The sequence below is a fragment of the Humulus lupulus genome, chromosome 2 (genome assembly GCF_963169125.1).
Source record: "Humulus lupulus chromosome 2, drHumLupu1.1, whole genome shotgun sequence".
NCBI lineage: Eukaryota > Viridiplantae > Streptophyta > Magnoliopsida > Rosales > Cannabaceae > Humulus > Humulus lupulus.
In genome coordinates, this window is record NC_084794.1 from 200,377,050 (window position 1) to 200,449,138 (window position 72,089).

The following is a 72,089-nucleotide window of genomic DNA, read 5'->3' on the forward strand; positions in this document are numbered from 1 at the left end:
GCTACTACTAACTACTACTACTACTACTATTACTATCTAGCTAAGTAAAATTCCAAGACACTACACATAAATAGGGTGTTGCAACAGTATACTATCATCATAGGTTTTTCATTCACCTAATCGTTTAGAATTCTAGGTTTTGAGTGATACATTGTGTTTACCGAGTTTTTCAAAAACTATAAATATATTGAAAAATAAGAGCTAGAAAGAAAGGCTAGGAAATGAATAAGATCACAGTTTTTATGAGGTTGGGGCGTTAATGAGCCTTAGTCCACGAGTCACTAGTATTAGGCTTTAGAGAGTTTAACAATGGAGGTTTTCTGCAAGTTCAACAACATTTTGCTTACAAGAGAGAATTGGGATCCTTGCAATAGTGCACGAATGACCCTATTTATAGGCAGTCATGTGACTTAGGCCGGACTAATCCAGTCCAATAAGGATATAATTATAAATTCTCGCTAACGAAGCAATAATACAAGAATGTAACATGATTAAAGGTTGTTAATCTAGGCCCGTTGGACTGGTCTAGGTGTGGTAGAGCCATACAGCTGCCCTTTGTACATTAGCACAAACTGATCTGCGTGATCTGTCATTTTCTAGGAACATTTACGTTCTGTGCGTACCCCATTCTGCAGGTTAGTTAGGGAGATCAGCTGCCGGATTTCTCGGGGACACGTCAGTTGTAGGAAAGACTGGTATTGTTCTACCTGGATCTGTTGTCCAGGTTCATTTACCAGGACCTGGGTTCATTTTCCAGGGCATACATCTTGATGGAAAATTTTAGCATTGGAAATGGACCTGGAGACTTCACCTGGACCCCACTCAATGGGATTCGTCTCCAGGAATGGATCATTCGTTACCATAATTTACATCCCAAAGGATAGAGGTTACGTGTGGCTGGGATAGTGGTCCGGGCTTGCATCTCCATTCCGACCACTTTACTATGCTCGTGCTACTCATCAAATATTGGGTTGGGCATGGTTTGGGCCGACAAGGTTTGGTTGCTCATTGTTCACTGGGCCCTGGTTGGGCCCGGACCTCTCCTTGGAGCCCACAGAAACCATTTTGTCATACCATGTGTATAAGGTAGAAATATGGATAACATTTACCCCCTAAGTCTTCATTCGCATTTACATGGTGGAGACTTTCCTTTTTCATCCCGGATCAATCACCTATATCCGGGTTCATTTACCTACGTCTTGGTTGATTTACCAAGACTCGGGTTCTTTTACTTACGGGCCAACTGGTTAATCCTCATCCTTTCAACTTCCCACTGTCCTGGACACGTTTCTCTAGGTAGATGGTACGTCTGTACCACTCATGCCCAAAAAATCTGGAGGAAATCTTTTGATGACCTAAGTGACTGATGGATGTCAGCATATTTCCCGAAGCGTCCCGTCTATATGAAAAGGTCCTTTGAGCACTTGAGTGGGTTATTTAATGCTTCTGCATTATCAGGAGCCGTTAGATAGGGTTTTTCTTGGGAGTTTCAATGTGGATTGTTGGATGAGGGAGGCGCAGATCGTGGATTGACGAATCCACAATTTAGCACTTGATTGGGCCATTTAATGCCTCTGCGCCGTCCAGGACCGTTGGATGAGAATTGCCTTGGGATTCTCACTATGGACCATTGGATTTAACAAGAACTTTTCTTCCTATAAATACCTTAGTAGGCTTCCTTCCACACTTTTACTGATCCCAAATTTTCAAACTAGAGAGCAGAGAGCTAGAAACCCTAAATGTTTGAAGTTGCTGACGAAATTCTCCGACAATTAGTGCATATTATTTCCCATTTGTTTCCGACTAAGCCCTTTTTCATTCATCAAGAAGACAACTCTATCCCAGCAGATCTGTCTGAGAGCGTTGACGAACTGTTCAAGGCTGAATTCCTGCCAGCATTGTTGCATGTGCCTCAACGAATTCCAAATCCACGCTCACTCAGTAAGTTTTCTAGGCACTACGTTATATCCTTTCGTCATTTTAGTTATCATGGTATTTCTGCAATCATGTAGCCATTAGGGCCGTGACCACCGTGTAGGGTGGCTTTAGGTAGTGGTAGTGGTAGAGATGAACAATAGGGAACTTTCTAGTTGATACTCCATTCTGTAGGAAAATTGATTGATGGAGTGGGCTTAATTGCTCTGAATCATTGAACCCAGACGTCTCAAAATTGTTCGGGTGAATTATTTTATTTGCAAATACCCTTGGCCTTTAGTTATTGACTTATGCTCCTGGACATTAACTGTTCCCAGATTTGGGTCCAGAGGGGACCTCTCCAAGTAGTTTCAGGAGAATCCTTGTACCTTAATATGTTTTCTTCAATTTTGGTGCAAATTTCTAGGTTCTTGCTTTTATTGTCATCTCCAGGTCTTCGATCATTGGTCATTGCATCACCCTCTACGTAGAAGATATAGTGAAGGCGGGCCTCGTCGTCCTGGAGGGGCATAAGTTTCCCACTGGAAACATGTAGGAAATGGACGCAGAAGAGAACGAGTTTCAGAACTACTGGATGCTGGATGCACTGGAAAAAGCCTTCAGGATAGAGTCGACTCCAGGGCTCTTCTACAAGAGGCTAGCCCAGAAAGAAGAGAAGGCTCACACTGGAGTGGGCTCATTCGGGGCCTAGAGTGCAGTCCACATTAGTACGGGAGCTCTTCTCCCGCTTCACAAATACTTCACGCGGTTTCTCAAGTTTGTGGGGATCGCACATTTCCAGCTCCTGCCTTGGGCCTACAAGCTGCTTGTGGGATGGCATATATTTTGTGCCTCGCAGGAGATCGCCTACATCCATCAAGGTGTTGTATTATTACCAGTTGGAGCCACAGCTGAACTCCAAAGACAAGATGCCAGAAGGGTTTTATAAGTTGAAGACTCGTGGCGTCAGTCCAGCTCCATATAGCTCTTGGAAACATCACCCGGATGTCAGACACTATTGGTTCATGACATCCAAGTTCCTTCTAGAGAAGAATCCCACTCTGGTGTTGGACTTTCAGTGTGTAGGTAAGTTATGCTTCTTCATCCTTCATCTCTCCCTTTGTTTTGTTTATTGGATACTCACATTCCCGTGAACTGGTCCGTATGCTCAAACCCAGCTCACTAAGTCAATCCTGAACAATAAAAAGTTTTACGCCACCCTCAATGCCGAGGAGCTGGACGTGGGGGGGTTTGTGACTACGGAGAACCTTTGATTGGTCAGGCTAATTGTTGGCCATCAAACGATAGATGCCCCTAGCCTCTGGGGACTGTAATGTGAGAGGGAACCTACTCTGAGAGATGAGTTGGCCCTTATTCATATCGAGGCGATGGAGGCCGCGGTCAAGGCGGATGTGGAGAAACTGAAAAAGGAGCAGGTGCCCCGTGTGGAGTGAGACAAATCTGAAGAGTTGGATGCCCTTCTCGAGGGAAGGCAGCCCAACATTGGAGCTCCTTGGGCCAACATCTCGAGGCAAGGTAAATTGCATCTGGTTTTATCTTACGCCCCTCATATTGAAGGCTTAGTTAGGAATAGGCAACAGTACCAGGATTATTTGACCGGGACTGTTAGCAACATGGGGCTTCCCTCATGCTAACATTGATGTTGACATGCTGAGCCTCATGTATTCATCCTGGTTCCTTCAGTATGGTAGCTTTTTGGACTCGGATGACATGGGGGATTAAATTCATGCTTTTGCACTAGGAGAGTTAAGTCATGCCCATTCCGTGGATGAGGGTTTGTCCCAGAGGACTTAGACTTCATGTTTTTCTGTCGTTCCCATTTCGTTATGTTACTAATTTGTTTTTTATTCCTATCTCAAGTGAAACAGACATATCTAATCCCGTGGCTAAGATGAAGGAAATTATTAAGGTCAGGGCTTCTGCGGCCAAGGCCTCGGTAAAGAAAGTCGCCAAGGGCCCGATCAAGAAGAAGATCATTGACATGATCCTCGGGGACTCAGAACCGGACTTGGGGGCTTTAAACGGAGTTCAAACTGCCACTGCGGTCCCGATGATGCTTGTTGAGCAGCCCCTGTCCCACTTTTCTCCTCTTCATATTATTAACTTGGAGCAGGAGCCTTTGGAGGGAGGTGGGACAAACAAAAGGAAAACAATCTCTATCATCGCGGAGTCCTCGAAGCGGGCCAAGAAGGCCAAGATTAAAGACATCACCATGACCAAGGAACATTCCTCTGGTGAGAGTAGTATTATTATGCCAGAGCTCCCGGAGGCTCCTAAGATTCCCATCAACTCGGCCTTTCCTGAGAAAGATGACTCAATCATCTTGGAGGAGAGGATGGAGATGGTGTCCTAGGCTTGGGACGATGGGTGCGATAAACAGGAATAGGTAGCCCGGGCCTTGATCATCCATTGGAAGGTGGAGTTTTCCGAACGTTCAGAGGCCTTCAACGCCCCTAAGCAGATCGTGGATCAGCTGGCAACTGAGATTGGGTTTCGACTTAGGTTGGCTACGGACTTGCTGGCCCAGATGGGGACCACCATGTCTACCCTTCAACTTAATGCTACGCTACCTAGGCAAGCAAAGACGCGCTCTTCGTATCCCAGGTCATCCATCATCAGGTCACTGCGGTAAGCCACTTGCCTGTCTTATTTCTTTATTATCTTTGTCTTTTGTGTTCTCCAACTTTGCTTTGTTCCAGGATGCATTGCTGGCTCATAGGAATGCGAAGCTGATGGCAGAGATGGAAATGGAGTTGGAGATGGCCCAGATGGAGCTGAAGGGGGCCGTCAACCAGCGGGAAGTTGCTAAGGAGGCCCTCACCAAGGAGGCTGCCCGGGTTCAAGCTTAGCATGAGGAAGCTTTATCCAGGAAAGATGCCGAGCACAATAAGTTGGTGGATAACCTGGAGGCGGAGCTATCCTGTGCTCGCAGCTCAGAGGCTTCGACCAAGGCAATCTTGGAGGCGGTCGAGGCCCAACTTCGCCAAGAGTGCGAAAAGGTAGCATCTTTCGGGGCACAAGTCTAGGCATTGGAGGACACGGTCCAGCTGGAGATGAAGCAGAGTAAGGAGGCTCGCAAGGAAAAGGAGCAAGCTGGCGAATTGTTGGCGGCCACTTTTGACGAGGCCATTTACATGGCCTAGCTCCAAGATAAGAATATGAATATCCTCCTCTATCTAGATCTGGCTGCAAAGAGGGCCGAATTTGAGGCTAAGGAAAGAGAGGACACGGAGCTCCTTGTTGGGGATCAACAAGATGAAAATGCTCTAGACGTCTCAGATCAGAACGAATCCCAAGCCTGAGCCTTTGTACTTTTATTTGGGGCTTTCTCTCTCCTTTTCTTTGTTTTTGTAAACATATTTTTTTATGGGCGTGGATGCACTTAAGAAAACTGCTTATCTTATTGTTCGGTTATTATATTGGTTTTTGTCTTTGCACAATGATTCCTGCTTTATATTCATTTATTTTTCCTCAAAAAATATTCTAATTGTTTTACCACTATGCATGAATAAGGATTAAATGTGGAATCCTGGTTAGCTAGGACATTAGGGAAAAATTGTAGAAAGTAATTTCTTTGTCCTGAAACCACAGCTCAGGTCTCGACAGCCTGGACCATTTTGGACTTACCAAATATAAAATAACTGGTTTATCTTGACTCTATGGTTCAGGTTAACGCCCTGGACTGTTATGAACTTTTCAGTCATGACTTAGTTTTAACGGCATGGACCATTAAAGATATGACTTAGGTAGAAATTAGTTGATTAACTTATTTTAAACTCGAGGTTCAGGTTCCAATGGCATGGACAGTTTACAAGACTAAATTTAATCTATTTAAACCTAAGATTTTAGTTCCAAAGGTCTTGGATCGTTATAGGGAAACTATGAATATGGATTAAGCTATCCTGGACCATGTTAGGTCTAGACCAATATTTTGGGATTAGGACTGGCTTTGAGCCTTGCATCCTTTTTTGGGAGTTGGGTTTTGGACCCCCAGTCTATATGAATCTAGATCAAGACTAAGCTCTAACCTTTGCATCCTTTTTTGTTTTTAATCCTTGACTTGTATAGATGGTCCTACCCCCCAAGAGACCAAAGAGTGTAGTCTTAGGTCACTCGTTCATGTAAAAATTAAAGACAGACATGAACTTTTTCTTTTCTTAAAACATTTTGTATGGTATCTTATTCACACCATTTTCATTAGATAAGACATGGCCTAGGGGCATACAATGCTTGAAAGTAAAAATGTTAGAGAGGGCAAAGTTAGATCCTCCTGACTACTGATAGTACCGGCGGAGGTGTTCTGCGTTCCAGGCTCGTGGGACCTCTATTCTGTCTAGCCGCTTTAGGCGATATGTTCCCAAACATACTTCATTTTGGATCTCATAGGGTCCTTCCCAGTTTGATCCTAGAACCCCCACTCCCATATCTTGAGATGTAGAGAAGACTCTTCTAAAGACTAGATCACCGGTTCCGAACCTTTGACTCTTAACTTTTGAGTTAAAGTGCCTTGTGATCTTTCCCTGATACATCTTCAACTGCACTTTATTTTTCCCGGATCTCTTGATGAGATACAGGGATTCCTAGAGAAGGGCATGATTTTTGACGGGATAGTATGTGTCTTGTTTATGGGATGGGACCATAGTTTCTACTGGGATGACTGCTTCGCATCCAAAAACCATTGAGTAGGGAGTATGTCTGGCTGAGGTTCTTTCCGTGGTCCGGTAGGTCCATAGGACGTGGGGCAACTCTTCTGGACACTTACTCTTGAAAGCTTGTAGCTTTTTCTTTAGTGTCCCCCTCAAAATCTTGTTCACGACCTCTATTTTCCCATTCCCTTGAGGCCTTGTGACTATAGAGAAGCTTTTGATGATTCCATGTCCTTCACAGAAGTCGGTGAAGTGGATGCTATCAAATTACTTCCCATTGTCGGACACGATTTTGTGAGGGAGGCTTTATCGGCACACAATATTGTTGATGATGAAGTCTAGGGACTTTTTGGAGGTGATGGTGCTCATTGGTTCCACTTCGACCCACTTGGTGTAATAGTCGACAGCTATAATGGCATATTTTACCCTACCCTTCCCGATCAGTAGGGATCCTACCAAATCAATTCCTCAAAATGCAAAAGGCCAGGGAATGGTCATGAGGGTTATCTCTATGGGAGGGGCTCATGGGATCTTCGCGTACCTTTGCATTGTTCGCACTTGTAGACATAATCTACACAGTCCTTCTTCATTGTTGGCTAGAAATATCCTTGCCTGAGAATCTTCTTGGACAAGTTGAGTCCGGTTGTGTGATCTCCACAAAAGCCTTCGAGCACTTCGTGCATGATTGCGCTTATTTCGGTCCCGGATACGTATCAAAGATAGGGCATGGATTTCCCCCTGTTATAGAGTCTGTCGTCCATCGTAATGTATCTGGGAGCCTGGTACTGAAGCTTCCTGGTGGCGGCCCTGTCTGAGGGTAATTCCCTAGTGGTTAGATACTGGATGAGAGGGCCCATCCTGGAAGTGGTGTAATCGATGGCATTGATGATTGCGAGAGCTTGAATACTGGGCGTAGATAGATGGTCGATTGGGACTACCCTGGAGAGTTCTGCTTCAACATTCGTGGAAAATTTTTCCAGCATGTTTGCAAACACAATCTGTTCCCTAGGGATCTGGCAGATGAAGTATCTTTTGAAAGATTGGAGCAACTCCCGGGTTCACATCACGGCGGCCATCTTCTCCCCCTTCATTTGGTATTCTCCCAAAATCTGCCTGACCACTAGCTGGGAGTTGCTGTGGACTTTGATGTTTTCTGCCCCCACTTCTTGGGCCAAGCGCAATCCGGCCTCATTGTTTGACGCTTCAAACTAGAAGCATATGGAATTTTTCAACTGGTGACCTTGAGGGGATATTAGAATGATCCCAACCCCGACCCCATTCTCATTGGAGGCTCCATCCACAAAGATCTTCCATAAGGGCACTACGGGGTCAATAGGTTCTTTGTCCTCAGATATCTCGGTGCATTCTAGAATGAAGTCGTCCAGGGCCTATCCCTTGATGGAGATTCTGGGTACATAGGTGATATCGAATTGGCTTAGCTCCATGGCCCACTTCAAAAGTCTTCCCGATGATTCTGGTTTTTGTAACACTTCTCGTAGGGGATGGTTCATTAGTACCTTGATGGCGTGGGCCTAAAAACAAGGTCTTAGCTTCCTGGAAGCAGTCAGTAAGAAAAATGTTAACTCTTCTATCAATGGATATCTGGACTCTATGCCCAACAACCTTTTTCCTACGTAATAGACCGGGAGATGGACCTTGCCCTCTTCTTGCACTAATGCAGTGTTGATGGAATGTTCTGATACTGCCAAATATAGGTACAACGGTTCCCCAACTGCCGGTTTCGATAAGATTGGCGCCTGGGCCAGATGCTCCTTCAATTTTCAAAAAGCTTCTTCACACTCGGCTGTCCACTCGAACCTCTGGTTTCTGCAAAGTACGTTGAAAAACGGGATGCACTTGTCTGTGGACTTCAACACAAAAACGGCTCAAAGTTGCTATTCTTCCCATCAAACTTTGAACATTTTTATGTCTCCGTGGCAATGGCATGTCGACCAATGCTTTGATCTTATTTGGGTTGACTTCTATCCCTCTTAAGCTCACTATGAAGCCTAGAAACTTCCCAAATGCCATTCCAAAAGTGCACTTTTTGGGATTAAGCTTTATCCCGTACTTCCGGATAATGGCGAATGTTTCTGCCAGGTCATTCGCGTGTTAGGCCGATTTCTTGGACTTGACCAACATGTCATCTATGTAGACCTCCATGTTCTTCCCGAGTAGATCCATAACATTCTGTTGACCAACCTTTGATAGGTGACCCCATCATTCTTGAGCCCGAAGGGCATGAGAATGTAGCAGTATATACCCTTGTTCTTCTTGAAGTTGGCGAGTTCTTGGTCTGCTACATGCATCGAGATCTGGTTGTAGCCGGAGTAAGCATCCCCGTACTGTCCCCTCTTCACCGTTATCACATAGGAACTTCATGCATAGATGGAGGATGGAGGTGATATTGCCAAAGTCGACTAGAGCGGGGCGCCCAAAATTTACATTATACGTAGTGGGGAAATCCACCACTAGGATGGTGCAGTATTTGAAAGAGCTCTAAATCCCATTCCCCAACGTGACAGGGAGTTGAATCTTTCCCACCGGGAACAACGAATCCCCGTTGAAGCTGTAGATCTGCATTGGACACGAAGCTAGGTCTGCCTCTGTTAGGCCAATTGACGTGAAGGCTAGATTAAAGATGACCATTGTCCACCAATACTCAAGATACTCTTTTGTTGGCGATTTGGAAATCAACGACCAAGGGGTTGTGATGCGGGAAATTGACATTCCGAGCACCTTCCTCCGTGAACGTTATGGGAAAATTCATCAGCTTCAAGCGCTGGGCTGGGCAGGTGGCTATGTTCTTGGGGAAGGAACGGCTCTAAGTCACTGAGTAGCGATAAAATCTTGAAGAGTCAGGAGGGACTCTTGCATTTGGCGGGTGGTCTCTTACTGTTCTGCCATCCTTGCTTCTTGGCCGAGGACCTGTTGCCTCAGATGGACTACTTCTGGATCCTCCTGTTCAGGTTCCACATCATTCTCACCAAGATCAACAGGATTCTTGGCCTTGTGGTCTTTATACCCCTCTCCATATTTTTCATAATAGTCTTCATCGTATTCACCCCCTTCTTCGATGTTCTGGGAGTCGACAGGAAGAGGCCCATGATAAGGAACATCCTTTGGTTGGTCTTGAGGAAGTTGTTTGTTTTGCAATGGTTCTCCATTGTCTTGTTGTTGCTGGTGAGCGGGATCAAACACGGTATGTCTGGTGTTCACCATCTTCGTAGATGACAAAGATTGATTCAAGCTTTCTTCAGGCACTCAACGAAAGCACCAAAATTTTTACCGATTTTTTCAAAAACTATAAATATATTGAAAAATAAGAGCTAGAAAGAATGGCTAGGAAATGAATAAGATCACAATTTTTATGTGGTTGGGGCGTTAATGGGCCTTAGTCCACAAGTCACTAGTATTAGGCTATAGAGAGTTTAACAATGGAGGTTTTCTGCAAGTTCAACAGTGTTTGCTTACAAGTAAAAATAGGGATCCTTGCTACAGTGCACGAATGACTCTATTTATAGGAAGTCATACGACATGGGTTAGACTAATCCGGGCCCAATAAGGATATAATTATAAATTCTCACTAACGAATCCATAATACAAGAATGTAAAATGATTAAAGTTGTTAATCTAGGTCTGTTGGGTCGGTCTAGGTGTAGTAGAGCCTTACAGATGCCCTTTGTACGTTGGCACAAACTGATCTGTATGGGCTACCAAGGGGATCCTGGGGACAGGAACTGTCAGGGTAGTGGCAGTACAATTTCCTAGGAACATTGTATGTTCCGTGCGTACCCCATTCTGCAGGTTAGTTAGGGAGACCACCTGCCGTATTTCTCGGGGACACGTCAGTTGTAGGAAAGACTGGGATTGTTCTACCCGGGTCTATTGTCCAGGTTCATTTAATGATGTCCAGGTTCGTTTACCAGGACCCAGGTTCATTTTCCAAGGCAGGCATCTTGATAGAAAATTTGAGCATTGGAAATGGACCCGGAGACTTCACCTAGATCCCACTTAATGGGATTCGTCTTCCGGAATGGATCATCCGCCACCATAATTTACATCCGGGAGGATAGAGATTAGGTGTGCCCGGGAAGGTGGTTCGACCATGCATCTCCATTCCAACCCCTTTACTATTGGGCTCGGCATGGTTTAGGCCAACAGGGTTTGGTTGCTCATCGTTCACTAGGCCTTGGTTGGGCCCAGACCTCTCCTGGGAGCCCATGGAAACCATTTTTTCATGTCATATGTACAAGGTGGAAAATATGGATAACACATTGTAATTGAGGTTAATGTCGAAGTTGGTTTTATTTATGATGATGAATATGACATAGGTTAAATAGATTGTATGTTTATGGATTTATTACTTAGACTAACCTATCTCAACTGTGCTTAATGGTTTTATTAAATTAAATTTTTGGTGTTTGTCTTTAGGTTGTTTAATGAATGGAATTAATTAAGAGTGTTTTCTTTAATTAATTATATTGTGAGACTGGGGTAATGACAATTTTGTATTATCTACGGCCAATAATTCGGTAGAGGATAATATTTAATGATATTATTAATTGCTTGAATGATTGTTTAGTGGTGGAGAATGAACTTTCAGATACTTTAGTCATTATATAATGTGTCAATTTCTTTCATTATCATTATTGCTTTGTTTTTATTTTAGTATTTCATAAAACTCCCATTTATTAGTTTTGATAAATTGGATAATAAACTGAAAGTATTAGTCCTCGTAGTTTTGATTTGTACTATTGCTATACTGAAATAGTTGGTAAATCTAAAAATAAAATTAGTAAATTTTATACAGCTTACAACACGCATCATTGAATTTCTAAACATTTTGTACGAAACTCCATATAACATTCCATTTTTAGATACACTTGAAAAACAATGCCTAATTATGTAATGTCACGTAACAAGCAGTGTTAAAAAAGACGAAGCTAGAGAAATATGGCAGTGAATTTGATAGAGTAGTGTAGCGCCATTTTTTTTTAAAATTAAAAAAGAAAAAAACTAAAGGATCCAAGTATCTTTACAATTTTTTGCACAATTGGTAGATCATCATTTGACAAGGCTTTGTGCGACCTTGGTTTTAGCATTAATTTGATCTGATGTTTGGTTTCCAACAAGGTGGATCTTTGGGTGGTAAAGTCTAGAACCATTACTTTACAATTTACAATCGTTCTAATATATATACATGTAGAATTATAAAGGATGTATTTGTAAAGGTTGGTAAAATTTTATTTCCATTGATTTTTTGGTGTTGAATATAAAGGAGAACAATGAAATTTCATTAATTCAACCATTTTTAGCAATATGTGAAGTGCTTATCAATGTGTAAGGTCATTTATCATTGCAAGTTAAGGAAGAAGAGGTTTGATTCAATAATTACAAAGCTTTGAAATTGCTTTTAGTTGTGGATACTTGCCATCAAATTGGTTCACTATACACCTTTGTGAGTAAAGATAAAAAAGACGGATGCGTGTAGATTCTTTAGAGGATGATCTTCTACCAAGTTCTTCAAAAGAGCATTTACCAACTACTATTGTTAATCTCAATGCTTACAAGGAGAAGACTAAGAAAATGCAAGACAAGAAAACTCCAAGAATTTGTACCAAGACAACACGTTTTGTTTGTCTACTTATGCTTTAAGTCTTTACCAAGCAAACTCAAATCAAATTGGATAGAGCCTTTTATCATTACTAAAGTGTTTCCTTGTGAAGTAATCAATTAAGAACAAGAAAAAATGTTGATATTTCAAGTCCATATGCTTAAACGTAAGCATTACCATCATGTTGAGGAAGATCATCAAGTGAAAGAAAATTGACTTGGAATGCCAAGTTAAAGGAGAAAGACAATGTCTAGCTAATGACATTAAACGAAGCACTTCTTGGGAAGCAACATGTAAAACTCCATAAAAGGTTAACGATAGTTCATATATCAAAAAATGGTATTTATGTGACTTTGTAGCAGAAAAAATATAATTAAAACTTGGATTGAAAAATAACAATAGAAGTTAAGGGCAATGGAACAGTGAACTTTCAATAGAGGAAAAAGGAATTTTTATACACTTTTTTTTACTTGAATTTTACAAGTTCAAACCTATTTTTAAATGTGATATACATTACTTTTAATGGGGCTTTTTTAGTATAAAAAGTAGTTTGGGACAAATATCCTTTGCTTTAACTGACAAGTGGTGGTGGTCAGGAAATGACTCTGTCACTATTTTGCAACGTAACCTCAAGGATTGGCAAACCATCCTGTGATGTTTCCTTGGGGACCACTATCATTTTAGTTGAGTGCCTTCTTGCAGAAAGAGAGTTTTTTTTCTCGCAGGAAAATTTGGATGCCTTTTTGCGTGGCCCTTGAAGGCAACTCAAGAATGAGGTCTCTTGCGGGCGAGGATGTCATCTCTCTAGTTTTTCTCTACTCACGAGCTAGTTTGACATATTGGTTGTAACGAGAGCTCATCAAAGTTCGTACTCACGAGTGTACCTATCTTTGTGACACATGGCGTCCATAAATTTGACCCATCACTTGCTATGTTTCATATTTATTTGTTGTCGTGGTATGTTAGATTTATTTGGTCAGTCCTATTTCAAAATTATGTTGATATATGTATATATATACATATATTGATTTTGTCGGTGTAAAGACCTAAAAATACACAACCGAAATAATGTGGAACATAAAATTTTCATTTAACAAAACGTCTTAAAGATCCACATAAAAGAATTCTAGAAATATGCGCTTACTTAAAAATATTTACATATAAAATCCTTTTAATAGTCAGAGTGTTCCATTTAATTCTTAAAAGTAAAGAAAAAAGCTTTTCAAAAGTGCAACATCCCACGATCAGACCACGTGTACATCTAACAAGGTAGACTCCAACACTCACTTCTCAGCTTTGCCCTTGCACTTACCTACAACATGATACAACTAGGTAAGCGATAACACTTAGTAAGATTAAGTTAACAAACAATAAACCGCATAGCAGAAGAGTTAAGAATCAATGAACAAGTCATTGAAATATACAAACAAACAACCTTGCCAGAATTAGGGTTCTGGATAAATTCGAGCCCTAAGCAAGAAATTTAAAGAATGCCTAAGCGTCTTGGCAGTTTAAAATCCAAACCCAAACAACTCAATCAGTATATGTATCAACCTGTAGAGAAAAGCTAATGACAAGATTTCTAACCAAATCTAAAACTCTGGAAGCAAACTTGGGGATTTCTAACAATAGTTAAGCGTACAAGCTTTCACACACTATGCATGCTTATTTAATAACAAAAACCTAAGTATTGATTAATAACATTTTAACCATACATTCATGATGAGAGAAAACAATAGCTCACCTTGAGCAATAGTGCCATCACGGGTGTAAGAGTATTTACACTGGTTTATAGAGAATCCTAGATAATATTGGGTGCTTAGGAGTAGCCTCTAGGTCAATAGTCTCTAGTGAGACTCCTAGATAATACAAGCATACTCATCTCATGCCAAATGTCACAGACTCGAAATGGACATAATAGTAATAATATGAGAATTCAAATCGCAATCACAGACATACTCATGTCTTGGCCATGTTAGAATTAATGCCCTAAAAGCATGTAAATAAATTTCATTGATTTATATAAAAGTACAATGTTATTATGTTTGAATGTTATAATTAATGTTTGAATTAATTATATAATAATATCAAGAAAATTCTTTATTCATTCAAGAGAATATATTCTTGTATTCATTCAGTAACATATTAAAGTAATGAATCTTTAATGAATGATTACTATTGCGGTTTACTAAGCATACGGGATGCGAGTGATCTAGATTCAGATTACTGATGTAGATAAACATCTTAGTAAATGCGATGTAAATAATAAAGATTATATATGACATGATTGATGAGAATTAAATATTTTTCTAAACTTGTCATTTGACATAAATATTTAATTCTTAACGTAATAGATGATCATTTGCAGATCAGTCTAAATCCTGAGTATTCATGAACTCCTATTTGTGTTTATTGGATCTTTTGATTCACTCGTTAAGGTTTCTTAGTATAATGAGGCTAATGACTTTTCTTTTGGAGATTCAATATCATGAATGGCTAGGAACATGATTTACAATAATGGAATCCATACTTCCTTACAAATCGAATATTGGTTCACTTAAGGGTTAATTCTGAAATTGAATAGTTATTGAGCTCAAATCTATAATATGATTATATATTAATTATTCGCTAGTGCATTAATGGTAACTAAGGATCAAGAGGTAATTAGAAAGGTAAAATGGTAATCTTAACCAGCTCTAATTAACAACCCAATAAATGAGGATAGAGCTACACTTGTAGATTATGTCAATGGACTACAAGAGAAAACTGTGTAAATATAATTCTATAAATACTTAGAGTGCAATTCCGTATTTATAGTAGAGTAATCATTGAATTAATAAATAAGATTATTAGATTAATGAGTTTAATTAATAATCTGATTTATTGGACCTTCATATTTTAGGTCCATGGTCCCTGGATCAGCTTTGTCCTACACTGTCAAGGGTAAGAATGTCAAAATAAAAATTTGTAGAGAGAAGGACTTAATTGTAAAGAAATTAATTTTTCAGGGCAAGGAAATAATTATATGATAATTGATTAATTATGAATTAATTGATCATTTAACTATATTTTTTTTATTTTGAAAAACTATAGGTTAAAATAAATATTAATCATGTTTGGTTTAATATAAAGAGAGATTAATAATTATCTTATTTAGCATAAGATATTTATTTATTTAAAATTGATATTTAAGATAAAGTTAATTTTGAATTAACTGATATTTATTTGGGATAAAAAAAATTTCTTAAATATTAATCAAATAAACAAATGATAAAATTAGGGATAACCCTAATGTGGTTCACGCCACTCACTATATTGCACAGCGAGTGACACAACACACATGGATTTCCTATTCTTGGAATTTCAATTTTGAATTTCAAATAATTTGTTTATTTAATTATTCATTTTAAATATGATTTAAATTGAATAATTAAATAATTTTATAACTGATCAGTTTTATTTTAAATAAAATAAGGATTATTTAAATTAGTTAATTATCTTTATAAACCTAAAAAGAAGCGATACTTTTCAAGAAGAAGAGGTGGTTTTCATAGACTGCCAGACTCTCTTTGAAAAGAATGCGATAGTTTTTCTAAACATGAAAAATTATTCAATACATCTTCTTTCAATCAAACATCTCTAGATCTCATGTGTTAGTAGATCTAGAGAGTCCTAAATCAACCTTTTGAATCATACGTGCCCACACACGTCCTTGTGTGTTTGAGGATTGGTTTGGAAGATCAAGGCGTGAGCTTTCAGAATTTGGATTGGAAGATCGTTGATTTATACAAAAAGATTCGCGGATACTTGATAGGATTCAAGAGGTAATCTATAATCTATTTGTATACGATTAATATATTTATTATATGTATGATCCTCGCTAATATTAATAAATTTTTAAATACCCAATTTCCATTGCGTATCTCTGATTTACACTTTTAATACCAACAATTGGTATCATAGCAGTCTACATATATATATATATATATGGAAGACTTCTCAATGGTTACTACCCATAAATGGGTACTAACAATTATGATGATGTGGCAACATAGTAACTTGGTATAGCAAGTCAACAATAGGTAAATATTTTTTTTAACATTAATTTTGAATTTAGTTATTATTTTTTTGCCATAATTAATGTTGTTTCCAACCAATGAGAGACACTAGCTATATTTTAGAAATTGACATGCATTTGAAAAATGAAAAGTTTACAATATTATATTCTTATAATAAATACATGTTTTTCATGAGGTAACCCTTCCAAAAATTTGAAAAAATCAAATTTTATTTTTAGAAATATTAATTAACAACTATAAATATGGACCATTGATTTTAATCCAGTGGTTAATATTAAAGTAACCATCCATAGGTAGTAACCATTAAGAGTGCACCCATATATATATATATATATCAAATCTTGTGTGGGCTTCTTGAATTTGTTATATGTGTGTTGATATGTATATTGAATGGATGGATATTTTTTTTTTGAATGTATGGTTGAATGATGGATCATTAATTATACGGTGTTATTGGGTTAGGAATTTGATTTTCTAGATTTTGTGTAAGCCATAAAGGGCATAGAATTTTTGTAAATTCTATTTTTGAAGTATGTATTTAAAAAATCTATACACAAAGAAGAGAAAGGACCCAAGCCTATGGCATGCGCCCTAGTCGCACGGTCACCTGCGCCACTGCCCAGCCCCGCAACTCCCTCCGCACCGGCGCCCTGCAGCCCAGCCCTGCGGCTCCCTACGTACCTGTGCCCTACGCTCCTGCAACCAACCCGAGCCACCTGCGCAACCACCAATCCGAGCCCTTGGCTCCCATGGTGCCGCCGACCCTAGTGGTCTAAGGCACCAATCTTGGTGCCCAAAACTAAATCCTATTTTTGTGCAATTAATCTTTTATTTAATTAATTTTTAAATTGTTTTAATTTAAAATTTTAATTATCTTATTTTATTTTTATTAGAAAAATAAAATATCTTTTAGCTGGTTAAGATTTTATCTTAAGTTTAAATAATTATCTCAATTTAATTTTTTAATTATTTAAATTCAAATAAATTAAAAAGTTTACAAAAATAGTTATTTAATTAAAAGTTATTTTAAATTATATAAATTAATTAGAAAGTTAGTTTCTAATTAATTAGTTGGCGTAACGAATTCCTAAAGATTAGCAAGAAAGCCTAAAAGAGCGGAGAAACATTCTTGGAGTCTTGAAAACAACTTAAAGGCTATTTTGGAATTTTATTTCTATTATTTCAAAGGTTGTAAATTTAGAAATACCGAATAGTACTCGGTTCATCATTTATTGTTTATTTATTTGAATAAATGTTAATTAATGTTTGATTAATAACATGATCATGCATTAGTCAATTGCATGCCATTCATGAAACCCCGCACACTTTTCCTTAATCATGCATATTTTAGACCTTTTTGTGATTTTCCAAAGCCTAACTTCAAGTACTCACAAATCACTATATAACTACACAAATTATTTTCACAAGCAGAGGCAGTAGGGTGCGATCTGACCCGTTGGAAGCCAGGCCATGAATTGTTACTCACACTTAACCACAACAATCACTTCTAGCATAAACCCCAGCCACATGCATGCATGCAATTCATCATATCACACAACCTCAATCATAAGAATAAAAATAAGCTAAAAAACCATTGAAATACCCTATACAACAAAATCTACAAGAATCACCACAAAACTTAAGGAAAACAACCATATATTCTACCTTTTGAAGCCCTAGCTTGGAGATGCATTCCTTAGCTTTTCAAAAGCTTTTCCTCGGTGCTCTAAACTCTCAAAACTGAGCCCAAGCCCCACGTGTAGATTTTTAAGAAGAGATTAGGATTAAAACTAGATGACAGATAAGAATATGCAAGCTTGCAAAACCAATTACCTTACTTGCTTTGATCACAACTGGTGCTCAACTTTGAGATCCAACTTGTTGAACCCTAGAACACAAGAACAAGGAAATGCATGGCTTTTAGATCCCATGCATGCACAAGGAGCCCTAGGGTTTTGGGTTTGAAGGAGAAGAAAGGGAAAAATGCACAAAGGGAAACATTGCACTTACTTGATACAAGGAGGTTTCTTCTTGAAGCTTTTCTTCTCCAATGGAGAAGAGGATTTCTAGCTCTCTTAGGGTTTGATTGTGTGCATCAATGGAGGAGAAAGAGAGGTGTATTTCAGTTTTGGAGTGTGTGGTAACCCAGCAACAAAGTCCATGGTGACTGTTTCCCATTTCCACTCAGGGATCTGTAGCGGTTGCAATAACCCTGCGGGTCGGTGATGCCCCGCCTTGGTTTGTTGACACGTCAAATAGTGTTCCCCACACCCGCTACATCTCTCTTCATTCCTGCCCACCAAAAGTATCTTTTGAGATCCTGATACATCTCAGTGCTTCCCAGTTGCATAGCGTAAGGAGTATTACGAGCCTCATAAAAGATTTGTCTCTTGATCTCCTTATCATCAGGCACACATAATCTAACCTTGAAACCCAACACAACATCCTCCGAGATGTGAAAATTTGGTCGCGTGTCTTTCATAGTCTTATGCACCAGTCGTTGGATCCATGGATCTGCAAGTTTTCCCCTTGGATTGCTTCCATGATCGTGGGTTGCACGGATAACTTTGCCAATCTTCCCACTACTATCTCCAAATCAAATTTGGAGATACCAGTTTGTAGTTCTTTAGGTATTTCCTTCACAGTCATTACATAAGCCGTTGGCTGTCGACTTAACGTGTCAGCTACTTTATTAGCCTTTCCTGGGTGGTACAGTATATCACAATCGTAATCGTTAAAAAATTCTAACCACCTCCGCTGTCTCATGTTTAACTCTTTCTAGGTGAAAAAATATTTCAAACTCTTGTGATCCGTGTATATGTTGCAGTAGATCCCATAGAGATAGTGTCTCCAAATCTTCAATGCGAACACTACCATTGCTAGCTCTAAGTCATGTGTTGGATAGTTTCTCTAGTAATTTTTCAGTTGTCGGGAGGCGTACATGATCACTTTCCCATATTTCATTAGTACGGCTTCGAGTCCTTGACCTGATGCATTGCTATAAATCGCATATTTATCGGTACCCTTTGTAATAGTGAGTATGGGAGCAGACATTAATCTATTCTTTAGCTCTTGAAAACTCTGTTTGCACTTGTACATCCAATCAAATCTGATGTTCTTTCGGGTTAGTGTGGTCATAGGCGTTGCTATTTTGGAAAAACCTTCCACAAAGCGCCTATAATAACCTATTAGGCCAAAGAAACTATGAACTTCTTGTGTGTTCTTGGGGGGCCTTCCATTGTTTCACCGCTTTGATTTTGGCTGGATTGACTGTAATTTTTTCTCCTGAGACCACGTACCCTAGGAAACTCACTTGAGTCAACCAAAATTCGCACTTGGATAATTTAGCGTACAACGTTTTCTCGCTTAATCGTTGTAAGATCAACTTCAGGTGCTTGGCGTGTTCTTCCCGGTTTCGTGAGTATATGAGTATGTCTTCTATAAATACAATCACGAATTTGTCCAGATACTCACCCAGTACCCTATGCATAAGATCCATGAATGTCGTGGGCGTATTGGTGAGTCCAAAAGAAATTACCACGAGCTCGTAGTGGCCATACCAAGTTCGGAATGAGGTCTTGGGAATATCTGATTCCTTGACCGGTGGTAGCCGGACCTTAAATCAATCTTTGAGAATACTGATACTCCCTGAAGTTGATCAAATAGATCATCAATTCTGGACAATGGGTATCGTCTCTTGATCGTTACCTTGTTGAGTTCGCGGTAGTCTATACACATCCTCATAGAGTCGTCTTTCTTTCTCACAAATAGTATCGGGGCTCCCCATGGAGAATGACTCGGTCGTATAAAGCTTTTATCGAGCTAATCTAGCAATTGCGCTTGCATTTATTTGAGCTCCACTGGCGCCATCTGGTATGGTGCCTTTGAAATAGGTGCAGTACCTAGAATCAACTCGATCTTGAACTCGAATTCTCGGTCCAGGGGTATCCCTGGATGATCCTCAGGAAACACTTCTGAAAATTTTCACACCACTGCTACCTCAGTTGGTTGTAGCTTAGTCTCTCTATCCTTGTCTATTACGTTTGCCAAGTACTCGATATATCCATGGTACAATAGTTTCCTCGCCTTCAAGGTGGAGATCATAATGAAATTATTCTCTCGGGTCGGCCTTGGAACACGAATGGTTCTTCCCTAGGTGGATTAAAAGTCACCTTCCTTCATTGGCAATTCACCATCGCTCTGTATTCGATAAGCCAATCCATACCAAAAATAACATCATACTCAAGTAAATCTAAAACTAGTAAGTCCACGGTAAACTCCCGACCTTCTACCCAGACTAGTACGATCCTAACCCAAGACCGTACCATCATATCCTCTACCAAAGGTAAGGATACACCACATATATTTGCCATAGGCTCAGGCTTCCTATCTATCTTATCAATATAGGATGCAGCAGTAAAAGAATGAGATGCACCAGTTTCCATCAATACATATGCTGAGTTGTTAGCCACAGGAAGTTGACCTAACACCATATTGGAAGTCCTAGCTCATTTATCACCCTAGGTGAGTGCATAAACTTGCGGTGCAGCTTCTATTGGATTTTTTTGGTCGTTTCTTTCATTTTGACCATGAGTCAGGCATTGCCTAGAGAAATGAGTCGGCTTTCCACAGGTGAAGCATGTGTTGTTGTTGCACTCGCCTGGACGGCGTCGATTCCATTTGTTGCATTGCGGCCAATAGCTGTTCTCCCTCCTTGGTTGCTTGTTGAAGTTCGAATTTTGGCTTGGTGACTCCATTCTTCGTTTATTATTTCAACCATTAGGGAACCTAGAGTTTCTTGAAGAATTGTTCTTCCCCATGCTTCTATTGCCTCGGATGCAAACCTCCTCGAAGGGGGCCACTCTGGTTACTAGAGCATATTCCTCGATCATTTGAGACATGTGCTCGTTCTTCATAACTCTAGGGCTCTTTCTTCTATAGTACCAGCCATGATTCTTGGCGGATTTCTCGCTCTACAGCTTCATCATAAGTATCCGGGCTGGTCTTCTAAGTATCCACGAGCTGAGTTATCTCTCTTTTCAACCCCTTCATGAATTTGTGTACCCAGTTGGCTTCAGTGTTTACCAGATCCAGAGCAAATCTTGAGAGTTGGTCAAACTTGCGCACGTACTCTTGTACGCTAGATGACCCTTGTACCATGTTGGAGAACTCAACCATTTTCTGCTCTATCACTGTCAGATTATAGTACTTTTTTGTGAATACTTATACATGATCTTATTTATTTTCATGTAAATCATATATTAAACAAATTAATATAAGAAAACCTAGAACATGTTTCTATAATTGAATTTCTATAGAGATAATAATAAGAACACTTAAATTATAAACAGTGGAATGAATAAGTCATGCCTTCAATTTCTCTAACCCTTGAATCCTTTCTGTAGCAGGGTATTGGATTAGTCTTTCTGGTAGGTATCCATAATTCTCTTATCTCTTGAACCTGCTCTGGTTCAAAATTATCTTGATTCATCTTTCCATGAGGAATTTCCAAAACATTTGACTCTTCACCACCAAGAAACTGAACTGATCTTCAAATTTCTTCACAACCTTCCAAAGTATCCTTAGAATCACCTAGACTAGAGTGGGCAATTCTCAACACATGAGATAGATACAGAGAGAACAAGAGAAGAGAATATTGAGGCTTAGAAAAGGACTTTTGTTGTAGAGAGAGTCTAAAACCCTAAAGCATCAAAACTAGATGTTCTGATCATCTGTTCGTCTCCAAATCTTATGATTTCAACTCTCACTTAGCATCCCTTTTATAGACTCAATTAGGTCACTTATTTAAATTAAAAAATCAATAAATAATAGGTAATATCAACCATTAGGTCGAAATTATCATGGGCTTTAGGCCCGTGAAATTTCTCATTTAATTATAAGCTCGTTGGATTTAAAATCAAGGCCCGTATTATTTTCTATTGATTAATTATTTAAATCCCTTATCAAATTAATTATTTATAATTTGAAAATTGATTTAAACTCATTTATTAATTTAGGCACCAATTTGTCTTAATTAATAAATCTACCCTAAAATCTCTTTTATACTCTAAATTGCAAAAATCTGTAAAACTATCCAAAAAAAATTGATCTAGTCAACTTTGATAATTCTAATTGATAATTAAATCAACTATCTAGATGATTTTATCCACGGTACAATGGGGACCATGGGCCTATGAAATCTAGCTCCAATAAGTTATCATAAATCTAACAAATAAATTTACTAACTATCCTTGTGACTCCGCTAAAGACTTAGAACTGAACTCTTGAATTCATAGAACACTCAATAAGCAATATAGATACGCTATTAATTATCCATTGTTACAACCATAATTTTCACTCAATCCTCTATAGATGGTCTATAATGAGATGAGACTAAAATATCATTTTACCCATCATTGTATTTTATCCTTAAAACTCATAGTTCCTTGTAAATGAAATTTCAGTAAACTAATATTAATTACTAAAATGAGATTTCTATCATTTAACACCTTGAACTAAACTAAAAGGAAACCATCGTTTCACTTGTTCATCAGAAGCTATAGATGTTCATATCTATGATTAACACTCCCACTTAATTATACTACCGAGTTCCCAAGATGTAAGTATGGGCTAGTCCGTAGGGTAAGCTGGTAACGAATAAGTCAAATAACTCAAATAATACAATTAGTCCGAATACTAACCACTCAGAATTGAGATTGAATTGACCTATGATCATCTATATGATATGAATAGAATAAATAATAATGGTATGTTTACTTATCCTGTCTACTGTCAATATCGATCAAGTCTGATGTAGCAAATACATCTGATCTTATCTACTTTGCTAATGTTCTGGAAAGAACACAACAATACAACGTGTAAGTGGATTATATCGTAGATTGGCAAGTCAGTGTAAATCCTATGCATTGACTAATCTAAGGACTAACTTATTTTTGAACATATAATTATATTTATATTCCACTGTGATTATGTCACTATAAATATGATTAGTTATATGCTCGAGATTTAATAAAAGTTCATATTAAACAAATAATGTTGAAAATAAAACATGTATGCAATGTGATTGACCAAGCCAAAAATGATTTATATTCTTTTATTGATAATAAAATGAGATTACAAAGAAATTTGGTTTTAATTAGGGAATAAAACCCCAACACACACAACATTGAACAAGTTTAAAAATTATGTCCATTTCATCTGTGCAACATTACGCCACTTCTTAGCGATGTCCCACGAGATACAGGCATCCTTTCTCAACATGTACACCGCACAAATCATCTTTTCTCTTTTGGTGGCCTCAACAAAGTTGAAGATCCTTTCCAGCACACTGACCCATTCTTCTGCCATCAGGGGGCTTGAAGTCCCTTTGAACATGGGTGGGTTTTGTCTACAAAACTATTCAGAGATCGATTTTGGTGGTTCTGCTCTAGGTGCATCCGCTGGCGGATTTGCTCCCACCGGTGGGTCTTTTTACGTCGGAAATTTCTGCTGTTCTGGATCGTCCTCCTAGGGTGCTGGGGGTGCCGGTTTGTGTGGCACTTCCAGAAATATTTGCGTCAATGCCTCGAACATATGAGCATTCACCGCATTCTACTCATGCACAGTCCTTCTCAGATCCTATATCTAAGTTGCCATATTTGGTTTCATATGTGCTCTTTGTCCTCGGCCTCGACCCCTTCCTCTGCCTTGGCCACGACCTACATCTTGGTCAACAACCGCTCTCTCTGCTGGGTCTAGTTGATTAACAACTCGACCTCCCCTAGCTCGAGTGTTAGGCACCATCTCAAGTCATTATACATCAACGTTTGAAACATCTGAGTATACAAGTTTTTCTCACACACCATAGAGAAGAAGAACCATAACGACTTTAAACTCAAAACATTTAGTCATAACATTCAGAGGTACAACCTAGAAATACAAAATGATCTTGACAAATCATGCCACAAAGTTGTAATTAGCAGAACTATAAATACGAAAGAGAGCTCTAACTACATGTTGGGTTTCTACGTACGGCTACTATACCTATACAAAAGTTCTACAACTTAGTAGGTTTGCAAATTCTTTACCAAAAGTATCAACAAGCCTCTCACAACACAACCTAATCTATGTTATCCATCAACATACTAAGCTCTATGTCGATATCCTCCTCTGGCTCTACTACCATGCCTCGAGGTATGCTATCAACCACAGAGATAGGCCAATCCATGGCCAAAATGCTAGCTCGATCTGCATACGGAAGTCATCCCACATGTCGCAATCTAGCTGCGAATGTCTGTGACGAAACCATATATGTGTCGTGCCTCTCACACAAGTGCTAGCATATCACACTCTCCATCGCTTAGGTGTGTTGGCCCTATCAAAGACCTTTGTCATGTAATGTGTATATTACCAAATGGCACGCAAATGTTGTCGATCATACTCGAAGTGTTGAGGAGTCTCATCGTTAAAGAGTCTATAGTAATCGATCCAAGGCGTAGGGATCATGGGTAGGTTCTCTATCACAGGGTCACCTATCTCAGGTATATCAGCCATAACCTACAATTTATAGAATCGAGGTAAATAAAGGAGTGTTAAGGAAAGAATATGAAAAGATAGTACTTGCAATGAGTACCGGCCTATCTTGCATAATGTACATGTGGGTTTGTCTACTGAACTGGTTTAGCCCGATGCTCTGATACAACTTGTAACTACCCAAAACATACAAGACCAACTGCGAAAATTTAAAACTTTCACTTTAACTCATCATACAGAAAATGCATAAAAGAAAACTTTTAACAAGGTCGTGTGCGCACACTTTTAGTTTAGCAAACGGATATACAAATACACATCCACAGAGATATAATAAAGTAATTATCCCAAAAGTAATAACGAGCTTTCAACATTTTCTTTTCAAAATGGTAATTCATCAAAAACCTCCCCAGGTTAGGCCACATGTACATATCCGCAAGCAGACTCGGCGCTCACTGATCCACTTTACCTTTGCACTCACCTACAACATGAACAACTAGGTAACTGACAACGCTTAGTAAGAATAGCCTTACACACAAGTATACTAAAACCCAATAACGGGTCAACCTAAGGTCGATATAGCTACCGGTTACTAGGGTATTGGATAAGTTCCAACCCTATCATACAATTTCACAAGTAATAATCACAATAGAAAAATCATGCACTTTGGTTGCACCCAACAACCAATTTTCATACATATCATAACAACCTGCACTCAGAAAATCCCAGACATTCAAGATATATAACCATATCTGAAATAAATACTTTGGTTGTTTCTAACAACCAATTCACACATATCACAATAACCTGCACTCAGAAAACTCCCAGAACATTCAAGATATATAACACATATCATAACTAATCAATAGATTAACAACAAAGGATACGGGCCTCAACCCGGTTCCACCATTAATGTCATGGCTCCAACCTGGACTATGTTACCATTGTCCTGGCTCCAAATCGGACTATATATTTTCACCATGTCCTGGCTTCAACCTGAACTATATTTTTACCATGTCCTGGCTCCGACCCGGACGAAGTTACACCAAGGTTCTGGCTCCAACCCAAACAGTGTTACACCAAGGTTCTGGCTCCAACCCGAACCCATTTACCATTAAGCTGCAGAATGCATAAGCATTGCAAAGGTGGGTATCAAGCCCCTGGTCTTAATGACCCAAACAAAACTAGCGTAATCTACTACAACAAGCACACACCAGTATATTCATGTTATAGCCAAGATATGGAAAGGATAACTTACTTAGAGTCCTTATTTCCCAGTGTTGGTATTAAATGATCAAATCAAAGGTACACAGCGCAATATATAGACCCATTTAATAAATATTAATACCATCCATGAACATATACATATATAAATATTAACTCACATACAAAATAGATCATGGATTACCTCTTGTAGCATTTCATGTATCCTTGAATCTTTTTGTATAAAATCAATGATCTTCCAATCCAGCAATCTGAAAGCTCACACCCTGATCTTCCAGACCAATCTTCAAACACACAAGGACGTGTGTGGGCACGTAGGATTCAAAAGGCTGATTTATGTGACTCTCTAGATGTACTCAACACATGAGATCTATAGAGGTTTGACGGAGAGAAAGTTTAGAATACTTTTTAGGTTTTGAGAAAACTATCGCTTTAAAGAGAGAAAGAGTCTATATTTTTATTCTAAAAAATAATAATAAAGTTTATTCTAAAAGTCATGTACTATCAGACTTGTACAAAGATATTTAATCTAATTAAATAATCTTTATTTTATTAAAAATATAATTCAAATTAAAATTGATCAGATATATACATTTAATTATTTTTTTAAATCATATTTAAAAAGAATAATTAAATAATTGATTAAACAAAATTATTTAAAATTCAAAATTCAAATCCCAGGGATAAAACTACATGAGTTAGGCGCCACACATTGTGCTACACAGTGTGTGTTGCCCAACCTAATCAGGGTTTCCTGATTTTCTCTTTTGTTTTTTAATCAATCTTTAAGACAATATATTTATCCTAAAATAAATATCAGTTAATTCAAAATTAACTTTATCTTAAAATATCAGTTTAAAATTAAATAAATAAATATCATATTGTAAATTAGATATTTATTATTTTCTCTCTTCATATTAATCCAAACAAGATTAATATTAATTTTAACCTATAGTTTTTCAAAATAAAAACGATATAGTTAAATAATTAATTTATTCACAATTAATCAATTATCCATAATTATCGCATAATTATTTCATTTCCCTAGAAAATTAATTTCTTTGCAATTTAGTCATTTCTCTTTAAAAATCATTCTTTTGACATCCTTACCCTTGACAGTGTACGACAGAGGTGATATGGGGACCATGGACCTATAATACAAAGCTCCAATAAACAAGATTATTAATTAAATTCTTTAATATAATATTCTTATTTATTAATTCCATGATTAATCCACTATAAATATGGAATTGCACTCTAAATATTTATAAAATTATACTTACAGAGTTTTCTCTTGTAGTCTGTTTATATAATCAATATATGTAGTTGTGTCCTCCATTATTGGTTCATTAATTAGAGATGGTCAAAACTATCATTTTACCCTTCTAATTACCTCTTGATCCTTAAGTACCATTAATTAACTATCGAATAATTATAGATTTGAGCTCAATAACTATTCAGTTCCATAATTAACCCTTAAGGGAAACAATATTTAATATGTTAGGAAAGCATGGATTCCATTATTGTAATCCATGTTCCCAACCTTTAATGATATTGAATCTCCAAAACAATAGTCATTAGCATCATTATTCTAAAAAACCTTAATGAGTGAATCAAAAGATCCAATAAACATAATCAGGAGTTCATGAATATTCAGGAGTTAGACTCATCTACAATTAATCATCAATTATGATAAGAATTAAATCTTTACGTCAAATGGCAAGTTTATAAAGATAATTAATTCTCATCGGTCCTGTCATATATAATATTTATTATATACAACATCTTTACTAAGATGTTTATCCACATCAGTAATCTGAATCTAGATTACTCGCATCTCATATGCTTAGCAAACCGTACTAGGAACCATTCATTAAAGATTCCATACTTTAATACGTTACTGACTATTTTATTCATCATATATGATCTTAATTCTCTCGTACTAATGCATTATCATATTCTCATAAATGAATAGTGAATTTTCTTGATATTATTATATAATTAATTTAAACAATAATTATAACATTCAAATATAATAAAATTGTACTTTTATTTCAAACAAATAAAATGTATTTACATGCTTTTAGGGCATCAATCCTAACAATCTCCCACTTGCCCTCAAAGCAAGTGAGACATCTCCCTTAATCCCATATTGCGCACGTGACCCATGAACGACTTTGCAGGAAGTGTCTTGGTAAACGGGTCAGCCAGGTTTGGTTCCAATGCTATCTTCATAACAGTCACATGACCTCAGTGTACAATCTCTCTTACCGAATGGTATTTCCTTTCTTTATGCCTTCCTCTCTTGTGGCTTCTCGGTTCTTTGGAATTAGCTACTGCTCCACTGTTGTCACAGTACAAGATTAGAGGCTTATCCATGTCTGGAACAACTTCCAGATCAGTGTAGAACTTCCTCAACCAAACTGTCTCCTTAGCTACTTCACAAGCCGGTATGTATTAGGCTTCCATGGTTGAATCAGCTATGCTGGATTATTTAATGCTTCTCCAGACAACAACTCCTCCACAAAGAGTGAACACTGACCCAGATGTCGACTTTTGACTATCTTTGTTTGATTGGAAATCAGAATCAGTGTATCCAGTGGGGTTCAGATCACCCCCTTAATATACAAGCATATAATCTCTCGTTCTACTAAAATACTTGAGAATGTGCTTTACTGAAATCCAGTGTTCCAAACCAGGATTTGCTTGAGAACGACTTACAATCGCAACTGCATAACATATGTCAAGCCTAGCACACAACATAGCATACATTAGACTCCCAACTGCTGAAGCATATGGATACATTCTCATATCCTCTTCCTCCTAAAGTGTCTTAGGACATTGTGCCTTGGAGAGAGCAATTCCATGTATGGTATAACTGACCTTTCTTGGAATTCTCCATGGAGAATCTTTCAAGCACCTTATCTATATAATTAGCCAGAGAAAGTGCCATGAGTTTGTTCTTCATATCCCTTAGGATTAGGATTCCCATAACATAGCTCGCCTCACCCAAATCTTTCATTTGGAACTTTTTGGCTAACCACTTCTTCACATTCGATAATGTCTCTACATTGTTCCCAATGAGAAACGCCACTTTTTCTTTGATGTATTTATACACACATGCTTCGTCAACATTCTGTTCGAAGCCATATGTTTTAATTGTTTCATCAAAAGTTATATTCCAAGATCTAGATGCTTGCTTTAATCCATAAATGGATTTTAGCAACTTCCACACCTTTTAATCTTCCCCTTTCTTTATGAACCCTTCTGGTTGTACCACATAGATACTTTCATCAAGATAGCCATTCAGAAATGTTGTCTTGACGTTCATTTGCCATATTTCATAATTATTGGCAGCCGTTATGGATAAAAGGATGCTAATGGATTTGAGCATGGCCATAGGAGAAAATGTTTCTTCATAATCAACACCTTATCTCTGAGTGTAACCTTTGGCTACTAGCCTCGATTTGAAAGTCTCTAATTTCCCATCTACACCTCTTTTCTTCTTGTATATCCACTTACACCCTATGGGTCTGACATCTTCAGGTGGATCCATAAGTTCCCAAACAAAATTGGAATACATCGATTCCATTTCTTGGTTCATGGCTTCTTGCCATTTCTCCTTTTCAGGATCATCCATTGCCCCTTTAAAGGTTAATGGATCGTCCTTGTCTGTATCAAAAACAAGGACATTTTCTTCATGTTCGTAGCAAATAGGTTGTCTCACAATCCTCTCACTACGACGTTGCACCGGGGTTTCTTTTCCAGGAATCATGGTTTCCTCGGTTTTTCGTTTATTATTTAATGAGGAAGATGATTGTGATTGAATCTTATCAACTGTGAGTTCCTCCAATACTACCTTGCTCTGAGGTTTATAGTTATTGATGTAGTCATGTTCAAGGAATGTTGCATTAGTGGAAATAAATACCTTTTGATACTTGGGACTATAGAAATAACCACCTCTTGTCTTTGTAGCGTAGCCAAAAAAAATGCACACTTCCGAACTTGATTCAGGTTTCCCTGATTTAGGTCTAAAAACATGAGCAGGACAGTCCCAAATGCAGAAATGGTGCAAACTAGGGCTGTTTCCATTCCACAGTTCCAGTGGTGTTTTGCTAATGGTCTTAGATGGGAATAAATTTAAAATGTAAGTCGCCGTTTGAAGTGTGTCCCCATAATGAAAGAGGAAGTGAAGAGTAGCTTAACATAGACCTGACCATGTCCAACAAGGTCTTGTTCTTATTTCAGACACACCATTTTGCTGTGGCGTTCCTGGTGATGTGAGTTGGGATAACATACCATGCTCCCGAAAGAAATGTTTGAATTATAAATCCAAATATTCTCCACCTCGATCAGATTGAAGTGTCTTTTAAGAGTCTTACCTAACTACTTCTCAACCTCAGCTTTGAATTCTTGAAACTTACCAAAGGTTTCAGATTTCCTAAGCATTAAGTAAGTATGACCATATCTTGAGTAATCATCAATAAAAGTGATGAAGTACTCATACCCACCTCTTGCTTGTACATTGATTGGACCACAAACATCACTGTGTACAAGCTCCAAAGGTTCTTTGGCTCTATTGCCTTTCCCTGAAATGACGTTTGGTCATTTTTCCTTCTAGACAAGATTCACAAACCGGAAGAGTTCCGACTCTTAGTTCTCCCAAAGGTTAATCTTTTGTTAACTAGTTTTTCCTATCTAGACCTATATGACCAAGTCTAAGATGCCAAAGATATGTGTCATCCTAGTTTGAAACTTTTTGTATTTTGTTACTTTGCAGCATTGCTACTTTAAATAATTCTAAAGTATTGAGCATTCGTTCATTTGGTTTGAGCATATACAGTCTATTATTATGTTCTGCTTGACATATTTTGAAACCATTTTTTGAAATAACAATCGCATTATTACTAAAAGAAATATCAAAAAATTGTTCATGCAACATAGATAAAGAAACTAAATTTCTAGAAAATCCAGGAATAAAATAAATATTTTTCAAAACTAAATAATTGTTCCCAAAAATTAAACGGACTGTTCCCTTTGCTCTTGTTGAAACGAGCGCTCCACTTCCAACTCGCATGGTCACCTCGCCATCTACCAGCTCCCTTGATGACTCAAGTATCTGCATAGAAGAACAAACATGTTTAGCGGCTCCTGAATCTAAAACCTAGGATGACATATCGTCTTCCACTACACAAGCTTCAAGTACATGAAAATCATATTTACCTTTCTTTTTCAGTTCAGAGAGATACTTCTTACAGTTTCTCTTCCAGTGACATTCAACTCCACATTGGAAACATTTTCCTTTTGGTTCTTTCTTCTTGGAGTTATTGTCATTTTTGTTCTCCTTGGCTTTTGGTGTTTTCTTGCTTTTCTTTGACTTATTTCCCTTTCCTTTGTCCTTATCATTGTTCTTCTTTATCTTCTTGGATTTCTCCTCAGCGTTTGAAGGTTTCTCCTCTACCACATTTGCCTCAGTCTCTTTGGAAATGAATTTGTTAAGAGACGCAAATGTCTGTAGTTCATTCAATTGCTGGGTCATGTTGAATTCCAACTTATTCATAATACATTTGGTTGTGAACGCAGAAAAGGCAGGAGTGAGCAATTCTAGTATGATGCTTACTTGTGTACGCTCATCAATGATGGCCCCATGTATTTCTGCTTCATGCATTACATTAAACATGTGCAAGACATGTTCACATATAGAAACACATTTCTTCATCTTAGTAGTCATGTAGGTTCTAGTAGCCACATGTCTACTTTGATCAGATTGCTGTCCAAACATGGCCTGCAGAATCCATTATCTCAAATGTAGTTTCCATAGGTTCATGCTTTGTTCTCAGAACGTCATTCATGCGCACAAGCATGTAACACTTTGTCTTATTATTGGATTGAACCCAAGCATCATACTTGTCCCGAACATTCTTTGGGGCAGTGGCAGGGGGCTCTTCAGGACATTCCTCAATTAGGAAAAATTTGTGGTTCTCACATATTAACATAAGATTTAGATTTGCTTTCCATCTTATAAAATTATCACCATTAAGTTTTTCAAGTGATAGTAAGGCAGTTATTGGATTGCAACCATTCGACATTACTGAAATAAATAAAATACATTAATATTATCATTTATAAAAATAGCAATGTTTTGGAAAGTAAACATGATGCATGAATGCAAAAATTAAAACAAATAAATTAACATTTACTTTTCCACGATAAAACTACCCAACAAATAAAGTGTCGCCTTAGGGTCGATCAAGTTAAATTCAGATAGCTTATAAGACAATCTTATCTTTATAATTTAAAACTTAAAATAACTCTTTATTTTCTCTTTTAAATATAAAGTATCGCTGGTTTGGTCAAGATGAAATTATCCACCGCAAAAGCTTAATTGTATCTTTGTAAGTGTAACCCATTATTTCAGAATTCATGACTTAACTTAGAGAGTGCCACCTTAGGGTCGGTCAAGCCTAAAATATATCACTCCTTCCTATCTTTGCAAGAAGCCAACCTCGGTATTAATATGTCTAGAAACCTTCCTTAGGTGGACGGAAACAAAGCCGCCTCGATGCCCTATTCATATCTCACGGTGTTGTACTAATAATGGATACCGTAGGTCACATTGAGATGTTCACCTTCTCCCACTTACCATTTTAGATTAAATGTGTTATATTAAACTAATCAATTAATTCCAAATTAATTACTGGTTTATTAATAACCCTATGAACATAATTAATTACAAAATACATTTATAATTATAAAAAAGCATGTTTCTATAATTAATGTGATCTAGATAATTACCCATTACATTGATCTAACTTTACTAAAACGCTTTTTACATAAAGTTGGTTATCTTAAAGGCCTATAAAATTTATTTCCTTTATTATGGTGTGAGTGACCAAGTTTTAACTAATTTAATACTTAGTAGTTTACATGCAATTGGTTTCTCCAAAACAATTCATATAAACAAACAGGACAATCCTAAATAATCATGTTTCTAAAAGATACATGATTAATGAAAAACTATGTGCGGTTTCATGAATGGCATGTAATTAACTAATGTATGATCAAGTTATCCATCAAACATCAATGAAAATTTATTTAAATAAATATGATAAATAAACAATAAATAATGAACCGAGTACTATTGGGTAATTCTAAAATTAACAACCCCTGAAAAATTAGAAATAAAATTGCAATCTAAGTCTATGTAGCTTCCAAGATTCTCCAAGAATGTTCCTCCTCTCCTTTAGACTTTCTTGCTAATCTTTAGGAACTTTGTTATGCCTAACCTATTAATTAGAAACAAACTTTCTAATTAATTTATTTAATTAAAACAAACTTTTAATTAAATAACCATTTTTGTCATCTTTTTAATTTAGTTGAATTTAAATAAGTAAAGAATCAAATTCAAATAATTATTTAAAATGAATATATTAAAATATCTTAATCAATTAAAATATATTTTATTTTCTAATAAAATAAATTAAGATAATTAAAATTTTAAATTCAAACAATTTAAAAAATAATTAAATAATTTTTTTTTGCACAAAATTAGGAACTAGGGTTTGGGCACCAAGATTGGTGCCCTAGCCATCCTAGGGCCGACGACACCATTGAGCCTTAGGCTTGGCTACAGCAGGGGCTCGGCGCTAGGTGTTGGGTGCCCTACAGGGACGCACGCAGCAAGAGACCAGGGTGTTGGGGCACGCACGCGCAACTGGCGCGGCAGGGGCATGCCTGAGCGTATGCGCACGAGAGTAGGGGCTCAGGAGCCTAGGCGTGTGTGAGGGAGCAGGGGCTAGGGAGCCTGGGCGTGCGTGTGGGGTGTGCGTAGGGAGTAGCGGAGCTTGTGCGCGGCTAGGGCTCAGGCCTGTCCTTAGGCAGGTGCATGCGGCTGGGCTTTGGTCCTTCTCATCTCTTGTGTACATAATTTTTAAAATACATATTTCACAAAGAAAATTTACAAAAAACCTATGCCATTTATGGCTTATACAAGATCTACAAAAACAATAAAATTCTTAACCCAATTGCACCATATAATTAACGATTCATCATTCAACCATACATTCAAAAAACATATCCACCCATTCAATATACATATCCACATACATATAACAAATGCAAGAAATCCACACAGTATTTAATATATATATGTATAGATTGCTCTAGTACCAATTGTTGGTATTAAATGATCAAATCAAAGGTACACAGTGGAATATATCGATCCATTTAATTAATATTAATACCAGCTAGGATCATATACATATAAATATTAAATCACATACAAAACAGATCAGAGATTACCTCTTGTAGTCTATCAAGTGTCCTTGAATCTTTTTGTATAAAATCAATGATCTTCCAATCCAGCAATCTGAAAGCTCACACCTTGATCTTCCAGACCAATCCTCAAATACACAAGGACGTGTGTGGGCACGTAGGATTCAAAAGGTTGATTTATGTGACTCTCTAGATGTACTGAACACATGAGATCTACAAAGGCTTGACAAAGATAAAGTTTAGAATAGTTTTCAGGTTTTGAGAAAACTATCGCTTTAGAGAGAGAGAGAGAGAGACAGAGAGAGTTTATACTTTTATTCTCAAAAATAATAATAAATCTTATTCTAAAAGTCACCTACTATCACACTTATATAAAGATATTTAATCTAATTAGATAATCTTTATTTTATTAAAAATATGATTCAAATTAAAACTAATCAGATATTTATATTTAATTATTTATTTAAATCATATTTAAAAATAATAATTAAATAGCTGATTGAACAAAATTATTTGAAATTCAAAATCAAATCGCGGGGATAAATATCCCTGAGTTAGGCGCCACACACTGTGCTGCACAGTGTGTGTCACCCAACCTAATCAGGGTTTCCTTGTTTTTCTCATTTGTTTGTTTAATCAATCTTTAAGACAATATATTTATCCCAACATAAATATTAGTTAATACAAAATTAATTTTATCTTAAAATATCAATTTTAAATTAAATAAATAAATATCATTGTAAATAAGATATTTATTATTCTCTCCCTTCATATTAATCCAAATAAGATTAATATTAATTTTAACTATAGTTTTTCAAACAAAAAACTATATAGTTAAATAAATAATTAATTCAAAATTAATAAATTATCCATAATTATCATATAATTATTTCTTTTCCCTGGAAAATTAATTCATTTGCAATTTATTCATTTCTCTTTACATATCTTTCTTTTGACATCCTTGCCCTTGACAGTGTAGGACAGAGATGATCTGAGGATCATGAACCTATAATACGAAGCTCCAATAAATCAAATTATTAATTAAATTCTTTAATCTAATAATCTTATTTATTAATTCTATAATTACTCCATTATAAATATGGAGTTGCACTCTAAGTATTTATAGAATTATAGTTACAGAGTTTTCTCTTGTAGTCCATTGTTATAATCAATATATGTAGTTCTGTCATTCACTATTGATTCGATAATTAGAGATGGTCAAAATTACCATTTTACCCTTTTAATTACTTCTTGATCCTTAAGTACCATTAATTCACTAGCGAATAATTAATCTATAATCTGATTATAGATTTGAGCTCAATAACTATTCAGTTCTAGAATTAACCCTTAAGGAAACCAATATTCGTTTTGTTAGGAAAGCATGGATTCCATTATTTTAATTCATGTTCCCAGCCATTCATGATATTGAATCTCCAAAACAAAAGTCATTAGCCTCATTATTCTAAGAGACCTTAACGAGTGAATCAAAAGATCCATTAAACATAAATAGGAGTTCATGAATACTCAGAATTTAGACTGATCTACAAATGATCATCTATTTTGATAAAAATTAAATCTTTACGTCAAATGACAAGTTTATAAAGATAATTAATTCTCATCGGTCATCTCATATATAATCTCTATTATATACAACACATTTACTAAGATGTCTATCCACATCAGTAATTCGAATCTAGATTACTCGCATCTCGTATGCTTAGCAAACCATACTAGTAACCATTCATTAAAGATTTCTGATTGTGAAATATGTATATATGCAAGTGCACGCAATCGATTCAAGTAATATATGATAAGTAAAGTATCGTTCCCTCGAAGACTATCTTCCAAGTACCACTAATTGTTCTTTAAATTTCTATTTGGCATCTAAGAATTTGATTTTTGAATTTAATTTTAAATATGAAAATAATTTAAACAAAAACAACTAAATAAAAGATTTAAATCACTATGAAAAAGACCTAGGGTGTTAATTTCATCAAATTTTCATTCTACTAATTGTATTAATCAATTCTAGATTTCTTTCTTTCTATTCTAATAGCAGGTTAACATAAATCGATTCCTATTCTTTTTCAAGATATAAGATCTCAGTCTATATGCAGTTTTTCTACATCTCTGTGATAAACTTAAACATATAGAAGGCATTAAACATGGAAACCTAATTACTACACAAGCCATACAGGTAGTTTCGTCCAATATGCAACTTATGTCTATATAATGATAGCATATTCAATTCTCATCTTTCGAATTTTGAATCAAAATCATTAAATCAAGCAAATAGTGATCAAGTATTTACTAGCATTAAACACCCATTATATAGATTAGAATAGAGAAGAAAAAACAATAGAACATCATAATTCATATAGATAGAAATCCAAGTGACTACATTGAACCCTAGATAAAAATTGTTTAGTTCATATCAGACATGACTAAATCAACAAAATAATTATTAAAAAATATAAGATTTATAAACTTGAAGAAGAAATAAAAATATGAAACTGCAGAACTTTTAACCTAAGAACCACAATTAGTCTCTAAAAAACGTAATTAAAAACTGACCTAATGACTTAATTAAACCCTAAACACGAATTTATAGTAAAAAAATTAAAAGCTTATGAGTTTTTCCTTGTGCGGGCCGCGACTTGGCCTTTTCTGAGTCGTGGCCTGTGTCTATTTTAAGCCTTTTTCTTTTCGTATGATGGCTTCAGGCGCCGCGACTTAAGATTCTCAAGTCGCGGCTCGTGTCTGCATTTCCCCTTAGCTAGGCCTCTGTTTTCTCTTGAGTCACAACTTGTAAGCCCAAGTCGCAACACTAACTCTTTCCAGCAAACATAAGCGCCTCTGACTTCACCTCAAGTCGCGACTCATAAGTCCAAGTCGCAACTTTAATTAAAAAAAACTCTCAGATTTGATCGTTCAGCTCATCTCTTGATCAAAACCCGTCCTTTAAGCATCTTTGGTATCATTTTTAGTCTGATAACCACCAAAAGCCTCGTTTTCCCACCATTTAGCTTCTTTTTGCATTTTTCTCGTGATTCATCACACCAACCTACAACAAAGGCAAACAAAAGTGTAATCTTGCACAAAACGCACATAAACACCCAAGATTACCACAAAAACACTTTCTAAAATGACCCTAAAATGAAGTTATAAATTTCATACTTTCATATGTTCCTGACTATTTTATTCATTATATATGATCTCAATTCTCTCGTACTAATACAAGATCATATTATCATATTTGAATAGAGAATTTTCTTGATATTATTATATAATTAATTCAAACAATAATTATAACATTCAAAAATAATAAAATTATACTTTTATTTAAAACTAATAAAATGTTTTTACATGATTTTAGGGCATCAATCATAACACCCAGCTTGATCCTTAATACCGTTATTCGTTTTTCCCTTTGGCAGTTACTGTAATTAGTACAGTGTACTCGGATTAAACTATGTCATATATTTATAGCTAATATTCTATAATAGTTGCACTCAATAATTTCCTAGAGACTCTATACATTAGCCTCTTATACACTTCATAGTGTATAAGGTCGGGTTTTCTTTTCAATCTTTAAGTTATTGTAAGAAAATCGGTCTCATAGTGAAATGCTCTCAATGCCGTGTGTTTTAATATTTCTTCAAGAAAGAAATATCTTATTTGATCATTTGGTACTCTAGTCTTAGGAAAAGGAGTTAACAAAATGAGAAATTATAGTAAATGACCCAAAATAATAGCATTAAGAAGATAATGTCATCATTTTTAAAATTGTAGAGAAATGACCATTTTACATTGTTGATTACCTAAATTGTCATTTTTTATAATTGTTTTTATTTATTTAGGAGCGTATGTCTTTAATATAGTGGTATATGTATATTAGCTTTGTTTAATTAGTTTTTATTTTAAAGTTATATTGATTTTTTAAGTTTTTTTTGGGTTGTTAGTATAATATTTTTCAACTAGCGTATATGTTTTTTGTGGTATGGTATATCAATTTTTTTTTATGATATTTAGTTTCTATCTTATTAGACATAATGGTAGTATATAATTTTGTATTATGATATATACATTTTAATGGTAGTATATAATTTTGTTAGTATAGTATATACATTTTTTAGTAATAATTTTTGAAAGTTTTGTTGGTATATTATTTTTCAACTCAGTATATGTATTTTGTGGTATGGTATATCATTCAACAACCCATAAAAAACGAAAAAAAAAATCAAAATAACTTTAAAATAAAAACTAATTAAATAAAACTAATACACATATACCATAATATTAAAATATTTAGAACAAAATAGTAATTTGCTATAGGGCATATTTGGTAATATGTAATATTAAAAAGATAATTATGCTATTTTACTACAAAATTAAAAATATGGACATTTACTTACTTTCACATATTATTATGGGTCATTTTGCACCAAGCCCCTAACAAAATCACATCTTTAGAAAAATACCATAATTTTCGTCATTTTATGAAGTTCACTATTTCCTTTCATAATACCAAAATAATCATTTTAGACTCTTTAATTATTATTATTATTATTGAAAAGTCACCCTTTGTTTATAAAGATCATTTTTAACCTAAACTTCTATTTTCACCAAGTTTAATGGTAATCTAAAACCTCTTTTGTGGTATTTTTGAAAAGAATGAAAATTGGACCTTTAAATTATTAAAATGGTAAAACTCATATTTTATTTTTCACAAACTGATTTTAGATTGGCTTAACATTCAAATCCTTAGTTACTTTTATAAAAAGAACCATTTTCCAATTTCATAAATTTTACTTTACTTCTTTATTTAAAGTGATAAAAATTCATTTTTAAACATTTGCCATATGTTGATTTTTTGGCCAAAGCTCTTGAACTTTCGTCCACTTATTATTTTTCATAAGGATGGGAACTAGGCAAAAATCTCGCATCAAAACTCGTTTTAGGATAGGAGAACTAACTAACCAAAAATCAATTTTCGTTATGATCTAAAATTACTACTTATTAAATTTTAGGGAAAATTTAGAAAAACAATTTCTCTTAAACCGTGACATAGTTTTCTCTTAACTTTTATAGGGCTCTTGATACATATCTTAACTAATTTTCTTCAAAATTTCATAATTTTTGGAATAGTAAAACCCATTTAAATAATTAAAGAAATCTAGGCAATGCTTGCTGCCTAGAAGTTTTTTCCAGATTTTAGGGAAACTTTGAACATTTGTTTCTCTTAAACCATAACATATTTTCCTCTAAAATTTTACAGAGACTTTTATACATGTATCAACTAACATCCTACTAAATTTCATAACTTTATATTAGTAAAACCCATTCAAAAGATAAATAAATCTAAGCAGTGCATGCTGCCCAGAAATTTTCTAGATTTGCATCATAATGCCAAAAAGTGCATAACTTGGGCTTAAAAATACATTTATGTGATTTTCCAAAGTCTAACATCAAGTAATCACATAGAAATACACAACTACATAAATTATTTTCATAAACAGAGGCATTAGGGTGTGATATGACCCGTTGGAAGCCAGACCACGAATTTTGGCTGCATGCATTCTTACTCACATAACCACAACAAGCATTTCTAGCATAAAACGCTAGCCACATGCATGCATGCAATTCATTATATCACACAACCTCAATCATAAGCATAAAAATAATCTCAAAAACCATTGAAATACCCTATACAACCAGATCTACAAGAATCACCACAAAACTTAAGGAAAACAACCATAGATTCTATATTTTGAAGCCCTTGCTTGGAGATGTATTCCTTAGCTCTTCAAAAGATTTTCCTTGGTGCTCTAAACTCTCAAAATCGAGCCCCAAGCCCCACATGCAGATTTTTAAGAACAGATTAGGGTAGGAAGAAAACTAGATGAGGGACAAGAACATGCAAGCTTACAAAATCTCTTACCTTACTTGCTTTGATCACAAATGGCACTCAACTTTGAGATCCAACTTGTAAATGCTTCCCTTGAATCCTAGAACATAAGAACAAAGCCATGCATGGATTTTAGATCCCATGCATGCATAAGGAACCCTAGGGTTTTGGGTTTGAAAGAGAAGAAAGGGAAAAATGCACAAAGGGAAACATTGCACTTACTTGAGAGAAGGAGGTTTCTTCTTGAAGCTTTTCTTTCCAATGGAGAAGAGGAGTTCTAGCTCTCTTAGGGTTTAATTGTGTGCAACAATGGAGGAGATTGAGAGGTGTATTTCAGTTTTGGAGAGAGAGAGTATATATATATATATATTTTTTTTTTTTGAGAAATGATTAGTTTTAGCTTGTGTAAAAAAGGTAAGAGACTTTTCTCATTCCCTAGCATTTGAGGTATGTGACCTAGCTTATGAGAGTCTTAGGGACCCTACCCCTAGGCTATGCCGCCCCCTTCTCTCTCTCTTCCCCTTTGAATTTACCTTTTTGCCCTTGCTTAAGTTACCTCACACATAAAGAACTCAAGGGCCCTATGGTAATTTTATGCTTTTAATTTCTCCCTTAATTTTAACATATAGTTTTTAAACTTTCAAGCATAACATTAATTGAATAATTTGTGACCAAAAATAATATTTGTCACACTATCAAAGATTTTTTGTCAATTTATCACATATTGACCAAAATGACCTTAATGACCCGAGCAAGAAATTTTCATTCTCAAGCCCGGTTGATTAGAATTCAAACCTCAATCAATTCTCTTAAAAGTTATTGGCTCAACAATAAATTCCAATTGCCAAAAAAATAATATTTTCATGTCATAGTATTTCCTATTTTATTTAATTCGAGATTTTTCTTCCATTAGGGTTTACCCCTTGGTCCGAGACAAATATTTCTTTGCATAAAACTAGACCATTTACCGGAACATCACAACGGCTATAAAAATTCATGAATTATTACAAATTCATATAATATCATTTATCAAAATAATATTCTACATAATTATTCACCGGCTCGACCCGGCTACTAACGTGTATTCAAAACACGGAATGTCACAATAAAGGGCATGGGATTTTTGTAAATTTTATTTTTGAAATATGTATTTTAAAAATTTGTACACAAAGAAGAGAAAGGACCTGAGCTTATGGCATGAGCCCTAGCCGTACGCACCAGGCCTAGGCGCACGGCCACCTGCGCCACTGCCCAGCCCCGCGGTTCCCCGCGCACCTGCAACCCAACACCACGGCTCCCTGCACACCCGCACCCTCCGCACCTGCAACCAGCCCGAACCACTTGTGCAGCCACCAATTCGAGCTCTTGGCTCCCATGGTGTCGCCGACCCTAGTGGTCTAGGGCACCAATCTTTGTGCCCAAAGTCAGATCTTATTTTTGTGCAATTAATGTTTTATTTAATTAATTTTTAAATTGTTTGAATTTAAAGTTTAATTATCTTATTTTATTTTTATTAGAAAAATAAAATATCTTTTAGTTGGTTAAGATTTTATCTTATGTTTAAATGATTATTTGAATTTGATTATTTAATTATGTAAATTCTACTAAATTAAAAAGATGACAAAATGGTTATTTAATTAAAAGTTAGTTTTAATTAAATAAATTAATTGGAAAGTTAGTTTCTAATTAATTAGTTGGCCTAACAAATTCCTAAAGATTAGTAAGAATGCCTAAAAGAGAGGAGAAACATTCTTGGAGTCTTGAAAACAAATTAAAGGCTATTTTGATATTTTATTTCTACTTATTCAAAGGTTGTAAATTTAGAAATGTCAAATAGTACTCGGTTCATCATTTATTTTTTATTTATTAATTGTATTTATTTAAATAAATGTTAATTAATGTTTGATTGATAACATGACCATGTATTGGTGATTGAATAGGTATCCAGGCTTGGAAAAGTGAGTTTGGCAAAATTGGATTTTGAGCCGCGGCACTCATCCTTAAGAGCTGCGGTGTCATTTTAAACAGAGAGGGGAAAAATTTTCTGGGTGCATAAGAGTCTCGGCGCTGGAATTTGAGCCTCAGCGTTAAAAAAAGTTATTTTGAGCCGCGACGCTCACCTTTAGAGCCGTAGTGCCTGGTGAAAGCAGAGAGATCCTAACTTTCCCATTCGAAGTAGAGTTGCGGCGCGTACTTCTTGAGTCATGAAGCTCTTTTCTATGGACGTAAAGAAAGTGCATTTTAGCAAGGGAAGAAGCAGGATTTTGCGCAGAACATTTTGGGACACTTTATAAACCACATATATTCCGACTTTAGGGACTCTTAAACCTTAGAACACTGAAAGTTACACTTTGTGGAGGCTAAATATTGAAAAATAAAGATTGAACCATTGTTTTATGCACTTCTTCTTCTTAATTTCCGCAATAATGATGTTTAAACTTAATTCTGGATTTCTTTATTTGTAGCATGAACTAATTTATGTAATAGGGTATTAATGGATGCTTCTTGAAACTCTATGATTATCTAATGCAATTTCTATGAATTCCCTTTCAATATTGTGATTTATTCAATTCTTGTTTAATGCTTGTGATTCATTGGCCTCGGCCAATTACATGATTTATATGATTTTAACCTAAAATATGAAAAATGAGGGTTAGTTATGCTTTAGTTGAATAATCACAAATTTGATATAAGATGAGAGGACTTGTATGGTTTCTGTAGATTATGGATTGTATGCTTAATGCCTATGATATGTTTAATTTACCACAGAGATGTAGGAAGTTTACATATAGTAGAGAGTGATATGCCCTAATAAGAATATAATTTGTAATTGTAAATCTGCTATCACAATAAAGAAAGGAATTCTGGAATTTGCGTTAGAGATGCATAAAGTGAAAAGTTGATGAAATTAATTGCCTTATATTTAATCCATTGAGTAATTCTTTAAACTTGTTTTGAGTTTTTCTAGTTTCTTGAAGTTAATTGCATTTTACTTAGTTAAATGCTTTCTGCAACTTTCTTTTCATTAGAGCAATTAGAAATAATAGTTTATTTTTGGTACTTAGTAAACAATCCTTGTTGGTTTGACACTTTACTTTCATTATATTACTTGGTTAACGATTGCGTATACTTGCATATTGGATTTTTCACAACAAGTTTTTGGCACCGTTGCCAGGGACTGTGTTATTAATATCAATAAAGTTAATTGTTATTCTAAATTGGTTTTTATTTAACAATTTTTCTAACTTGGTTTGTTTCTCAATTTTCTTATTCTGGAAACAAGTTCAGTTTATGTGACGTCAAGGTGTTGCAATACTAGTGTCTGTTGATCTTGAGATTGAGAAGACTTGCAAGGAGAATCGTAAGAAGAAAAAGTTGGAAGATAAGAATACCATGGCTTTGAATCAAGGAAATCAGGGGAATGAAGCTATTGGGAAAATAATTTTGACGGACTATGTTCTCCCTATTGTCTCAGGAGTGCAAGATTGCATTAGAACTCCAGTTGTTGTCGCTAACAATTTTGAAATTAAACCGGAAATTCTAACGATGGTGCAGAATTTTGTTCAGTTTGGGGGTTTGCCTACAGAAGATCTTAATCTGCATGTCACTAACTTTCTGGAATTGGGTGATACCTTCAAGATGAATGGGGTGACATATGATGCAGTCAGACTCTGATTATTTCCATTTTCCCTAAGAGACTGAGCCAATAGTTGGTTAATTTTGCTGCAAGCCAAATCGATCACTACATGGGAGGAGCTAGCTCAAAAGTTTCTTGTCAAGTTTTTACCTCTAGCAAAGGTTGCAAATTTGAGAGGTGAAATTAATAATTTCCATCAAAATGACAGGGAGTCTTTATATGATTCTTGGGAATGCTTTAAGGAGATATTAAGGAAGTCTCCCCACCATGTAATTGAGAAGTGGATGCTGGTCCGCAACTTTTATAATGGTTTGTGTGGTACTATTCGCACAATCATAGATGCAGCAACAGGTGGTGCTTTCATGAGCAAGAGTGGTAATGAAGCTTATGAGCTACTAGAGGAAATGGCTATGAGAAATTACCAATGGCCTACTGAGCAAGAGAACACAAAGAAGGTAACTGGGGTACTTGAATTGGATGTCATCTCTATGCTTACAGCTTAAGTGGCATCTTTGACAAAGCAGTTACAACAGAATAATATTTCAGCTCGGGCTATGAAACTGAAAAATGTATGTGAAATGTGTGGGAGTGCTCATCCACTTAATCAGTGTCCTGTAATGGATATGAATAACTTCCTATGGAGCAAGTTCAAGCCATAAGAAATTTTACAAGACCACCCAACAACCTTTACTCAATGTCCTTCGATCAAGGGTGGCAGAATCACCCTAACTTCTCTTGGAAAAATAATCAAGGAGTTCAGCAGCTTTTCCAGCAGAACTAGCAACCATTCCAACAGCCTCCTCTTGGATTTCATCAGTCATAGGCGAGACCATCACAGCAGCAACCTCTGATGAGGAAACCTGAAGTTCGGTCTAACATTTTGAATAAATTTATGATTGAAACAAGGGCATCTATTATAAAATTTAAGACTCAGAATGGTGAGCTGGCTAGTTTAATGACAAACAGAGCTCAAGGGGAATTACCTAGTTCTACTGTAGTGAATCCTAAAGAACAATGCCAATATATTACCTTGAGAAGTGGGACACAATATTCAGGACGTTGAGCAGAGCAGTCAGTTGAGAAGACTCAAGATCAATAGGCACCGAGCACAGTGGAAAAGAAGACCAATGAAGAGAGGGGTACTAAAGACAAATCAGAAAGAACAGTGGCACCTCCAGTGAGTATAGAGCATCACGTCGAGGTTCTTTTCCCACAGAGGCTCTGTAAGAACAATCTTTATAAGCAGTTTGCAAAGTCCCTTGAAATATATAAGAAATTGCATATCAATATCCCCTTAGAGGCTATGGATCAAATGCCTAGCTATGTCAAGTTCATGAAGGAGATATTATCAAAGAAATGTAAGATGGTGATTATGAGACAGTGGCATCAACAGAGTGCAGTGATATCTTTCAAAGAAAGCTTCCACAAAAATTTAGAGATCCAGGGAGCTTTATTATACCTTGTACTATTAGGAACATTGACTGTAAGCAAGCCTTGTGTGATCTGAGGGATAGTATTAACTTGACATCGCTATTAGTTTTATACAGACTTGGGTTAGAAGAGGCAAGGCCTACTAAAGTTACCCTTCAGTTGGCGGATCGTTTTGTTAAGCATCCACAGGGTATCATTGAACATGTGTTGGTAAAGGTAGATAGGTTAATTTTTCCTACCAGCTTTATTATACTTGACATGGAAGAGGATGCAAATGTGTCTATTATTTTTGGAAGGCCCTTCTTAGCTACGGGGTAAGCACTGATTGATGTTCAAAAGGGAGAGCTTCGGTTGAGAGTTCAAGGAGATGAAGTGGTTTCAATGTATTCAATGCCATGAAAGTAGTTGACGATCCTCTCGAGTTGAGCCTAACCAAGTGTGATGTGAGTGAAGAAAATAGTGATGAGGCTATGGGTTATTTGCACTAGATAAATACTAATGGGCATTTGAACAGAAAAAAAAGATTGAAGAGTTAGGAAAGGGGCCAAAAAGATCATTGCCTTCTATTGAGAAGCCTCTAGTTCTAGACTTAAAGTCACTGCCTAACCATCTGAAATATGCTTATCTTGGAGACAATGAAACTCTACTGATGATTGTGTCTTCATCTTTGTCTATTGGCTGTTGGTTAAAAATGAAAATAATTAACTTATTTTAACATGTAGAGTGGCTGGTTGGAGGATTTTTATTGAGTGTCGGAAGTTGAACAAGGCTACTCGAAAAGAGCATTTCCGTTGCCTTTCATTGATCAGATGTTGGATAGGTTGGCGGGCTACAATTACTACTGCTTTTGGATGGTTATTTTGGGTACCACCAAATAGCTATTGCACCAGAAGATCAAGAAAAAGACGACATTTACTTGTCCTTATGGTACATTTGCTTTCAGAAGAATGCCATTTGGGGTGTGTAATGCGCCAGCGATATTTTCAGAGGTGTATGATGGCTATTTTCTCTTATATGGTGGAAAAGAACATAGAGGTTTTCATGTATGACTTCTCAGTTTTTGGGTCGTCTTTTGATAACTGTTTGGCAAACTTAGAGTTGGTTCTGAAAAGGTGTGAAGAGTCTAACTTGGTGCTAAATTGGGAGAAGTGCCACTTGATGGTAAATAAGGGTATCATTCTTGGGCAAAAAATTTCAAGCAGGAGCATTGAGCTAGATCGAGCCAAGATTCTAAAATTGAGAATCTACCGCCCTCGGTTTCAATTAAGGGAGTTCAGAGTTTTCTTGGTCATGCAGGCTTTTATAGACGGTTCATCAAGGATTTTTCCAATGTTTCAAAGCCCATGTCAGCTCTTTTAATGAATGGTGTGTCATTTTACTTTAATGAAGAGTGCCTACATGCTTTTAAGGTGCACCAAATTGGGACTACCTTTTGAGCTTATGTGTGATGCCAGTGACTATGCAGTGGGAGTAATGTTGGGACAAAGAGTTGACAAGGTATTTCGTACCATTTACTATGCTAGTAGGACCTTGAATGACGCTTAGTTGAATTATGCCAATACAGAGAAGGAATTTTTGGCCATAGTCCTCGCTTTCGATAAATTCAGATCGTATCTCATTGGGAATAACGTAGTTGTCTACACTAATCACTCTGCAATCAAACACCTTATGACCAAAAAGGATGCCAATCCTAGGTTGATTCGATGGGTTTTATTGCTGCAAGAGTTTGATGTGGAAAACAAAGATAAAAAGGGATAGAAAACGTGGTTGCTAATCATTTGTCTAGACTTAAAGTAGAAGAGAGCCCAAGCATTAAAGAATTCTAGATCAATGACGATTTCTTTGATGAGCAATTGTTTACAATGACTGATACTCTCATGGTGCCTTGGTATGCATATTATGTTAATTTCTTAGCTAATAACATTGTACCTTCTGAATTATCTAGATAGCAACTTAAGAAATTATATTCGGAGGTGAAGCAGTACTATTGGGAGGAACCCATTCTCCACAAGCAATGTGTCAATCAGATTATTCATCGTTGTGTGCCAGAGGAAGAGATTCTATATTAACTCACTACCATACTCTTCAATGTGTTGGTCATTTTGGGGGTTCAAGGACAGATGCTAAGGTATTACAATGTGGATTCTATTGTCCAACTTTGTTTAATGATGCTCACGCATTTGTGAAGCCATGTGATCGATACCAGAGAACCGATAATATTTCAAGAAGGAATGAGATGCCTTTGACAGTTATTTTGGAACTGGAATTATTTGAAGTATGGGGAATTGATTTCATGTGCCCTTTTCTGTCATTGCATAATAATAAGTAGATATTTCTTGATATGGACTATGTTTCTAAATGGGTGGAAGCAGCAGCGACTCCTACAAATGATGGTAAGGTGGCTCTTAATTTTCTCCACAAGCATATATTCACTGGATTTGGAACTCCCCAAGCTATTCTAAGTGATGAAGGGAGTCATTTTTGCAACAAAATATTTGTTTCCTTGTGTGCTAGATATGGAGTTTGTCAAAGAACCGCTTTGGCTTATCATCCTCAATCGAATGGTCAAGCTGAAATTTCTAATAGAGTAGTCAAAAGCATACTTGAAAAGACAGTGAATAGCTCAAGGAAACATTGGTCCAAGAAATTTGACAATGCACTTTGGGCCTATCGAACCGCATTCAAAACCCACATTGGTATGTCACCTTATAGGATAGTTTTTGGAAAAGTGTGCCACTTACCTATTGAGCTAGAGCATCGGGCCTTTTAGGCTATGAAGAAGTTAAACATGGACATGAATGTCACTGATTAGAAAAGGTTGCTACAATTGAATGAATTAGAAGAATTCAGACCTATGAGAATGCAAAGATTTATAAGGAGCACACTAAGGCATGGCATAACAAGAACCTTGTTCTAAAGGAGTTTCAACCAAGGCAATAGGTTCTCTTATTCAATTCAAGGTTAAAGTTGTTTCCAGGAAATGTCAAATCAAGATGGTTGGGTCCCTATATAGTTGTGAGAGTTTTTCCCTATGGTGCAGTAGAGGTGCATAGTGAAAAGACTGGTAATTTCAAAGTAAATTGGCAACATTTGAAGCCATACTTGGGTGGTCCATACAATCAAGCCAATTTCGTCATCCTCTGGGCGCAAATCTGAAAAGGAGTTCAGTTTCCGACGAAATGATGTTAACGATAGCGACATCGGGAGGCATCCCAATATTTTATTTCATTGTTATTTTAATTTGGATTTATGAACTATTTTAACTGCTTTTGTTTTAATTTTCTTTTTGACATTTTAGTTTAGGTTTGTAATTTTGTAAAAGCATGGAAATCATGAGCCACGACCCTCTACTACAGAGTCACGTCCTTGAGGAGGTTAGAGAACTGGGGGTTTTTAAGGCTACATTTAGGGCCACGACGCCCACTATTTGAGCCGCAGCGCAATGGGATTGCAGAGACATTGATTTTTTTAGATGTATTGAAGCGCTAAGGCGCCTAAACGGGAGTCACGACACCTGGAACGAGAGAATTCTGAATTTTGAAAATAGAGCTGCGACGCCCCATGCACTGCGTCGCGACGCTACTTCAAGGATAGGTTTTAAAAACCCATTTTTTCCTCAAATTTTTCACCACCCTTCTTTTCTCTTCATCTTCTTTCTCCACCTACACCACTCCTACCCCAGTTCCTTCAAATCCACCACTAAAATCTTCCATAAACCACTATTTTCTCCATTAATTTCCTTCCCACTCTCTTCAAATCCTTCATTTCAACCCCACATTTCAAATCCTAAAATTTGTAATCCTGAAAAAGCCTCCACAGGTCATTGAAATTTCTGAAAGATTGGACATAGTCAAGCACTCCAAGTGGGATTCTCATTCAAGTGAGTAATTCCAATAAAATCGTTGTTTGCTTTGAATTTTTATGCTATAGAAGTGGAGACAAAGACTTTTTGTAGAATTTTCTGTGGAGATTGGTTGTGGTTAACATTGTTGGGGTTCTATTGTGTGGATTGGAGCTAAATTATACTGTTTTGGGCCACTGAAAAATAAGGGGAGGTGTTGCCGAATTTTCGATAGGAAATTTTAGTCATTTTGAAGATCATCATGCCTTCAAGAAGAACAACATCTAGGACATCGTCCTCTAGGGGCCCGCCAAATCTGTAGGCTAATTATGATAATAAGAGGTTTGTCAGCAAAAAGGCTCAAGATAGATATAACAGATTTTGTGCCCGATCATTGGTTCCAGAAAGGGGTATGGAAATTGAAAATGAACCCTAGAGGACCCGGTGTATGAGCCTATAAGGGCCATTATTATGCAAAGACAATGGATAGACAATGTGAAAAATATTGGAGAAGCCGGTGTTTTATGCAAACTACCGTGAGTAGACAAACCAAAACTGTTTTGTGAGGGGAAAGCAGGTGTCGATAGGGTCAGTCTCTTTCAATTATTTGTATGAGGCTCCGAGTTAACCCGTAGAAGAGGATGAGTTTAATGTTTTTGCCAAGTCTGAAATCAATTATGTTGAGGTGGTGGAGACTGTGGCCTATCCTGGGGCACACTTCACATATTCACAGGACGTGCTGAAATGCATGTATCTGTGTCAAATTAATAATGTGGCTCATGCTTGGATGTACTTTGTGAGTGCTCACTTGATCCTTTCAACGCATCTTTCTAATATTTCAATGGATCATGCTTAGATGTACCCGTAATAGTATCACTTTTACTTGTCGCCTTACCACTACTAGAGGCTTGGGGCACAGATCTTGTATCACTGATTTGGGTTATACCTATGGAGTGCCAACACTTAATAGTGATATTAAGGGGAGGATCTAACCCCCGATCACTAGGATCATAGTCAATAAGTATCCCACTCCTACACCTGTGCCCAAGGCTGGCGAGTGATGGCCAAGGGTACGTCAAAGAAGAGATGAAGATGGAGAAGAGAATGTTGTCCAAGATGATGAGAATGAAGATGAGCCAATGCATGAAGATACTCCGCTGGAAATAGGTGGTCCCATTGACCCTTATACTTAGTACACTCACAATCAGTTGAATTACATGATTCAACAAAACAATCACATGAAAAACTATTGGGGCCAATGGAGTGATATGAGTATAACCATGTGGATCATCTAAACACTTTGGTTCACCGTTGGACTTTGAATGACGAGGAGAAGCACTATTCTCGGTACCCGCCAGAGTTTCATCCATACCAGCTTCCTCCGCCCCTGCCTCCATATTGATGTTGTGTCGCAGTTTGGGTAAGTCTTCTTTCCTTTTATTTTATTTTTGTCACATTAAGGGCAATGTGTCATTTAAGTTTGGGGACGGGGGGGAGTTTTTTTTGTTTGTTTGTCTAGTTTTTTAGTTGTATTTGTTTTGATGTTTTGTGTTAGATTTGTAGTGAGTCAAGTTGTAATCTGAGTTGATGATACTAAATGCCATGCTATATGAGTGATGATTTGGAAATTGTAGTAAATCTGTGTGCTTAGTGAGATTATTTTTTTGATTAGCTTTGATTTAAAAGCATAATGACATTTGAGCCATGATTTATAAATTTCTTGCAATTGTGTATTCTATGGATGTTGAATTGGGAATGTGAACTATTGAATGGTAAATATTTTAGAATTTGCATCACTTGCTGCTTGAGACGAAATCATAGAAAATTCATGTTTAGAAAAATGATTTAGACATTTTGTTTGGAACGTTTGAACTTTTCAAGCCAACCATGTAAAAATTTATAACCCTCGTACCCTATTTTGAACCTAAGGCGATACCATTTGATCTTACACAATTTTTTTCCTTAATCAACCCTATAAATGTTTCCATTCCCTTAAACTAATTAATAAGCATATAAATTTATTTTGGGAATCTATAATGGGGTTAATGGTGAGCATTGTGTTGAGAGAAAAGGTGTAATTATCTATTAAAAAAAAGATAAAAAGAAAAAGAAGAAAAAAAAATTGTCATTAAGGTTTGCACTCCCTTGGGTCATAACCATGAATATAAATAAGTTTGGAGGAGTGCCACTGCTAAAAGAAAAAATGGAAAGAAAAAAATGATGATGACTTTCCTTTTCTCAATCTCAAAGGAAATGGGGTGTTGGGTTTGTTATGCTGTCATAATGGGTTGTTTGGTTTATATGCTTGTGGTTTGGTTGAGCTTAACTGACTATCTCATCTACATGTACCTAAGTCGTCCATTACAAGCCACAAAGCCCTATTGATTCTTGAGCATGTGTTGCATATATTAGTGGAGACTAGTGAGCTATGCAAGCATATGAAGTACTCTATTTTGATGGAAGTGATTTGGTGAGATTTGACATGTATAGGGTATTTTAAGTGTGTTATTTATCGATCATAGCTAATTTAGCATAATTAAGGATCATAGTTGACTGTTGAAGTGATTTGCTAAAAATCTGGAATTAACTAACTTTTAAAAATTCTGAAACTTGTATTGCATGGTGTTCTCTAGGTTGAGGCTCGTTTTGTTGGAAACTTGATTCGATTGTGTTTAGGTTGTTTTAGGGAGTTTGTGTTCAGTGGTCTTTACTCGAGGGCGAGTAAAGATTAAGTTTGGGAGAGTTGTTAGGTTAGTTTTCCTAGTGATTTAGAGCGTGCTTTAGGGAGTCTTTGTGTCTTTTAAGTCATGTTTTGTACAATATTATGCTTGCTTATGCTAATGTTTTTAAGATTATGTGTGAACTAAGGGAATGGAGTGGATTGTGGAGAAATCATGCAATCCTGAGTGCAAAGTGCCCACATTGAATAAAATGCAGTTAAGAGATCTCTAATGGAGTAATGTTACAAATTGAATTGGTTTTCGAGCTTGGAAAAGTGAGTTTAGAAAAATTGGATTTTTAGTCGCGATGCCATGGTAAACAGAGAGGGGAAAATTTTCCTGGGTGCGTAAGAGTCTCGGCATTGGAATTTGTTCCATAGCGTTAAAAGAAGCTATTTTGAGCCACAATGCTCTTTTTTGTGGATGTAAAGAAAGTGTGTTTTAACAAGGGCAGAAGCGGGATTTTGCGCAAAACATTTTGGGACACTATATAAACCACAAATATTCTGACTTTAGGGACTCTTAAACCTTAGAAGAGTGAAAGTTACACTATGTGGAGGCTAAAGATTGAAGAATCATGATTCAACCATTGTTTTTTTGCACTTCTTCTTAGTTTCTGCAATAGTGATGTTTGAACTTAATTCTATGGATTTCTTTATGTGTAGTATGAACTATTTTTTCTATTAGGGTGTTAATGGATTCTTCTTGAAACTCTATAATTATCTAATGCAAATTCTATGAATTCCCTTTCAATATTGTGATTTATTCAATTATTTTTTAATGGTGGTGATTGATTGGCCTCAACCAATTACATGATTTTAACCTAAAATATGAAGAGAGGGTTAATTATACTTTAGTTGAATAATCACAAATTTGATATAGGAAGAGAGTATCGGTATGGTTTGTGTAGCTTAGGGATTGTATGCTTAATGCCTATGATATGTTTAATTTACCACAGAGATGTAGAAAATTTACATGCCCTAATAAGAATATAATTTGCAATTTTAAATGTAATGCCCTGACTAATTCTAAGACCTCGAGCCATTAAAAACTACTCACATAGCTACTATTTATGAATACATACATAGGAAATAACATAATTTTATTTAAAACCTAAAATATTGTATGAAATACAAAATAAAGTACGGGTACCCATTATTGTTTGCATATAGCATAAAAACATAAACTTTAATCAATTATTTTAAAAACTAAGTGCGGAAATACATAAAAGCATAAATAAATAAAAAGACTTAAAAACAACATCATCCTCGATCTTCCAGTACTCCATTCAATCCATTCATTCTCAACACACATGCCAAGCTGCCATGAATCATTCCTGCCTTCCATGCTCATTTTCCTGCACCATCTAAAAAGAAAGGAATGAGCCTAATGCCCAGCAAGGAAAATCTACTAACAACATATATGTCATAAATCATAAAACATACGACTATATCATAATGCATATACTATAAAACATATGACTATAAAAACGTATATCATATAGGACTACAATATTAATGGCCATTAACTCATTAACGTGGTATGTGATAAAATCATCTAGGTCATCAGTCTACTAATTGAGGTAGGTTAGATCACAACTATAGTATATGATAACCCATCTAGGTGCTCTGTCTACTAATCGAGGTAGGGTAAATCATAACTCTAAACCACGAAAATAATAAAAATTCTTGGGGCTTGCTATCTAAGCAAGTCATAAGCCCAAGTGACTACAAAACATATATCATATCACATATCATATCATAGCATAAAACATATCATAACATAAACATATAAGCACATATAATCTAACCTATTTTCCTTACCAAAAACCAGGATATGGAGACAAGAACGGGATTTGGAATACTCCTAAAATCAATAGTAAACCATGAGTTTCTAAAGAAAAAGGAGATGAAAAAGAGAACTAAACCATCAAAGTGAAAACTTACCGAAAACCTTAGGTTTCAAAGAACTTAAAAACCTAACCAAGAATCACAACAAAAAGTTAGGATCTGAATGAAAACAAAAGAAAACTAAAGAACTATGAAGAACTGAACTTAAGGATAAAAATACCTTGGATGAACTATGACTTTGATCTACACCTCGATATCGAAATAACACTCTATCTTACCTCCCAAGTGTTTAGAAAAGCTTAGATTGGAAAAGCTTTTAACCCAAGTGTTTCTCTCTATAGTAACCTTAGCAGCTTGGAGGCTCTGAACAATGCTTGAATGATGAGTGAAATGGCTGAGTACTAGGTGCTATTTATAGAGTTCAAGGAGTGAGACTAACCCCTTTTAAAATGAATAAATAAATGAATATAAAATGAAAAGGATTTGAATTTTTGTTCAACAGATGCCCAGAACTCGGTCAAAATCGTTCAAGAGCAAGTCCAAGAGGTTAAGGCTTTTTTTAAATTTAAATCCTCAAGTTTCAAAAAAATGTCTCCCAGAGGTGATATATCGCCTACCCTGGGCGATATATCTCCTGGACCTATACCCCGAGCCTTCGTGCTTTCGTTCGTACGAAGTCGACATGTTTTCCGTATCTCTCATAGGCGATATATCGGCCCCTAAAGCTGCGATATATCGGCATACGTTGATATATCAAACACGTATTTGCACTCTTCAACATATTTTGAATTGATTAAACAACTTTGACTGAGTAAAAATGTGATCCTAACAGCTACTGAAGGTTCTAGAGCTTCTAGATCTTTCTTTTATTAAATTATCCATCCAAAATGCTTAAATCCTTAATAAACATTCTTGTGACAAGTGTCACATTCTTATTAATTCTATCCAAACCTTAGGTTATAATAAACAATATTTCTAGGACCAGCAATATTAATCAAACCTTATGTTATAATTAATATTTCTAAACTATAGGTTAAACTTATAATATCCATAACTGTTGCTATGAGTTTCCAACTAAGTCCCGGCTTGAACCAAAATCCACGGAAGTTAACATACTCTAGCTACTATTACTACTATCTAGCTAAGTAAAATTCTGAGACACTACAATAAATCCGCTATCACAATAGAGAAAGGAATTTTGGAATTTGTGTTCGAGAAGCATAGAGTGGAAAGTTGATGAAATTAATTGTCCAATATTCAATCCATTGAGTTATTCTTTAAACTTGTTTTGAGTTTTTCTAGTTTCTTGAAGTTAATTGCATTTTAGTTAGTTAATTACTTTATGCAACTTGCTTTTCATTAGACCAATTAGAAATAATAGTTAATTTTTGGCTCTTAGTAAACATTACTTGTGGGTTCAACACTCTACTTTCATTATATTACTTGGTCAACGATTGCATCTACTTGCGTATTGGATTTTCACAACAGTCGCTTAGTAAACCTTCTACCACAAGTGTAGACATGTGCTTGTGTCCCTATTCTATCAGACATTGCACAAGTAATTTCATGTTGTAGCCAACAAACTAAATGTTGACTTACCAGGATTCCTTAGTGCGAAGCGGGATTTCCCCTTTCCAATTGTATTCTCGTTCCGCTTAGCCAATATTGTATTTAACAATATAGCATACTCGAATTTATTATGGCAATTATAGCTTCAATTTTTTATATAATTTTGGCATTTAAGTCTATATTAAAAATTAGTAAGGATATAAAATCCTTACTCGATTTAGAACGATAAATGAACCTAAACTTATGGTCCTGAGACTACTATTCTAAACCTCTAGGAGACCTATCCTATGGTCTCAGTATCTGAGCTCGGCCCTATCAATAACTTTTCCCACATAGACCGCTAAAGTTTTCGTCTTAGCCGAATTCTAAAACTTACCGATCGATAAATTATATAAAAAATTTAGCCGTTTTATAAAATTGGATAAACTAATTAATCTTACAATTTTCTTTTGAGAAAAATAATTTTTTATTAATTCCAAAATTCTTAAATTTAGTCCTTTTTAGAAAATGAAATAATTTTACTTAATTAGGAACAATAACTTAAAAAGATGATCATTATAAGTTAATTGATTTTTAGAAATCCATAAATTAAGTTTAACACAAATAAATTTTGATTCCCTCCTTTTTCTTTAAATTTTAGGGCTTTGGACACCATTTATTTTTTAAATAAAAATCATTTTAATAGCTATAAAAATAATTTCTTTAAATTTTAAATCTATTGATAATTATATCTAAAGTGGTAAATTTTGAGTCATTAAAAAGTTTTAAGACTAATCATAAACAATTTTGTACGTGCCAAAAATCTCATATTTACCGAGTGTAAAACTTGTTTATTTTTAGTCTAAACCCCAAACTTTAGTAATTCATATTTTAAAATTTACTTAGCAATTATTTACCGAATTTCCAAATTTCCACTTTGATATATAAAAAATATTCTCCCAAATTTTTTGGTCAAAAAGATCATTTTTTTTCTTGGTGAAACATTTCTCTAAAACTCGAAGGTCAAATTGACCAAATTTTAAAGTTCATATTTTCTTACCAACTTTGACATGTTTTAATTTTCTAACCCCTTATTTTTTTTTTTGTAAAACTTTCCAGATTCAATCTTGGATATATTATGAACATTCTTACCAAATTTCATGTAAAAAAGAGTTGTTTTGCTTGATGAACTTATTGTTTAAAAATTGTACCTAAACCTGAAAATACAAAAAAATTCCAGATTGTACCATATTTTTGAAATATCCATAACTTTGTGAATACAAAACCTTTTTGAATGTTTTAAGAGTCTAAAATCATCTTATCTTCATAAATAATACTGTGGTAAAATCAAATTATAGGATGGAACGTTCAAGGCTTTGCTTGACCCTTGGAAGTCAAAACTAAAACACTGGTAGCAAGCTTTTTGCACAAACCCTAGAGGAACTTTGGATTACTCAACTAAAATCATCACAACCAACATGCATGCATCATCAAACATAATAATTTAAATTATTACATCATAATAAAGAGATCAAACACTAACAAATATACATGCAACTCAGATTACTCCATTCTCTAAACACAAAATCACAAATTTTACCTTTGATGTTCTAGCTTTGGGTTTCGGTTTTGCCCTAGCTTTTTTTTTAACTCCTATAAATTTCTCAGCTGTCTTCAAACCACTACCCCAATATTATAGAGGTTAGCGTTGATCATAGACTCAAGTAAAGTTGGATAGGAAGGCAAGAAAACACAAACTCAAGTTGGCTTAACTCTTTGAGAGTTCTAGAACACATGCATGCACTAAGAACTACTTGAATCCACTTTCATGCAACCCTGTAAGCTTCTAAATTTTGTCTTTAAATGAGTACCAACTCAGAAACCAAAGGATGTAGTGAAGCCTAGGGCTCAACCAAGAGAAAAAGGAAGAAGAAAGGAGAAGAGAAAGGCTTGTTCAAAGCTTCAACACTTTTCTTTTGGCTTTTCCTTCTTTTTGATTTTTTCTTGAGAGAGAATGAGAGAAATGGGAGAAAATGAGTTGAGAAAATGAGAGATATAGAGTGGGTAGTTTGGGGTAGATATGATGACCATAATTTCTTTTATTTATATATATATATATATTTTTACACAAACTATCTTAAACCATTTAACACAAATGGCATTTTACCCACCATAGAACTATCACATCATTTTATTCCACTTAGCCTAAGGTAAATAATAAATGGTGGCACCAAAATATTATTAATACCCTTATAGTTTGATTTTGTGAAAAAGGCTTAATTAATCATTTTTCACTAAAATGCACTAAGAAATATTTTTCCAAGAATTTATTCAAACTAACAATCACTCAATATTTTGTTAATAATTTATGCCCAAAAATATTTTTGCCATAATTATTTTCCTTAACTTTTATTATCCGAGATCTTTTCCTTAATCGGGATTTTTGAGTTCAGTTTGTGGCGACCTGTGTTTTGAACACACGTTAGTAGCCAATTCGGGCCGGTCAAAAATTATATGAATTTGAGATAATTTGTGATTTTTTATATCTATTGTGATGATCTGGTGAATGATCTAGTCTTTTTGCAAAGAAAAACGTGGTCTTGGACCAAGGGGGTAAACCCTGATGGGAGAAAAGTCTCGGATTAAATAAAATAGGAAAATTACTATGGTATAATAATATTTATAGACAATTGGGAAATTTATTGTTAAGCCAATAAATTTTAAGAAATTGGTTGACGTTTGAATTCCAATCAATTATGCTTAAGGGTGAAAAATGCTTGCTTTGGCCTTGAAGGGCATTTTGGTCAATATAAGATAAATTGACAAATTATTTTTAATAGTGTGATAAATTTTATTTTTGGTCACAAAATATTCAAATTAATTCATGTATGAACAATTTAAAAACTATAGGTTAAAAGAAGGAAAATGCCTATTTCAAATAATGGTGAAAATTAACTAATAGCTAGTTTGGACATTATTTGATGTATTAGTTAAATAAATGAGGGTAGGGTCAGCCAATAGGGAGATTTAAATTCATGAGGTGTCACTCATGCATGCAATAGCCAAAAAAATACCATACTCCTAGTTAGTCTAGAACCAATCACATAACAAGACCCTTCCACTTCCTTCTTTCCCTTCCAAAACCGAGATACACTGCTTCCCTCTCCTTCCTTTTTATTTTCTAACTCTAAGAATTCAGAGTCTCTCCCTCTCCCTCTCATTTTGGCTCTCTCTCTTTCCCTCTTAATGAGAGACACCATTGAAGCTAGTGAACAGCCATAAGCAAAACCGAGCTCAAGGTAGCAACTTTCACTCTTTCTTCTTGTCTTCCTTTATGTCGAATGTTTCTACAATTCTTCTCTGAGTTGGATCTCATTTCTCCCATTGTAATGCAAGCTCCAGTCTTAGGAGAGCACCCATAATCCAAGAAGGAAAGAAAGGTGGTGTAGGCAAAGGTTTTCGAAATCTCAAAAGGTAAACCCTTGAATCCGAAAAAAAAAAAAGATCTACCTTTTCTTTTTCCTTCTACATGCCGACCTTATAGCATCTCTATGTCCTCTTTACTCTCTGAGTTTACTCACTCGTGTCCATGATTCTAAGGTCCAGAGGATTAAATAGCAACCCCAAGTCGTGCAAGCCCATTTAAGTGCATGCATGCAACCTTGAGCACCAAAAGAGGTAATTTCATTAGGTTTTGAGATGTCAATCCTTCTCTATTATTTCTTTCTTTCCCTGTGGTATAATCTGGCCTTGTGGTGTTTGGAGAAGGTTTGAAGGTATTGGAAGCTAGAGGTGGGATTCAAGGCTTCGGAGAACACAAACTCAAAACCTAGAATAGTAAAGGGTAAAAATCTTGTGATTTTGGTTAACTTTGTGTATGATTGATAAATATGAGCTGCACATGTAATTTTTATTTTTAATCTTTCATTTTTCACGTAGTAATGTGTTTAGTATGGTATGATGATTTGCATGCATGCTTGTGGCCTAGGTTTATGCTAGAAAGCTTGGTAATATTGAGGGTGTTTGGCACCTTAACTAAAAAACTGTTTTTTGTTTTTAAAAGCTAAAAACGGTTTTTTGAAAACAATTGGAGGTGTTTGGCATTGTTTTCAGAAAACAATTTTTAAAAACAAAGTTACAAAAAACAGAAAATTTTGAGAACAAGAAAAAGTTGTTTTCTGTTGTTTTCAAATTTTCTCACTTCTTATTTTTCATCATTTTTTCTTTTAAATTATTTTATCTCATCATTTATTACAAACTTTTAAAATATTTTTCTCTATGTAAATATATTTGTTAATTTTTTATTTAAGATTTAAAAAAAATAAAACTAAAAAATTGTTTTTAGAAAATATTAACCAAACACCTCTTGTTTTTTGAAAACTACAAAAACAGTTTTCTGTTCTCATTTCTGAGAACACAATTTTGAAAACAAAAAATAGAAAACAATACCAAACAGGCCCATTGTTGTGAGTAAGAATGCATGCTGCCGAAATTTGTGGTCTAACTTTCAACGGGTCATACCTTACTTTTTTTCCTCTGTTTGAGAAAATAAATTGAGTAGTTGTGTATTACTTTGAGAGTACTTGATGTTAAGCTTTGGAAAATCACAAAATGGTATTTTTAAGCTCAAGTTATGTACTTTTTGGCATTGTGATGCAAATCTAGAAATAAAATATTGGGCAGCATGCACTACCCAGATTGTATTAAATATTTGAGTGGGTTACACTATCCTAAAAATTATGAAATTTTATAGCATAATATTTTGTATATGTATAAATGTCCCTGTAAAATTTTAGAGAAAAATACGTTACTGTTTAAGAGAAACAAATTTGTAAAATGTTCCCTAAAATCTGGAAAATATAAAATACTAACCATAATGAAATGAGATTTTTGGGAGGTTGGTCTCCCTACCTAAAACAAGTTTTGACACGAGGTTTTCGCCTAATTCTTTTCCTTATGGCAAGGAATAATTGGACAAAATTTTAGGAGCTTTGGCCAAAAACTCGAGATATGAAAAAGGTTTGAAAATTGACTTTTATCACTTAGTTAAAAGTTGAAGGTTAAAAATGTGAAAAATGGAAATTTGTTCTTTTTATGAAATTAATTAAGGACTTGGGATATTAAACCAATCTATATCTATTTTAGATAAATAAAATATATTTTTTTACCATTTTAATAAATTAAGGATCTAATTGCCCTTCTTTTCAAAAAGACCATAAAAGAGGAAAAAAATTATGGTATTTTTCTAAAAATAGATTTTGTTAACTCTTTTGATTCCAAAAAAGAGTACATAAGAATCAAATAAAATAGTTTTTTTCACAAAGAAATTTTAAATCACACGGTATGGAGAGCATGTTATTTTGGGGCCGATCCCTATGATAATTTAAAGACCGAAACAAAAATCCGACATTTATACATTATGAAGTGTGTAGGAGACTACTGTATAGAGTCTATGAGTAATAATTGAGTGAAACTATTATAGAATATTAGCTATAAGTATATGTCATATTTTAATCCGAGTATATTGTATTAATTACAGTAACTGCCAAGGGGAAAATGATTAGCGGTATTAAGGATTCAGCTGGAAGCTAAGGAATCCCGATAAGTTAGCATTTCTCTTTCTTGGCTATAACATGAATTTACTATTGTGTGCTTGTAGTCGTAGATTACACTATTTTTTTTTTGTCATTAAGATCAGGGTATGCTTGATACCCACCTTTGCAATGCTTATGCATTCTGAGGCTTAATAGTAAGTGGGTTTGGGCTGGAGCCAAGACCTTGGTGTAACACCGTTTGGGTTGGAGCCAGAACCTTGGTGTAACATCGTCCGAGTTGGAGCCAAGACACGATAAAATATAGTCCGGGTTGGAGCTAGGACATGGTAAAATATAGTCCATGTTGGAGCCACGACATGGTAAAATATAGTCCGGGTTGGAACTAGGACGAGGGTAAGACATAGTCCGGGTTGGAGCCAGGACAAAAATGAAGTTGTCTGGGTTGGAGCCTAGGCAGCGGTAATATAGTCTGGGTTGGAGCTAGGACATTAAGAGTGAATTTGGGTTGTAGCTAGGACCCTTTGTGTTTTTTTGAATTGATTACATTATGTAATTATATATATCTTAAATTTTCTGGGATTTTCTGAGTGCAGGTTTTATGATATGTGTGAAGTTGGTTGTAGGTACAACCAAAGTGTTATTTTCTCATATGTCTATTATTTGAGAAAATTGTGTGATAACTTATCCAATACCCTAGTGACCAGTAATAGCAACTACCTTAGGTCTCCCTCTTATTAGGATTTAGTATACTTGTGTTGTAAGGCTATTCTTACTAAGATTTGTTGATTACCTAGTTATTCATGTTTTAGGTAAGAGCAAGATGGAACGGTGAGCATCGGAGTCTACTTGCGAATATGTACATGTGGGCCGACCTAGGGATGGTTTCGATGGATCACCATTTTGAAAAGATAAAGTTGAAAACTCGATATGACTTTGGGGATAATTACTATATTATGACTCTTTGGATAATTACTTGTATTTCAGTTTGCTAAACTAAAAGTGTGCGCACACGATCTTTTAAAAGTTTTTTTATATGAATTTTTGATAAGATGAACTAAATTAAAAAAATTTAGTTTTCCGCAAAATTTTGGTCTTGTATATTTTTCGGGTTGTCACACAGTCTGAAAACGAGAATTTCGATTTTCTCGCAACTATTCTATACATATTTTTTAGCTAGCAATATCATCATGAAAATTGGTTTCCCAATATTAAATATTATAAGCCTATTGCTGACAGTTGAACTCGTCAACCAAGTTAGATCGAAAAACTTATGAGCTTAAAAGTAAATGAAGAGTTGTGAAGAAACTTAGAAGAACTTAGGATAGCTATATGAAATTAGAATAAGGTTGCCGAGTGAAAATGGAGAGAATATTCGTATTACTCAAGAATTTCTAGTTACAATGCATAAGTTTCTGACCCCCTTCTTAGATCAAGGAATGTTTTAATTATAGGTGAGCACTATTGGGTCCAAATACATGGTGGTCCCTGTTGGAAAAAGCTTATACAGGATCTTTATTTATTTTCATATATATCTAATATTAAACAAATTAATACGAGATAGCCTAAAACATGTTTCTAAAATTGAATTCAAAGAGAAACAAAAATAGAATACTTACAGTATACGCAGCGGAATTAAAGAGTCCTTCCTTCAGTTTCTCTAACTCTTGTATCCTCTCTGTCGCAGAGTATTATCAAGAAACTGAACCGATCTTCTATTTTCTTCACGATCTTCCAATGTATCCTAAGAACCACCTAGACTAGTGTGGGCAATTCTCAACACATTGGATAGATATAGAGAGAAGAAGAGAAAATAACAAAGAGGCTTAGAAAAGGACTTGTGTTTAGAGAGAATCTAAAACTATCAAAAAATCTGACTTAAGACTTATCAAACTTCTTTTAAATCTTATCTCTAAGCACTCCTTTTATAGACTCAATTAGGCCATTTAATTTAATTAAAAAATCAATAAAATAACAGCCATTTTGAAGCCCTATGTCGAAATTATCATGGGCTCTAGGCCCGTGAAATTTCCCATTTGATTATAAGCCCATTGGACTTAAAATCAAGGCTTGTATTATTTTCTATTGATTTAATTAATTAAATAATTATTTAAATCCTTTATCAAATTAATTGTTTATAATTTGAACCTTGATTTAAATTTATTTATTAATTTAGATACCAATTTATCTTAATTAATAAATCTGCCATAATTTCTCTTTTCTTCTCAAAATTACACAACTCTGTGAAACTATCCAAAATTGACCTGGTCAAATTTGATAATTGTAATTGATAATTAAATCAATTAATTGAGACTATCTAGATGATTTTATCCAAGGTACAATGGGGACCATGGGCCTATGAAATCAAGCTCCAATAAGTTATCATAAATCTAACAAATAAATTTACTAACTTATTAATTCCTCGTGACTCCACTATAGACTTGGAATTGCACTCTTGAATTCATAGAACGCTCTATAACAAATATAGATACGCTATTGTTATCCAGATTTCCGGATAGCGTTTAGATTGATGGCCTCGGGGAAACAGAATTATCGATGTCCTTCACGATAGGTGACCAGAGCTCGCGGATATACAGAAAGGCTTCACCTCTCCCGCTTGGTGTCCGGATTACTCTTCCAAGCAAACACCATACGGAAACTCGTCAACTCTCCCGGAGCTCCCGAAGGAGTATCCATCGGGGAAGCTCCTTCCAGGAGAAGCTCTTCGAGTGGTCTCCGCGGAAGCAGTTCCGTGCCTCGCACGGAACAAAGCCAAACGGTCGAGTCCTGGAGGAGGCATATTTGGAATGATATCCGCCTGACACAGGATCCCGCCTGACACGCCCGTCAGGTCAAAGCCGCACACATCCCAGCACGCCTAAGGGTACCTTTTCGCCTACTGTTCCGCTGACAACTTGGAAAAGACGGCTGACTTTGTGTGTTCCCCATACTTTCACGTAAATATACCCACATAGAGTCTTGTAGCCATGCTACTATAGTAATTGTATCCCTATTTATGGCTGGTGTAATTAAAACTCATGTACGTAGAGAAAAACCCTAATCCAAAACCCTAGCTATAAAGACCCCTTCATTTTACAAGAGGAGGGACGAACAAATGATATAGAAAAAAACTCTACTAAAATCTCTCTAGCTTCATCTTCTTCAAGAGAACCCGAGAGAAACATTGTGAGCGTGTGAAGTTCTTATGCACCAGCCGTCTTACTGTAATCTTTTCCAAGTATAATAACATTGACTCGTGGACTAGGGCTTGTTAACGCCTGAACCACGTAAAAACACTGTTTGTTTAGTTACATTTCAGTATTTCTACAGTTCTTATCTTTTTATTATTCTGTTAGTTATTCGTTTCCGAAAAACTCGGTAAACATTTTGGTGCTTTCATTGAGATCTGTAGGAAGTTGTTAGTCAGCTCTTTTTCTGTGTACGTTTTTGTATTCACTTCGTGCTAAAGAGATGGTGACTACGAGAAAATCCGCTGTTGACAAAAATGCTACGGTCAACCCCGATACCGTGATGGAAGATGTGGTGCAAAGTGAACCCTTAGACTACCAAGGTGAAGACCCGACATCCCGCCAGGATCAGGTCAGTACCGAAGATACAACATACTTAGAAGACGAAGAAGAGTATGTCCAAGACGGTTATTACAAGGACGGCTGCTACTATGAGAAGGACCCAGAACTGGTCCAAGTAGCCGAAGAACTGGTGGCCACTAAGGCCAAGCTTGCTGAGCAGGAGCGCGTCTCCGAAAGAATGCAACGCATGATGGAACGCCTCCAAAGTAGGTTCGGAGATCTAGGCGACTCGGACGAGGATACCTCTGTTCGAGGTGGTGCTGATGCCCCCATGCCGGATCCAGCCGCTGCTGGACCATCCAAAGCCGCCCCTAACAAGGGCAAAGAAAAAGTGGGAGAGCCTGTGCGCGCTGACGCCCCTGCACCTCCTAAAGGCGTGAATCACCAGGCCGACTGCCCCCCCCGCGCGCAGAAGGTCTCTGGCGCTCCTAAGCCCAGACGCCCTTCAGCCCCAAGGGGGCACTCTGTGCCTAAAGGGCCCGGTGCTAAGGCACCCAGGCCTAGGGGAAGGAACAACCGCCCCAGTGATTCCGTCAATCAGGACGGTCGGGCTGCGAACTCGCACTCCGAAGATAGCTGGTCCACGGTGGACCTAAGAAGAAGGTTGGAGGCCAAGTATGAGAAGGCCAAAGGGGAAAAAGCCCGGCCTCGCGGAGATGACCTCCGAAATCATATTAATGACAAGCTCCGGGGACGTGACCTCCCGGAAAGTGATACGAAGAGGCTCGAGGAACAGATTGCTGCCTTGACCAAGCTGGTCCGGAAGCAAAGTGGGGCCCTGTCAGATTCTGAGGAGGAAGACCCGGAACCATGTATTAGGAGGATCGCGGAAACGTCCCTCCCGGATAACTTCAAAATGCCTCACATAGAATTATATGATGGGAGGACAGACCCGCGTACCCACCTAGCTAAATACAATAAAATGATGCAAGTGGCGCGCGTCAGTGAGGACGCCAAATGCATGTGCTTCTCACTCACCCTTACCAAGTCTGCGGAGGACTGGTGGAAAAGATTAGCTCCCGGATCAATCCACAGTTGGAAGGAGCTACAGTCCGCGTTTAGGAGGCAGTTTATTGCTGCCCGCGACCACGACATGGAGGTTGGTTCCTTAACCAACATCAAACAGCAACCCACTGAGAACCTCAAAGCTTTCATTCAGAGAATGATGGAAGCTGCTGCAAAAACCAAGGTCAGCGATGACATGAAGCTGATCGCCCTTCAATCGGGCCTTACTGTCGGCTCCCTGCTATGGGGAGAAATGCAAAGGAGACGGGCAGAAACCCTGTCCGAATTCATGTCAAAAGCTCAGGGAATCATCAACCTTGAGGATGCCTACCAGCAAGCCTTTGGAGTTCCCCCGGCTCCAACCCCTTCCGTGACTGCGCCGAGCTTTGCTTCGCAAGCTCCCGCACCAGTCCTCACGCTTCCAGGAGCCCGATTCACTCCGAGTGTGTATGGGCCTTCCGCGTCTGTTCAGACGCCGGGTCAAACACATTTCTCTGGGTATGGAGCGGTACAAACCGGATGTAGTATCGCTCCTAGCATGCCGCAGCCGCAAGCGGAAGCCCCGGAACGAAGTTTGAGCCAATCGCGGAGCAAACGAAGCGGAAAAAACTCCAACCGGGGAGACCATTCAAAGAAACCCCGAAAGGATTATGAGCCCAAGTTCACGGAATATACCAGTTTGATAGACTCGCGAGAGAATGTCTATCGGGCGACCTGTAATATGGTCAACTACAGGAAGCCCCCGAAAGTGTCTCACGGAGGAAGGCGTCCGCGAGACTCCAATAAGAGGTGTGAGTTCCACGGAGACGTGGGGCACACCACGAATGAGTGCCTTCAGCTGAAGGATGAGATCGAGTCCCTGGCAAGAGCGGGACACCTCGGTCAGTGGGTGAGAATACCCATAATCTATCCCGGACAGGGGGTGGTTCACGGAGCTGCATATTCCCCGGGACAGAGGGGGGCCGCTAGCGCACCTGGAGCCGGTCACCCCCAAGCTCCCGGGTCTCAGTTCCCAGCACTTCCTGCTCCACCCGCTCCGGCGCCCATTGCCTTGTTGGCTCCAGGACCAGGCAACCCATATCCACCCGGCCTTGCTCCGCCACCCGTTGACGGACACGTCGCCACCATTTCCGGAGGACCACACCTTGCCGGAAGTACCCGCAACTCCCAGAAGAGGTACTTGAAGGAGTTAGAGCACGCCGAGGAGATGTGCGCTTTGGTCCAATCACCTGCTCAACGTCCCCGAATGATGGATCTTCCCATCACCTTCACGGAGGACGATGCTCGACATGTGCACTTCCCCCACAACGATCCCCTCGTAGTGGAAGCCCAGATTGCCAATAAGAAGGTCTCACGGATCTTGATCGATAACGGAAGCTCCGTGAACATCCTCTTCAAAGCGGCCTTCCACGCGATCGGATTGACCGAGACGGACCTGGCCCCATGCCCCATCCAGCTTCAAGGTTTCAATGGGGACGCACTCATGCCATTAGGCAAAATTCAACTTCCGGTCACCCTCAGAGGAGAAAGCGACGCTTGTGCCTTCAAGCATAGCACATTCGTGGTGGTCGACTGCCCCACGGCGTATAATGCCATCTTAGGCCGACCGGTCCTGATCGATTGTGGGGCCATAACCTCGATACGTCACTTATGCTTGAAGTTTCCCTGCGACGATGGGCGTATTGGCACCCTCCGAGGAGACCAGAGAAGTGCACGGAGCTGTTATAACGTCTCCGTCCGAGCCGTCTACACGGTCCGAGAGACGTTTGCTGCCATTCCTTTGGCGGAAGTATTGCCAGGAACTAGGGATGCTCAGGAGGCATACTTTGACGAACTAGACCCAAGAGTGGGAATCGAGAAAGCAATAGAGCCGATGGAGGAAGTCGAAGAGGTGATCCTCAATCCGGAGGAACCCACCAAGGTCATTCAGGTGGGGAAAAACCTGCCGTCGGCCGTTCGAGATAAGATCGTGGCCACTGTGAAGGATAATCAGGATATCCTAGCATGGTGCCACGCTGATATGACAGGGATTAATCCCAATGTTGCGTGCCACGCACTCAACATAGACCCAGCTGCAACTCCAATTCGCCAAAAGAGGAGGCCGCTGGACCCAGTGAGAGCCGAAGCCGTCAAAGCTGAAGTGGACAAATTGATGTCCATAGGCTTTCTCCAGGAGTCGCACTATCCCGTGTGGTTGGCCAACCCAGTTCTGGTCCCGAAACCCGATGGGTCCTGGAGAATGTGCATTGACTTCACGGACCTAAACAGGGCCTGCCCGAAAGATTGTTTCCCTCTCCCGCGAATCGATCAGATGGTGGACGCTACTTCCGGGTACGAACTCTTATCCTTCATGGATGCGTATTCCGGATACAATCAGATCAAGATGCATGTCGCGGACCAGGAACACACCAGCTTCCTCACGGATAAGGGTGTCTACTGTTACGTGGTCATGCCTTTCGGTTTGAAGAATGCTGGGGCGACTTACCAGCGTCTGGTAAACAGAATGTTCAAGGACCAACTGGGGAGGAACATGGAGGTGTACGTGGACGACATGTTGGTAAAGTCCAAGACCTCCGGGGACCACAGTAACGACCTTGAGGAAGCTTTCGCCGTGATCCGAAAGTACGGGATGAAGCTAAATCCAAAGAAATGTACTTTCGGGGTCTCGTCTGGAAAGTTCCTCGGTTTTATTGTCAGCTCCCGCGGCGTGGAAGCCAACCCTGAAAAAATAAAGGCGTTCATAGATATGCCTTCCCCCCGGAAGCATAAGGATGTCCAGAGCGTTACCGGAAGGATAGCTGCTCTCAGTCGCTTCGTATCCAAGGCCACCGACAAGTGTATCCCCTTCTTCAATGTTCTGCGAGGGAACAAGAAGTTCGAGTGGACCCCCGAATGCGAAGCGGCCTTCCAACACCTCAAAGAACATTTAACCCGAGCCCCCATTTTGTCCAAACCGGTCGAAGGAGAGGCGTTGTTCTTGTACCTAGCTGTGACTGAGCACGCAGTAAGTGCCGCTCTCGTCCGGGAAGATGGCCGTATCCAGCTCCCTGTGTATTACGTAAGCAAGAGGTTATTGGACGCTGAGTCCAGATATTCGATGATCGAGAAACTCTCCCTCTGCTTGCTGATCGCTTCACGGAAGCTGAGGCCATATTTCCAGGCGCACACCATCAAAGTACTCACCAACCACCCTCTCCGACAAGTCCTGCAGAAGCCCGAGTCTTCTGGCAGATTGCTTAAGTGGGCCATGGAACTAAGCCAGTTCGACGTCCACTACCAACCGCGTGTTTCCATAAAAGGTCAAGCTCTCGCGGACTTTATTGTGGAGTGCTCGGGAATGAATGACCTCCCAGAAGATCCTGTCCCGGAACTTCCCACCTGGAAGGTCTACGTAGACGGAGCCTCAAATGAAAAAGGAGCTGGAGCGGGGGTTATCCTAATATCTCCCCAAGGGCATCAGCTCCAGAGCGCCCTCCGTTTCGCATTCCCAGCATCCAACAACGAGGCAGAACACGAAGCCATGTTAGCTGGGTTACGACTGGCCAGAGAAGTCGGAGCCCAAAAAATCGAAGTGTACAGCGACTCCCTGCTTGTGGTAAACCAAATATCCGGGGAATACCAGACGAAAGGCGAAAGGATGGCTGCCTACGTGTCTCTCTCCCGCGGCCTACTGCAGCATTTCAAAGGCTACAAAATCCGCCAGGTCCCCCGGGACCAGAACTCACTTGCGGACACGCTGGCCAAGCTTGCAACGGACCCGGAGATTGAACAGTATGGCTTAGTCCCCATCGGGCACTTAGAAGCCCCCAGTACTGAGACGCGAAGGATAAACGCCATCATCGACCATTCCCACTCCTGGATAGGACCCATCCTCAGATTTCTCACCACCGGAGAACTCCCCACCGATAAAGCGGACGCAAGGAAGCTCCAGTATCAAGCTCCCCGATACGTGGTTATGGATGGAAAGCTTTACCGCAGGGGGTTGTCCATACCCTTCCTTAGGTGTGTTGCCGGAACCGAAGTCAGCACCATCATCCATGAGATTCACGGAGGCTTCTGTGGCGATCATACCTCCGGGCTGAGCCTCTCCAAAAAAATCCTTCGACAAGGATACTTCTGGCCCACCATGAAGAAGGATTGTGTGGATTATGTCAGGAAGTGTGAGCAGTGCCAGAGGTACGCCAAGGTTCCGCGAGCGCCGCCTACGGAAATTACCCTAATGACCAGCCCCTGGTCGTTCGCCGTTTGGGGCATTGACCTAGTAGGTTCCCTCCCCACTGGAAAGGGTGGAGTGAAGTACGCCATAGTCGCGGTAGACTACTTCACCAAATGGGCTGAAGCTGAACCTATGAACACGGTCACATCTAAAAAAGCACTGGATTTTGTCATCAGGAATATAGTGTGTCGTTTTGGGCTTCCACGGAAAATTGTGTCCGACAACGGAAAGCAGTTTGACAGTGAACACTTCACGAACTTCTGTGCTTCGCATGGAATTATCAAAAGCTTTTCCGCAGTCGCCAGACCACAGGCTAATGGACAAGTGGAAGCTGTAAACAAAATATTAAAGACCACGTTGAAGAAAAAACTCCAAGCCTGCAAGGCTCACTGGCCGGAAGAACTTCCGCGAGTACTTTGGGCTTATCGCACAACAGAGAGAACTTCGACGGGGCACACGCCTTATTCCATGACCTTCGGTTGCGAGGCCGTCATCCCAGTAGAAGCTATGATCCCCTCTCACAGGCAAGACACCTACGATCCTACCCGGAACCATGCCCTCCTCCAGGAGTCCTTGGACATGATCGAGGAGCTCCGGGAGCAGTCGCAGGTCCAACTAAAAATGTACCAAGGCAAGATAGCCCGACACTTTAACATGAGAGTCCAGAGCCGTACATTCGAAGTTGGAGATCTTGTCCTACGGAGAGTATTTCCTGCTACGCAGGACCCGGGAGTAGGAGTCCTCGGACCCAACTGGGAAGGCCCCTACGAAGTCCAACAAAAAGTGGGCCATGGGACGTATCACTTAAAGAGACTCGACGGATCTAACGTCCCGCGCGCCTGGAACGCGGAGCACCTCCGCCGTTACTACCAGTAGGCCCCGGACCATCCAGTCGGAAGTCCTTGGTGAAAATAACAAAAGCGAAAAATGTGGAAATAATCCTCCCTGTTGTAAAACTCACGCCTAGCAGGCTAATTCAATGAAACACGGAGAGATTCACTCCGCTTTTACTGCACTTTTTATCCCTGTGTTCAAAGCTGCGTTTTAACAAGTGACCACGCGGTCCGGAGACGTCCGGACCCCACGCTCACTTGGGGGGTATACATGGCTAAGGCATAACCATACGCCCCTTGAACAAAACGTACACAGAACACCACTTATGTGCTAGCATTGTGTTTGAAATTTTTAAATTGTTTGAAATGTTTAAATTGTTGAGCTTAGGTTTATTTGTTGCCATGAACATGCTTGCATTACGTGTCATATGTGCTTATGTGAAAATTGCCATGGAAATGCCTGCCATTATGTATCATAAGTATTATCTCCTGTGTAGCCCAGCGATGGACGGGACTGGGGGTCGAGGCACGTTCATAGAGCTACGCCAAAACACCCCCAACTCCCTGACAAGTCCTTTGCAGAATTCTCCGCGATCGCTGTAGAGCTTTGCTTCGCAAGCTCCAGCTCCGGGTCCCGCAAGGCGAAAGATGGCAAGATCCGCGAGCGCTGTAGAGCTTTGCTTCGCAAGCTCCAGCTCCGGATCCCGCAAGGCGAAAGATGGCAAGATCCGCGAGCGCTGTAGAGCGTTGCTTCGCAAGCTCCAGCTCCGGGTCCAGCGAGGCGAAAGATGGCAAGATCCGCGACGGTTGTAAGCCTTGCTTCGCAGGCTCCAACTCCGGATCTCACAAAATAATGCATGGCAAGCTCCATGGCCATTGCAAGTTTCAGCTCCAGAAGCAGACATACTTGATCCCCCCACTCACAGCCGGCTTTGCTTCGCAAAGCCCCTGCTCCAGGATCACACCTGGTGGGCGTGGCGATTTCCCCAACAGCAATAAGCCTTGCCTCGCAGGGCTCCATGCCAGGTCCCTGAAGTCAGCCACAATGAGGTTCGCAACAACAGTTAGTTTTGCTTCGCAAAGATCTAACCTTAAGTCTAGCGACGCTCACCAAAAGAACTCCCGTTCCAAACAATGGAACGACTCACCTTAGCAATCCCAGCGAACAGTATAACTACAAGTCCCTGGATTGACTATTTGCCTCAGGAAAGATAAAGTGCGGTGAAAGGAGCCTGGCCGTTGGAACCAGGAAACCTTCGTAACCTAGAAACTACATGGGAACAAGACATCATCCGTTAAAGCTTCAAGTGGGAGGTGCATAGGTTTTGGCCGTTGGAACCAAAACCCCATACGCCCCTACAACAGTTTCTACCGTATAAATGTCTACCCTAAGCGCAAGGATAAATAAAGAACTCGGCAGAAAAGAAAGGAGAATGCTATGATTATGGTAAAAATGTCCGCAATGAAAAACTCAAAATGAAAAATAAGTAAAGATAAAACCCCTTCAAACATTGGGGGTAACTACAGCGTCCACGACCGCAGCTTCGGGGGCATCTGTTTCAGCTGAGGCTGGCGGAGTCGGCTCATTGGAAGGAGGAATTTGGTCATGAGAAGGTTCAGAAGTCCCCGCCTCTCCGGGATATCCCGCCTCAGG

At 37.6% G+C, this 72,089-nt stretch overlaps 1 non-coding gene across 1 annotated transcript; it reads right to left on the reverse strand.

Annotated features, from left to right (window-relative positions):
• Positions 1-44,016: 44,016 nt before the first annotated feature.
• On the reverse strand, positions 44,017-44,123 carry LOC133820285 (small nucleolar RNA R71). The gene has a single exon (XR_009886705.1). It is a non-coding gene; the product is annotated as a small nucleolar RNA R71 (small nucleolar RNA).
• Positions 44,124-72,089: the final 27,966 nt, after the last annotated feature.